At 37.3% G+C, this 72,089-nt stretch overlaps 1 protein-coding gene and 4 pseudogenes across 1 annotated transcript; 2 read left to right on the forward strand and 3 right to left on the reverse strand.

Annotated features, from left to right (window-relative positions):
- Positions 1-6,676: 6,676 nt before the first annotated feature.
- On the reverse strand, positions 6,677-12,913 carry LOC109692101 (sororin pseudogene; annotated as a pseudogene).
- A 1,288-nt stretch (positions 12,914-14,201) lies between these two features.
- LOC141416975 (U2 spliceosomal RNA) lies at positions 14,202-14,402 on the reverse strand (annotated as a pseudogene).
- Positions 14,403-20,688: 6,286 nt separating this feature from the next.
- Positions 20,689-54,026, reverse strand: Frg1 (FSHD region gene 1). Its single transcript, XM_074054777.1, has 9 exons — positions 53,728-54,026; positions 51,614-51,684; positions 34,547-34,672; positions 33,603-33,660; positions 30,840-30,954; positions 27,574-27,678; positions 22,586-22,677; positions 22,048-22,158; positions 20,689-20,794 (listed from the first exon to the last, which is right to left on the reverse strand). Exons 1-9 carry the CDS (start codon positions 53,787-53,789, stop codon positions 20,758-20,760), a joined length of 777 nt encoding a protein of 258 aa, XP_073910878.1. The 5' UTR covers positions 53,790-54,026; the 3' UTR covers positions 20,689-20,757.
- Positions 35,472-46,859, forward strand: LOC109692102 (tetratricopeptide repeat protein 14 pseudogene; annotated as a pseudogene).
- On the forward strand, positions 47,069-47,651 carry LOC141416513 (tetratricopeptide repeat protein 14-like; annotated as a pseudogene).
- Positions 54,027-72,089: the final 18,063 nt, after the last annotated feature.

Genomic DNA, 72,089 nt, shown 5'->3' on the forward strand with positions numbered 1-72,089 from the left:
TCTTTTTTTTTTTTTTTTCCTGGCGCTGTGGATTGAAACCTTATGCCTGCTAGCCAAGTGCTCCACCACTGAGCTGTATTTCCGGCTTAGTGCCTAAATCTTGAACATTGGAACATTTATTCTGTCTTTTGATTCTTCTCTATTGCTTGCCACATCTTGAATATCCTCTTAGTTTCTCCTCATCGACTGACTTCTATATGTAGGAATTCCTAGGGATTTGTCTTCAGATGTCTTTTCTTCTTTATCTGTGCTTAACCTTTATGTGGACTCATCCAATCTGCTGACCGAGTGTCATCTGAATATGATGCCTGCCTAGTTTAAATGTGTGCTATACAAATTCAGGTGTTACAAATGTGATTGTTAAGAGCTGAGGCCTTTCAGAGGTGGCTAGGTCATGAGGGTTGTTCTCTCATGCATGGGGTTAAGGCCTTTGTAAAAGAGGCTTCACCAGCCTCTAGCCTTTCTTGTCCTTCTACTTCCTGTCATGTGGGGATGCAGTACGAAGGCCTTACCAGAGCCTGAGTGTTGATCTTAGACTTCATAGCCTCCAGAAAAATGAGAAAATATGTTCTCTCTACCCAGCCTTAGCTATTTTTTCATCACTGCACAAATAAGGTAATGACTCAAATTTATGTCATTAACTCAAACCTGTCCATTGACCTCAGACTCTTAGGTGTAGCTGTATCATTTACTTTGAATATCTTACAGGCAACTTAAATTTAGCAGTCCAAAAAATGAGCTTTTTAAAAAAGTGTTATTAGGGATTGAACTCAGGGCCTTCTGCTAGCTAGGTAGGTGTTCTACCACTTGGACCACTCCAAAAGCCCTGAAAGTGAACTTTTTATTTTCTCTGTCTCAACACACACTATTGCTTTCCCATCTCAGCAAATAGCAATTCCATTTCCCCATTGGTTTACTCAGGCCAAAAATCTTTCAGTCCTTTTGACTTTGTTACCATACACCCGCTACACCAGCAAATCCTACTTCCTTTACCTTCAAAACATATGATAAACACTTCCTACCACTTCTGCTTCTGTTATTCCTGTTTTCTCTCCTCACTCATCTAATCTCCGCATAGATCATGAAACTCCTGCCCTCAAAACTTTCTAATGACTTCCTCCCTTACTCAGAATAAAAGCCAGTGGTCTTACAAGACCACTTCTAGTCTGGATAGTTTCTTACTACTTCTCTGATCTCATAGCCTTCCATGGTAACACCAGCTACACAAGCCTTCTTTCTGAGTTTCAAACATGCAAAGGATGTTCCACATGAGGAATTTAGCATTCCATCTTGTAGAATGCTCTTTCCTAGATATCCACGGCTCACTCAAATGTTCAAATGAGCCATTTTTAGGGATTCCTTTCTGCAGAAGTTATTCCCTATTCTCTTTAGCCCACTGGAACTGACTCCAAATGTTATCATAACCTGATATGATACATAGTTTCCTTTTTATTTATTTAGCATATGTCTCCATCTAACCAGAATGTAAGCTTCATGAGGGCAGAGACTTTGTTTCATTTGCTGCTATATTCTCAGTACTTAGCACAATGTTTGATATATAGGTTTGAATAAGTGAGTTAAATAACTGCATTAACATCATTTGCCAAGTGTCTACAAATAATAAAAAGAACACTTATACAATGTTGGTAGCAATGTAATTTATAACAGCAATCAATACGGTATTCTTAAAAAAACTAAAAATAGAACTACCATATGATCTTTCTATACCACTCCTGGATATATAACCAAAATAACCAAAGGCAGCATACATTAGTGATACCTGCACAATAAACATCCATGTTTACCACGGCACTATTCACAATAGCCAAGTTATGGAATCAGCCTAGGTGTCCATCAGCAGATAAATGGGTAAAGGAACTGTGGTATATATACACAATATAGTTTTATTTCAGAATGAAATTATGTCATTTGCAGGAAAGTGGAAAGGACTAGAGATCATCATATTAAGCAAAATAGGCCAGATTCAGACAATTGCATGTTTTCTCTCATATGTGGAATCTAGATTTTTAAAAAGGCATGAAAGAGGATGGGTACCAGTGGAAGGGGGAGAAGGATGAGAGGGCAATGAAGTGAATATGATCAAAGTACATTACATACATGAATGAGAATGTTATAATGAAACCCATTATCTTGCACAATTAATATATGCTAATAAAAAAGTTGAATTCTTTTAAAAAGTCACAATGCATTATATTTATGTGCATAAAGTACATTAGAAAGGTAGAAAAAGAGGATTTTGGTCATTATTTTAAAAGTGTGATTTTAAAATGATCAAATGTATGGCTGCATCTGGGACAATTAATACTTTAAGATTAAGAAAAAAAGAATCACCAAGTTACAAATGGATTGTCTTCCAGAAGTTTCTTGGAAGCCAATATGTATTCTCCATACAAAAATGAAGTAAGTGCTATTCCAATCTTGTAGGAAATCTGAGATTTATGCAAAGTAAGTGCTAGGTTTTCTAATTCTGAAGCATGCACACTTAACCACTACACTGTTTCCCAAAGTCTTATGTAAGCCCTATAACTCTCGAATTAGTTTATACAAAGGGAGCATAAAAATGGAAGACATCCAGCTTATTCAGCTGTATTTAGAGTTTAGATGAGTTCTTAGCCTTCTAAATTGCAGACAATTACACCTATTCTTTGATGGGTCTTTCTGCTTTCTTCAGCCTATTTCTTCATATCCCCCCAATCCTGGATGAATACAGCTAACTATATCTTATACATCTACATTCTCCTCAGTAGATTGGGTATTGTTAAATTCATGACAATCTACTGTGCCCCTAACACTGTGTGGGAAAACTGATTCTCATGCATGTTACCGTCCTTTAACCACTCTTTCAAAGCTTCTTCTTGAAACTTTGATCATTTTTCCCACTACTCTTAGATTACCTTGTCTTCTTTGTGGAGAGAATATAAATTTCAGAAGGGAACTACCCCACTTCTCTGTCACCAGATCTATGCACATTCTAAATCTATACCCATCCTTTCCTAGTTTTGTCCTGCCACAGTAGAGAAGTTTCCACTTAAATCTAGTGTCTCCACTTCCTGTACTTCCTTTTCAGTTCTACCAAGCTATTATAAATTATGCCTTTTTTCTCTTCCATCTTCAACCTCTTCTCTTTTGTCTTCTTGACATTAGCATTTAAACATACACAAATCTATGTTAAGGGGAAAAAGTCTCCTTTGGATCCTGTTATGAGCACCACACTCCCTGCATAGCCAAAACTCCTCAAAAACTACACTTAAATTTCTAAACACTGATCCATAGACTGGTATCATACCACAATTAGGCTTTCACATGTCTATGGTAAAATAAGAAACAGATAAGCTAATGTTGTCCATGTCTATCTGTACAGAGATAAAATGTTAGATAAAGGTCACCAACTGTCTTCTTCCAAGGACTGTCCTTTATTGCCATATCCTTCTTTGTTTTTTAATTTAATGATTTTTAAAATAAAATGGTGGCCCCAGCAGGCCAAATATTAAAAATGTTTCTGTTTGGCAAAATAAAAACTTGCTAACCCTGTCAAGATAATACAAAAATCTTTTGCATTTATTGTTGTTCCTGTAAATTCAGAAGTGTGGAACCAGCTTTGTTGTATCTGTTTTTCTTACCTCTTTCTCACCCATTAACAATTCTCCATCAAAATATTGAGCCAAATACTTTGCCCAAAATACTCTTCCTGAGGTAATCCATGAGATCTGTAATGCAAAAGATAATTTTCATTGTACTAGGTCTTTCTGTGTACTAGGTAAGGTTGGTCATTCCCTCTTTCTTAAGAGGCTTCTCTTTTATTCCATTTTACTACAATTCTCCTGATTTTCTGCAATCTTCTTTGACTTTCTTTCCCTAGTCTTTTGCAAGCCCCTTCTCCACTAAACCACACTAGTGTTGGAAATCCTAGGTCAATGCCCTATCTACTTTTATTATTCTATGTTGTTTCTCAAGCTGATCTCATTCTCTCCCATATCTTCTGTAGCTGCTGTCTCAGATTTTGTAAGCACTTCAAGTCAGAAATGGAATTCATCAGTTTTACCTTTTCCCTTCAAACTTACTTTTTCTCTATCTAGTAAATAGTATACCTATTCTAATGGTCATGCCAGAAACACAGGAGTTGCCCAGATGCCTCTTTCCTTTATCTCCCACACTTAATTTTTTTTTTTTTGAGAGTTTTGGAGTTTGAACTCAGGGCCTCATGCTTGCTAGGCAGGCATTTTACCACTTGAGCCATGCTCCCAGCCCCCACATTTAATATTAATGATTAAGACAGTTAATTATGTTTTAAACAATTTTGTCATCTCTCCATCCTCACTGCCAATACGCTACTCCAAGTTACCATAATTTCTGGCCTCAATCACTGCAATGAATTCTCACACTCTTCTCCAAAACATCCTCTAAACTGCAATCAGAATGATCTTTTTAAAATGCAAATTGGATTATATTATTTCCTTGCTTACAGTGATTTACTATTAACCTTACAGTGAAGTCCAGAATTCCCAATGTAGCTCAGAATCCTCTACTCAGAAACTCCATTGTTCTGACTTCCTTTCTCATCACTGTCCCTCACTCATTCACTTCCAGTCAAAAAGCAATTCATCCAAAGCACCCTGCTCCTTCCTATCTCAATGTTCCAGCCCATGAGTTCCTATACAGGGCATATTTTCCCCTATGCTGGCCATTTTTTTTAAATGATAGGCAGAAATTCTTTAATCAGGTTTATTTTACAACAAAATTCTAAGTTTCATTTATACTAGTCAGCTCCTCAGGGACAGAAGAAGGTTTGCAGTGATGAGATCAAGTGAACATCATTCTACTCTTCCTGATTCTGCAGAGTTCTGCCCTACCAGCCAGCCAGTAAGGACCAGAGCTCTGCAGTCAAGGCCATCTGGGATTATTCTGGCCATGGGAACTTGCTTGCAGCGTCTGACAGCATGAGGTGTTGAATGGATATCCTGGGCCTTGCAGAGGGCTCCATTTGTGCCTACCAGGCAAGCACCGCTCCACCCAGAACCCTACTTGAGCACTCATCTTTTCTTTCTTTTTTTTTATTGTTTTATTATTCATATGTGCATACAAGGCTTGGTTCATTTCTCCCCCCTGCCCCCACCCCCTCCCTTACCACTCACCCCGCCCCCTCCCTCTCCCCCACACCCCCTCAATACCCAGCAGAAACTATTTTGCCCTGATCTCTAATTTTGTTGAAGAGAGAGTATAAGCAATAATAGGAAGGAACAAGTGTTCCTGGTTGAGATAAGGATAGCTATACAGGGAGTTGACTCACATTAATTTCCTGTGCGTGTGTGTTACCTTCTAGGTTAATTCTTTTTGATCTAACCTTTTCTCTAGTTCCTGGTCCCCTTTTCCTATTGGCCTCAGTTGCTTTTAAGGTATCTGCTTTAGTTTCTCTGCGTTAAGGGAAACAAATGATAGCTAATTTTTTAAGTGTCTTACCTATCCTCACCCCTCCCTTGTGGAGCACTCATCTTTTCTGGCATCCTCATTATCCACCAGCCCCTCCCTACTTCTCTTAGCTGCTACTTCTGTGAACTTGTAAACATCCAAAGTGCAGCAGCCTGGGCTATGGTGGGAGTCATGGGGAGGGCAGCTTTTCAAACCATACCTTCTACTGAACTGATGAAAGGGAAGTGGCAAAAATTCACCAAATACATGTGCCTCTCACCCTTTCCACTCTCAGCACTTCCCTCAGCAGTGTTCTCATGTGACAGCATAAGGAAGCTAACAGAGAAAGTTGCTATCAACCCCTGCAGCTTTTTGGCATGCAAGAAAAGCTGCCTAGAACTTTGTAAGCATGGTTGTAAAATTATGGTGACACTGGTATCTTTTGATCCATATTCCAGGGCTGAGTACTTTGTGCAGCTCATTTTGGAAGGAACAGATTGAAGGACACTCCCGCTTTGTGCAGGTGACCAGCCCCCAGACCAGGAGCCTCTGGTACTATAGCAGCTGGAGTCCATGGCACCTGGTGGCCACTCAGAAATGCATCTTCTTTGCCCTAAACAACAGCACTTCATCAACCCATCAACCTGGCATTGCCACTATCAATAGCAGAACACAGACATACTAACAGAGCTCCCATTAGTAAATGTTTACAGTTGGAAACCCAGCCAAAGCTTCCTTCAAAACTTGGGCTCTTCAGGCTCAATGTCTAGCTTCTTCCCTAAGGGCAGAACTGTCTCTCAGCCTGTGAGTTCTCTCCTGGACTGTCTACAGGATGGAACAGGAAACCCATGGAACACAAAGTCTCTTTACATAAATTAGTTCATGGCTGGAACCCAAGCTACAAACAGAGGGCAACCTTGCAGAGACAGCCTGAGGCCAGCCACACTCCCTGGGGCCTGTTCCTGTCAGGGCTGATTCAGAACAGCCACAGTTCCAAAAAGAGCAGAGGTGGCCTCTCATGCTCAACACTTTGTGGGTTACTCAGGACACTAGTGAGTGGTCAGGCCTAGACAGGTCCCATTTTCTGAAACTGAGAAAGTTTCCCTCTGAGGAGGACAGGGCTTATGAGCAGCAACAGCATTTGGACAGAAAACAAGACAAGTGGATGGAAACTTAGGTGTCTTCTCCACTGAGAGAAGGGTATGTACAAGGAGGAGGAGAGTATGACCAGGTGCACCCCCACTTCATCTCACTCAACCAGGAGATCAAACTGCTCAGCAGCTTCAAACTCAGCATTCATGGCTGTGGCTCATTCATCCAACTCTGATTTCAAGATCTCCAGTCCTTTTTTCTTCTTTCATTTCTCTTTCACAACTATGGGAGAGATTCTAGAGAGTTAGGGTTTGGCAGGGGACCACAATTAGTTTGGAATACACTACAAGTGAGATTCTGGACAAGTCTTCAGACCCCTCCAAGCCAAAGAAGGACAAGTGGAGGTAGAGCTAGAGTTTGTGGTCTGTAGGCAACGTAGGAGCATCTGACTTTCTTAGACATTTCCACATCTCTGGCATCTAGTTCTCCTTCCTTGGAGTTGGATTTGATGTTCAGGGTGGACAGCACAGCAGTGGTGGTGGGAGTGAGGGGGACACTATCTTGAAGAGGTCATTGTTCTCTTTCTCTAAGAGAAAAGCAATCCTAGGGCTACTATGAGGCAAGTGGGCAGCTGGGATCTGTACAGTATGAGCCACAATCTTCTTCAAGACAATGGGCTTTTTGACTGGAGCTGCATGGAGTGCCTTCTGCCAAATTTCAGGAAGGATGCTCAGGAGATCAGAGCCCAATTTCCACTGCGTCCTCCACAGAGAATTAGTAGGAAATGGGGTCCTGGGACCAGAGTGCTGAGCAGCCCCTCTGGACAGCGTTTGACTCTCAGACAAGTCTACAATCAGTCTAGATCTCCTCCACCATGGCCAACCCAGGCTTGCGCTTACTTAGAGGACACCTGCTGCTACCGCTGCTGACAGAGGAGCTCCTACACCAGTCTTCATATATGTAGCTTCTACACATCTCTCAGAGTTTGGCTTGGCATATATCTGCCTTATGGAAATCTTTCCTAACCTACATCTCTCCAAACCAAGTTTGTTTACCCTATTAATTAATTCTCAAATATCTTGTACTTTTACATGCCAGTACTTTGCATAGTTATAATTATTTGATCAATCACTTATGGGTTATTTCTTTTATGCCTGCCTGTCTATTAACTCTTCAAGACAAGGATCATGCCTATGTAGTTTATTACCATATCACACAATGCCTGATGCAATAAATACATGACGATCAGTTAATTGGACCCTGATAGAGCTGAGGAAACTAAACTCTGTAAGTTCAATGTTTTGTGGGAAAATGCATTGCCTGTCCTCCTCTCCTGTTTCTTCAACCACACCTCTTTCGTTTTTTCTCTTCCTTGCTCACTCCATACAAATAGAAATAATATTTGCACTGTTCAGCCTGTATGTACAAACTCTTCAGTTTGTGATGGGTATTGGAAGAAGTATGAGTTACAGAAGAAGAATTGGGTCAAGGACTAAGCTGTGGGGAGGGAGGAAGGGGTATAAATATATCTTGGGGATAAGGTTTCATTTTAGAATATATCTCAGAGATTTTCTCTCTATTCTCTAGGCTACAAAGTAAAAATTTACAGCATTGTTTTTGTTTTTCTAGTAAAAATACATGAAGCACAACCCAATCAACTACAATTTTTGGGGGAGTGGGTGGGACTTGGATTTGAACTAAGGGCTTCGTGTTTGCAAATCAGGCACTCTCTACTGCTTCAGTCACATCTCCAGTCCCAACCAAAATCTTACACATCATCCAATCAGAATCATGCCAGAAAAGACAAGATCTACTCTTAGACACAAACATTGAGTTTGAATGTTAAATGCAAAGATCTAAGGAGGGGAATTTATGTGGAATATGAACCTAGTCAACCAAAGCCATTAATCCTACTTACTACTACAAAAGGGGATGAGGAGAGTTCCCACTGTTTCATGTTCTTGCCAATTCTTGTATTAACTGACTTTGTAATTTTTATTAGTCTGGTGGCTGAAAATGCAGTCTCACTGAAGTTTTATTTTATAGTTTCCGAATTACTAACGTGATGGGTTGCTGAAATCTGCTCTCACTGGTTCATAAGAGCCAGTTGTGTTTAGTAGCACAACACTGGTAACCTGAATAATCTATGACATTTACCCGGCAGAAATAAGCAAATACTACAAGTTAGGGCTTTTCCTCCCTGGAAAGCCAGTTGTGAAACATGACCAATCTATCACTATTGGTAAGGCTGGATATTTTCTCATGTGTTTATGGGCTTTTGCATTTCCTCTCTTTGAAATTCTGATTTTATGTTTTGCCTGTTTGGTAAAAATCAAGCTATCCTCTTTCTTTTCTTTTTAACTCACAGTTGCTCTCTCTATATAAATCCTAGTCCTCAACCAGTTAACTATTGCTATGCTTAGATATAGTTCGAGTGTGTCCCTCGAGGGTTCATGTGTTAGGAAGTTGGTCCTTGATGAACCAAGTTGATAAGGGTCTGTTGGGTGGTCATGAGGTCATGGGGAAATACCCTCTAGTGATTAGCATAGCAGTCATGAGACCCCAGCTCTTCCTGGCTCCCTGAGTCTTCATGTGATTGCTTTCTTTCACATACTCTCAATGCTATGATGCTGTCCAAGCAGTGTCAGCAACATCAGAACTGAGAGCTATATAAACCTCCTCATAAAATACCACCATCAAATATTTCATAACTGTAGCAGAAAACTGACTAATAAGAGTGTAATACCGGCTGGGCATGGTGGCTCAAGCCTGTAATCCTAGCTAGTCAGGATGTGGAGATTAGGAGGGTCACAGTTCAAGGCCAGCCTTGGGGGATAAAAAACAAAACCATTTCAACCAATGGCTGTGCCTACTGGTATACACTTGTCATCCCAGCTATGCAGAGAAGCATAAATAGAAAGATTGCGGTTTAGATAGTCCTGGGCATAAAAGTAGATCCTCTCTCAAAAATGACTAATGTAAAAGCTGAGATCAGGAGGATCACAGTTTAAAGCCAGCCTGGGCAAATAGTTCGAGAAACCCCATCTCCAAAATAACCAGAGCAAAATGGACTAGAGTGTGGCTCAAGTGGTAGAGTGCCTGCTTTGCAAGGGCAAAACTCTAAGTTCAAACCCCAGTCTCACCAAAAACCAACCAACCAACCAAGCAAACATAAAACAACAATGCAAAATGGACTGGTGGCATGGCTCAAGTGGCAGAGTGCTTGCTTAATAAGCACAAGGCCCTTAGTTCAACCCATAGAACTGCCAAAAAAAATGTATTGCAAATATCTTCTCCCAGAACGCAGTTTATGTTTTCACTCCCTTGGTTTGCTTTAAAAAATCCTTTAAGCTGGGCACCAGTGGCTCACACCTATAATCCTAGCCATTCTGGAGGCATAGAGGTTTGAAGTCAGCCAGGAGAAATAGTTCGAGAGACCGTATCTTGAAAAAACTCTTCACAAAAATGGGGCTGGTGGAGTGGCTCAAGGTGTAGGCCCTGAGTTCAAACCCCAGTACCACAAAAAAGAAAAAATATTTCAAAATTTTTGGATATACATACAAAAAGCTGTACATAATTAATGTATATAATTTGATAAGTATATAATTATAAACCAATAACTGTAATCTATGCCATAAACATATTCATAACCTTCAAAAGTTTCCTCCTGCCCTCTTATTATTTTTTTGAGGTAAGAACACTTAAAGTAAGATTTACCCAGCTAACAAAATTTTAAGTGTATGAGACAGTATTGTTAATTATAGGCACTATAATTTATAGTAGATTTCTAGGACTTATATAACTGAAACTTTGTAGCCTTTGACAAATACCTTCCCATTTCTTTCCCCTTCACTTAGCCTCTGCAACCACCATTCTACTTTGCATCTAGGAGTTTGAATAATTTACATTCATCATATATTTATCATTTGTTCCTTCATAAAGAAGGTGAAACTTGACACAGATAAGGGGGACCCAATTCTCCCTAGGGCATTGGGGTGGGAGTTAATTATTGTCAGAGCCTGTTAATGCTAACTTTAAGCTTTTATCGTAAGTACTCCACTTAAAGTTTATTTTTCCTTTAAAGAAGCTTTTAAAGAAGCCTTGTTTTCTTTTAAAATAAGAAGTAATGTGATTTGGAGTTACAAACCCACCTGAAGCCAGCTACTGGCTACATCTCCTTCATTTCCATTTGTTGACAAGTAAAAGACAAAGTATCTCTGTATTATCTCCCTTTTGTGCAGTAAGATTTAATGTCATTCACTGTTTCCTGAAGGTGTAGCCACCGCAGTCAGACTCCCTCCAGAGTGTTTTCAAAGCTCCAAGTTTCCTTGATGTGGCAAACTGTAAGGTGAGAGCTAACTTTGATACTCATTCACCTTTCAGGGTTCCTGCTTTTTCCTTGGTTGGTATCTATACATTCCACACTTTTGTGCTAGATAAATAATGTTTAAATACACACACACACACACACACACACACACACACATTTTTGCAGTTCTGAGGCTCAAACTCATGGCTTCATTCTTTGCTACGCTACGCAGGTGCTCTACCACTTAAGCCTCCACCAGCCCTTTTTAATATTTTCTTTTTTGTGGTACTGGGGTTTGAACTCATGGCCTCATGCTTGCTAGGCAGGTGCTCTTACCGCTTGAATCACTCTGCCAGTCCTTTTCTGTGATGGTTTGTTTTTTTTTTAGATAGGGTCTTGTGAACTTTTTTGCCCAGGTTTGGCTTCAAACCATGATCCTCCTGATCTCTCTCTCCTGAGTTGCTAGAATTACAGGTGTGAGCCACCAGTGCCCATCTGTGTTGGGTATTCTTGACAATAGGGTCTCAGGAATGACTTGCCCTGACTGGCTTCAACCTTGGTCCTCCTGATCTCTGCCTCCCAAGTAGCTAGGGTTATAGGCATGAGCCACCAGTGCCTGGCTAATGTTTAAAAAACATTTTATCCAGGGCTGGAGTGTAGCTCAGTGGTATAGCACTTGTCTAGCAAGCATAAGGCCCTAGATTCAATACCCAGCACTACTATTTTTTTTTTAATCCAATGGGCTGATTAGTTGTTTCAATAAGGAGTGTCATTCATGGTATAAAATCTGCCACATTGCTGAGCATGAAAGACCTGGTTCTGTAAAATCAAGGTGAAACTCGAGACAGATAAGGGGGACCCACTTTTTCCTAGGGCATTGGGGCAGGAGTTACATATTGTCAGAGCTTATTACTGTTAACTATAACCTTTTTTTGTAAGTACCCCTTGTAAAGTTTATTTTTCCTTTAAGAAGCTAAGATGTTCAGGCCCAGGGCAATTTGACTCCTCGAGGGTTATTAGGTCCTTCCCTGGTGCCCTGGCTGCCTTGAGCAAAGGACCACCAAGCAGCCAAAGAGAGACTGCTGGGGCTGCTTGAGACTGTCTGTAGAAAACTTGAGGAAGCTACACAGCAACCACAGCTGCTTCCTGCTGAAGCACAACCTCAGCTCCTAAAGTCACTGTCACAGCCAGGACTGTTTTAAACAGTTCATGCTGTACTTTTTGCCATACAAGCCTCAGTGAACTTAATGATTTTGCAGCCATTTCCATTTCCACCCAGGACGGAGGGGGAGCACTTGCCCTGGTAACTGAGCAGAAGGGCTGTGACTAATGCAAACAGATCTCCCTCATTTGCATGAGGAAATGCTGTGATTGGTACAAATGAGGTCTTTCATTTGCATGAGAGATTGTGCCATGAGTGGTGCAGACACTCTTGCCACATTCCCTTTCTGGTTATATAAGCAGGTAGTTTAGATCACTTTTATTTTTATTTTTTTTGTGACAGGGTCTATGTTGCCCAGGCTGACTTTGAACTCAAGTTCCTCCTGCCTTCCCCTCCCAAGTGCTGGGATTAAAAGCATGCACTACTGTGCCTGGTTTTAGCTCACTTTTCAAGTCAGCCAGCAGATACCCTTCTGCCTCCTGGTGTTGCAACAGTAAGCCAAATAAAATAGTTCTCTGAGTGGTCTTTTAGCTCACTTTTCAAGTCAGCCAGCAGATACCCTTCTGCCTCCTGGTGTTGCAACAGTAAGCCAAATAAAATAGTTCTCTGAGTGGTCTTTTCTTCCCTACTTTTGATTTTTTATCAAAAATTGAATAGGCTGAGCTGGTAACACAAAGAGAGCATGGAAAAAGCAGAAGTGGCAGTGGAGTGATGGCAGTGGCAGAGATAGCAGAACTTGTACCCTGGTGGTGGCAGAAGTGACAGTGGCAGTGGTGACAAGATGGCAGCTGAAGAATTCCAGAGAGCAGCTGGGACAGAAGTGACAGACACAAGAGGACTGTGAAGAGGCAACAGAAACGAGGGCAAACTTTCTGGAAAGTTCCAGAAAGCTGCCAAGCTCTATGACCAAGGGTCTCAAACATCCTAGGCCTGAAAGTTGCAATACCTGTCACTATCAATGGCTAAGGTTGTTGATACGGTGAGTCCAAGAGCTTAACACTTGTCTCTGTAGTGCTGAGGGTCCCAGTACCAGGTGCCACCTTCTGCTTTTGCTGAGATCTATGGCCACTGCCCACTGCTGCTAGGAGGCAAGGATTACTATAGCTGTTAACTGTTGGGCCACAAGCAGTTAAAGCCCAGAGTGATAAGCCTGAGTATCTAGAGCTGTAAGTCTCCTGCTTCTAATGCCTGGAGCAATAGGCCCTTAGCTCTCAGGGTGTGGAGCTGTAAGCCTCTGACTCTGCCTGTCCAGTCCCTAGGTCTTGGGTACTCAAAGGGCCCAGGACTGTCAGCACTGGAAACTTGCTGTATACCCAGGATTCTTATCTGGGTAGAGCAAAAGGACTCGTCACCTGACTGGTAACAAACCCTCCTCCTTCTCTTGGGTTTGATGTGAGATAAGAATACTGAGAACAAGGAACAAGCTAGTGCATTTAGTATTTATCAGCTTGTGACACTAGGTACTGAAATGGGAGGCCTATAAGCATTATTCCCCAAACTCTTAAGAATGAGTTACATTGAGGGGATCTGGGGCAGAACCACAGAAGTAAGAGTAAATATGTTCCCCCAAATATAAAATGGCTGTTGATCCATTTTTACATCATAGACAAATACATCTGTGATTTTTCTGTGGGGGAGACAGAGTCTTGCTATGTAGTCCAGGCTGTCCTTCAACACGCAATCCTCCTGACTTAGCCTCTTGAGTACTGGGATTATAGACGTGTGCTACAATGTCTGGCCAAGTAATTTTTAATAAAGAGAAGACCAAGGATCCCGATTATACTTGCAACTGGGTAAGATGTGGAATTTCTTAGAGGTGTGCTATAAGATAAAATATTTATGTTAAAAATGTTACTTTGTGCACCATGAACTCTTCATTAAATATTACATAATTTTATGTGAAACAGCTAGTAACTTATGAGCTTTAGAAATAAACTGTCAAGAAAATTAAATAAATGGAATAACAAAAACAACTGGGAACTGAGGAAATACATTTAAAAACTTTATTTTTGGTAATGAAAAATACACTGGGTAAAAGGGATGGCCAACCATGGTTCAGAAAGGTCATTCACCTTTAAAGGTGAGGCTTTCTGACCTAGAAAAAAAGGTAAAGCAAAGGAAAAATGTGTACCCTAGCTGGGCCTGTAGTTAGTTTAAGGTTGAATAAAAGATCAACTGAGATGAGGAGACAGAATTTTCTCTTTTTTTTTTTTTGGTTCTCCATTCCTGGAGTTACTGCAATACCAGGTCTGATGCCGGTGGTCAATACCAGTGGACGGAGCAAGCTCCTATTCCACCTCCCTGTTCCAAAAATCCATTGAATATATTGTTCTCAGATAGAGGATGTATCAGATATTAAACTGGCAAGAACAGATACTACACTTGATCTTAGCTAAAAGGCCAAGAAATGATAGAGAAGACAGGATTTCTAAGGCAGGTAAATGGAAGGTCATCAATGTGGGAGCTGACATCACTGAAATTGAGGGTGGGAGACAGTGACAAGGAAAACAGTGAGCCATGTTGCAGGTGGGTGCAGGACCTGGGTAGAGCTGCAGTGGTGATGGGTGTGGATGGCATGTGTTTCAAAGTCTGAGTTGATGGGTGGGGACTGTGAGGCATTTCAAAACTAGTACTTGGGTCACATGAAGCCTGATTCTCCAAGTCTGGGTGCACTGGAATGAGAGCTGAATTTAGGTTGGAAATAATCAGGAGTATTTTTATGAGAGAATCAAAAATAAATCTATTAGAAAATTTTATCATATACTTTTTGTTAGACACAGTATCCTATGTTTTCCAGACTGGCTCTGAACTCCTGAGTTCAAGAGATTCTCCTACCTTAGCCCCTTCCAAGTAGTTGGGATTATAGACATATGCCACCACATGGGACTTTATTGGAAGTTTTTGTTTACCCTTGTGCTAGATGCTCAAGTGTTTACACATTTTTCAATTGTAGAAGGAGCACAGAAGTAAAAGGAATATGGGTAAAGAACAGTGGGTAATGGTAGGTGGAAAGGTGGAAGAGGTTGAAGGGGCAGTGATGGGATATTTGGTAGGTCTTCTAGAAAATTTTTGGGCCAAAAAAGAACAGGGGAATATGAAAGTGTAATTGGGGAAATTATTTTCCTAAAGAACATCAAGAAATGATACAAACAATTCCAGTTCTATTTAAAGCTAATTTAAAGTAGGATTTATGGGGCTGCTTTATTCCTTTTAAAGGAATAAAGAGACTGCTGTTTCCTTTGCTCTCTTCTTTGCAATTCTACTTACCATCAAGGACCAGAATTAGGAAATTGTATGATGGAAAATTAAACACAAAGGACTGATACACCCTTTATCTCTAGTAGCAGCACTCAGAGCAGGATTGCAAAACCTCATTAGATTTGCAAAACACAGTAAGAAAAAGAACCACCTGCAGACTTTTGTTAGTCCTCATATATACTGTGAAAAAAACCCTTATTTTTTAAGTGAAATATGTGCCAGTGTTGAAAAACAAGGATAAATGGAAGAAAAGCTATTTTTCTCCATCACAGAAAATAAGCCTCAGTAAAGTTTAAGATAGCTCACTGGCATAAGTTAAACAGTAACTAATGCCAGATTTTTCTTCATTATCATACACACCTGAGTTTCTCAGGTGATTATGACAATACCATAAAAGGTAAGTAGCATGAGAAGAAAGCCATTTTTGATGTTTTTCAGCCAGCATGAAAACTATCATGTCATACTAATTTGGATAATAAAACATGGTAGTAAGCTAGCATATTTTTTTTTAGTCATCAGATAATAGAATAATCTTATAAATACAATCCCTGAGTTGAAGATCAGCCACAGACTGCTTAGAGTCTACACTAAGGCTGATTGAGGGACACAATGTATTTGGGTGGTTGAATGAGTCCACTTTATGAATTCAGGTATGTTTTGAGATGTGTAAATGTATTTATCTATTTTAGTGATTTATTTATTACTTTATTTAGGATGTCAATTTTGTAACTATCTAGGAAAGCCCAGGTCCTCAATTCATGGAGTGAGGAACCAGTAAGAGTTTGAGAAGGTCATTGTGGGATAAATTTACTAGGCTAACCATCTTGCACAAAACATTAAACCTAGAGCAAAATATTTAAAAAAAATTATCTGAAGATGTAATGGAGAGTGACCAAACAGCAGGCAGGAAGTAGAGGGGAGTTAACCCCATTAAGAGTGGAACTATAGGACCAGGGATGTGGCTTAGTTGTAGAGAATTTGCTCTTACACCAGCATGTACGAGGTGTTATATTTGACACCCAACAGCACACAAAAAGTTGTATTTTTAATATCTTAAAGCAGGCCCCAGTAAGTGCCACTACTCTTACTTGCTGAGGAATTAGAGGACAAAGTTCAGAGTGGCCAAAGAATCTGGAACTTGAGGACGAAGTACTGACAAGGAGCGAGCCAGAAGAGGGAAGTCACACTTACACAATGCTCACATGATCCCTGAGCTTGACAGGCTTGGGGTTGACTAAGAGTCCAGCTAAAACCACAGAACTGAAAAGAGACTTCACTTGTTGCCCACTCACTTAAAGATACTGAATTTGGAGACTGAGATCAACCAAATTAATTGTTTCCTAAACAAAACAAAACTCTTGAATTACAAAACAAAATCCACAGTTTCTGCAATTTAGGATAAAATCTGTTTACATCAGACACATGAAGAGACATACTTGAAAGAAAAGGCAATTGATACAAACCCAATTCCAAGTGACTCAGGTATTGAAATTAGACATGAATTTTTAAAATTAGTATAAAGTCTGCCAAAAACCAAACCTCAAGCAACATTTAAATAGAAAGGAAATCACAGTAGAGAAAAAGAAATTATAATAAAAAAGATCTATGGAAGTTCTAGAAGTGAAAATAGTGTATAAAATTTGCAAAATTGCCAGATATACTTAACAGCAGTTTAGATGGTAAAAGTGAGTGAATTTGGAGATTGAACATTTGAAATTATCTAATCTGAAAAAATGTGAACACTCTGTCTTGGGTTAGTGCTTTTACTTTACATACTTTTATTTTGTTAATGTTACCAACACTGGTCACGAGACTGTTCAACCAGACTGTATCTCAGTAGTGCTTATATATAACAATCTCATATACACGATGGAAAATGTAGACCAGAAGGCAGTATTTAGATGCATTCATTTTATTGGGGGGGGAGGTGGGGCTTCTGGAGATTGAACCCAGGGCCATGCCTAGGCTAGTCCTCTACAACTGAGCTAACCCCAGGCAAAGATGCATTCATTCTTCTTTTTTTATTGTTTTATTATTCATATGTGCATACAAGGCTTGGGTCATTTCTCCCCCCTGCCCCCACCCCCTCCCTTACTACCCACTCCGCCCCCTCCCTCTCAACACCCAGCAGAAACTATTTTGACCTTATTTCTAATTTTGTTGTAGAGAGAGTATAAGCCATAATAGGAAGGAACAAGGGTTTTTGCTGGTTGAGATAAGGATAGCTATACAGGGAGTTGACTCACATTAATTTCCTGTGCATGTGTGTTACCTTCTAGGTTAATTCTTTTTGAACTAACCTTTTTTCTAGTTCCTGGTCCCTTTTTCCTATTGGCCTCAGTTGCTTTTAAGGTATCTGCTTTAGTTTCTCTGTATTAAGGGCAACAAATGCTAGCTAATTTTTTTAGGTGTCTTACCTATCCTCACCCCTCTCTTGCGTGCTCTCGCTTTTATCATGTGCTCAAAGTCCAGTCCCATTGTTGTGTTTGCCCTTGATCTAATGTCCACATGAGGGAGAACATACGATTTTTGGTCTTTTGGGCCAGGCTAACCTCACTCAGAATGATGTTCTCCAATTCCATCCATTTACCAGCGAATGATAACATTTCGTTCTTCTTCATGGCTGCATAAAATTCCACTGGTAATAGATACCACATTTTCTTAATCCATTCGTCAGTGGTGGGGCATCGTGGCTGTTTCCATAACTTGGCTATTGTGAATAGTGCCGTAATAAACATGGGTGTGCAGGTGCCTCTGGAGTAACCTGTGTCACAGTCTTTTGGGTATATCCCCAAGAGTGGTATTGCTGGATCAAATGGTAGATCAATGTCTAGCTTTTTAAGTAGCCTCCAAATTTTTTTCCAGAGTGGTTGTACTAATTTACATTCCTACCAACAGTGTAAGGAGGGTTCCTTTTTCCCTGCATCCTCGCCAACACCTGTTTGGTGGTGGTGTTGCTAATGACGGCTATTCTAACAGGGGTGAGGTGGAATCTTAGTGTGGTTTTAATTTGCATTTCCTTTATAGATGCACTCATTCTTAACCTCTGCCACTCTCCCAGACTGACTTCAGCACTCTTTTTAATAGCAAAAATGCCTTGTACAACCATGTGTTGTCCTCTATAGCATAGTAGTAACTCCATAAGGGCAGGCAATGCATATTTTTAAAAATATTTATGTTCTTGTCAACCTGTTATTACTTCTGCTCACTGGAATAAGGGCAGGAAGTAGGGGAATTCAGGAACACCCTACATACAGAAATGTAGGCCAGATGGAATATTTGTTTCTGGGAAGTCAGAAGGCAGATAGATGGTGGTCTTAGATACTACTAAGCTAATGTTTGGTATAAAGTCAATCTCTTGAGGGCAGTATGTATAAGAGTGGTCATATCACTTGCTTCAGAATTACTTGTTAAAATGCAATCTTGGGGCTCAATTCCAGACATAGTAAGCCCACATACCTAAGGAGTTTTTAGAAATGTATCCTAGAAATTAATAGATGCCTCAGGTGATTCTGAACAAATTATTGTTTAATTTCAAGACTTGGGGGCTGGGAAAAGTAAGGACTAGACCAAGCCCCCTCATGTAGATTGAAACTGTTAGCATTTTATACTGGTCAATTCCTTGTTGGGGAGGCTGTCCTGTTCGTGCCAGCCTCTTCCCATTATCTCGCAGTTATTTCAAACAGAATGTCTCCAGACACTGAACTATGTCCCTTAGGAAGCAAACCAGCCTAGACTGAGACTCAGAACCACTGATTTGGAGGATTCCACTCTCAGTCCAGGGATCAGAAGCAGAAGACACAACATGGGGAATGTCCAGCTACTGGAACAGGAATGCTAAGTTAGGTACAGCCTCTAGCAAGAGCGCCTACATACAGCTAACGCTAGTGACTGAGCTGCATTTCTTACAGAGGGACATTAACTTTATTTTATTTATTTATTTATTTTTCCTTTATTATTCATATGTGCATACAAGGCTTGGGTCATTTCTCCCCCCTGCCCCCACCCCCTCCCTTACCACCCACTCCGCCCCCTTCCTCTCCCCCCCACCCCCTCAATACCCAGCAGAAACTATTTTGACCTTATTTCTAATTTTGTTGTAGACAGATTATAAGCAATAATAGGAAGGAACAAGGATTTTTGCTGGTTGAGATAAGGATAGCTATACAGGGCATTGACTCACATTGATTTCCTGTGCGTGTGTGTTACCTTCTATGTTAATTCTTTTTGATCTAACCTTTTCTCTAGTTCCTGGTCCCCTTTTCCTATTGGCCTCAGTTGCTTTTAAGGTATCTGCTTTAGTTTCTCTGCGTTAAGGGAAACAAATGCTAGCTAGTTTATTAGGTGTCTTACCTATCCTCACCCCTCCCTTGTGTGCTCTCGCTTTTATCCTGTGCTCAAAGTCCAATCCCATTGTTGGGGACATTAACTTTAGATTTGGCGACAGATGTTCACTTCAGCTGCACATTGGATTCAGTATGAACTGTCAGAAGCAGACACATGCCGGAGCCAACTTTAGCTTAAGTCTTACTTTTCCATGATGACATCTGGGCATCTTAAAACAACGTGGATTTGGAATACTCACTAGATGGAATTGGATGACATCCTGTGTTCAGGAACTCAAAAGAACTCAGCAGAGCAGAGTTCAGCAATGCTTAGTGTCTGAACTTCTTTGGTAGCTCTCATCCCATTCCACACAAGAGGACGAAAGCATACACATGTATACATTGTGGCCAAACTGTCCTCATTAAGGAATTTCTCCCAATATTACTCTCTTACCCTGTTCTGAACTTTTTTAATATTGTTTTTACTTTCTACTCCACTGCCTAAAAGATAATTTCTTTTTCTCTGCCCAGCTGCTTGTTCTGAAGTTTTTTGAATTGTCCTTGATAAAGGTACTGATTAAGCCTGTATTGTGTCAAGCAAACAGACTATGAAGCAACAAGATAGAATCCACAAGCAGTGTAAGAACCATTCCTTTCTGATAGTACTTCACAGATTTTTGTTTTGCCTTGGCAGTACTGGGGTCTGAACTCAGGGCCTCATGCCTGCTAGGCAGGCAGGCACTCTACCACTTGAGCCATTCCACCAGCCCTGTTTTGTGTTGAGTATTTTTGAGATAGGGTCTTGAACTGAGAACCTCCTGATCTCTGCCTCTTGAGTAGCTAGGATTACATGCATGAGACACCAGTGTCTGGCTTAATATACTCTCAAGAGTTTCTTTTTTTGGCAGTAACAGTGTTTGAATTCAGGGCCTTGCACTTGCCAGGCAGGTGCTCTACCATATTTTTTGAGAGGAATCCAGAAAAGGAAAAAAGAAAAAAATTCTGTAGTACTTTTAAGTATATTACAGTTAACTCAAAAGTAAATACATGAAAAAAATCTTGATTAAACTTGTTGGTGAAACTAGATTTAAGTAATAATTCCACAACAGCCCAAGAACTTTGTAAAAATTACTTCCACTGAATATTTTATTCAAAAAACAAAGAGTGACAGACAGGAATCTTGGTCATTTACAGTATCTATCAGCTTTCAGTTTGGCTCTCCTGTTTAAGACAAATAAAAATTAATCATTTTAAAACATACCATACAAAGTCAGCTGCTACTAAATATAAAGCTCATGCTTAGAAACTGTGTGCTCACATCTGGTTTTATTACCACATTTACATTAAAATATTTCATTCAAGTTTCACCTTTCAACTTTATTTTTATATAATATGGATTTTAGTCTTATGCAATTTATGTCCTAAGATTTAACAAATGTTGCCAAAGGGCCTTTTCAACTCACAATAGTAATTTAATTATTTTTAAACTTAATCTGGCCCTAAGGGTTGCAATGGTGTATTTTTAAAGCAATAAAGTTACTGGACAAACAGTATATTCTATTTCAGAGTCTATAGCTTGATTATATCATACAGTCTCCTATGATTTCTTAGATCTAGATACCTATTAATTTGCCCAGCTAAGAAAAAATTCTTACATCATATACTCATTTCAGGTAAGAACTCTACCAACTAGTTAATAGGAAATATATGACTAATGCCTTTATCAGATAATGTGAGAAAGGATAACAGTAATTTTGCAATTTAGGATTAGTAACTGACAGGAGATTACCACACTCCCTTTCAATCTGGCACTCTTGATTTGTAGCTCTAAGCTCACAGCTAATCCTCTCTTGCCTGTTTTTCTAGGTTGTAAACCTAGGCTACTTATGAATGTAATGAACAACTATTAATAATGTGTTATGATAAATATCCTGCACACTTACAAACCTAACCTTAATAAAACTTTCAATTTTATTTAACTTTTAACTTAGCCTATTTACAAGTCTGTGTATTTTTATATCATTTTTAGTAACCTCTATTACTTGAATAAGAATCCACAGAATTTTGGTATTATTCAAACACCTATCTAACTCTGAGAGTAATAGTTTAAAAAAGATGATGGTAAATAAATTTATGAAATAGTTCCAATCAAACCTGAAAGCCTTACAATAAAGCATGTAAGTATTTACACTCTGTGCTTATAACTTTTAGATATTCTTTTTTTTTTTCTTTCTTGGCAGTACTGGGGTTTGAACTCATTCTTGCTAAGGAAAGCGCTTTTACCACTTGCTACTCAGCCAATTAGATATTCTTTTTTAACAATTTTTTTCCCAGACTTATGTCCTGTCTAGGTAATATCACATAAATAAATTAAAAAATTTTGAAAACTACAGTAACTCAAAAAGAACATGGGTTTATACAAGCTGTTTCCATTGATTACTGAAATATATAAAATATATAAAATATATATCTACCTGTCCAGAAGTGTCTCATGCAAAAAACCATCTTTCCGAGCCTTTTTAAGAATTTTACTGTCTTCTTTACTTATTTTAAGTTTGTGGTCTTGGAAGCTCTGAAATTTCTTTCTGTAAAAGAAAATGTCTTCACTGAAAAAAATCTCAAACTTTGATTAAACATGTTTTCTTATGAAATTATAAATATTGTTAAAGACTTTTCACTTACTTAAAAAAACCTACTTATATTTCTTTACTTAGAGCTATTCAACTACAAAGAAGACTTTTTCGACCCATTAAGAGAGTTGTTATTGGGTAGCTCTGCATAGCCCCCTTCTATCAGGGAATGTTGGCTGGCATACCCCTTGTGGCATTATTCTGTTAAGGACCAAGAAAAACTAGCTTTGAAGCCTTGAAAAAAGAAAAGCATTCAGATCAATGTTTTGTCCTACAGTCTATATTATACTGCCTCTTCTGTCCTTTAGGTATTCTATTGTCAAGGTGCCTTACAAGCTTTTCACTGTCAGATCTGTGAGTCTAAAAGGAAAAGAATACATACACATAGTTGATTTCACACTGTTTTACATTTCCTTTGTCTTCTTCTGGGATGTCATCTTTTTTCTTTGTTTCCCTTTCAGCACAGGACCTAATCTGGATATTGGAGATGAGAATCCAACAGATCATACATTTATCTTCCCCCTCCTCACTCTACGTGTTCAGCAAGGGCATTCTAGATGATTTCTTTTTCCTTGAATCAGAAAATTACAGGCTCTGGACATGCGTTTTTGATTTCACAAATTAATTTTTATATAAACAATTGCCATTAAATGCTTCTCTTAAGACACTTGTGTCAGAAACACTAAAGAAAAAAATCATTTGAAAAACATAATCGAATTCTTCTAAGTAATTAAGCAATAATGTAACTAGTTTAATTTTGGCCTCGAAGTAATTGCACTTGGGTCAAACTGTACCATATAGATGAGGCTCATTTTATCATTTTGAGAGCTTAAGACAGCAGCTCTTTTACTTAGCACAGACTATTATCAAATATATTAAAACTCTTGACATAACACAATTTGTTTTTACTTAATTGGAATCCACCCCCCCCCTTTTTTTTTGCCGTACTGGGGCTTAAACGCAGGGCCCTCACCTTGAGCCACTCCACTAGTCCTATTTTTGTGAAGGGTTTTTTTTTTTTGACATAGGGTCTTGCGAGCTATTTGCCTGGGTTGGCTTCAAAATGTGATCCTCTTGAGTAGCTAGGATTACAGGCGTGAGCCACCTGCACCCAGCAGGAATCCACCCTTTAAAAATCCTCTGTGTAGCCTCAAGTTTTGCCAGTTACTTACTATTACATGCCCCAAAATTAACTGATTCAGTATAACATTAGAATTACCTGGAAAACTACAAATTTGTAACCCAAAGGATCCATATCTCCAAAATGAACTCTGTGGTTCAGATTCCAATATTGCTTAGAATATCATGACCAATAGTGTGTGTGCGCAATGATATGTATGACAGTTTCAGTTAGAAGACCCAGGACATTCTTGGTTGGTTAGGGCCTATGACACAGCATGCCTTTTGTTGGGAGAGACTGTGTCTTGATGAATAAGGCCAGGACATAGATATGGATAGCTAACACAGTCTACAGAGCCTACAATGTAAATGGCAAGGGGAAAGAACCATAGATGATCACTATTCAGAGATTTCAAGTACTTGACTAATCCAAAAGACCCAGGAAAATTAGGTACTTCATCATATGAAAGCTACTTTAACAAATTATAAATACAAGAGAGTGGTTTTCTTTGTAGAAATGCAAAGCACCTTTATAATGAAATACAGACGAAAAGTAATTTAAACATGATGCAAGATAAATGTAAGTCAGAAACCCATCAGCATTTTCCTAATGGCCTGTTCACTAAGAAGCAGTAGTTACAGAACTTAAGAGTGGCTTCTAGAGTCAGTTGGGCCTATGTATACATCCTGTCTCTACTATGTGCATGTTTATTTAGTCATAATTTATTTGTATCTACATTTTATTAGTATAATTATACAATCTAATGTGTATTAATTTGTACAATTCGTACAATTATACAAATGTCATCATAACATTTTTACATATGTTCCTGTCTCCACTATATCTAGTTAAGTGACTTTCACAAAGTGACTAATTAAAACAGGTGAGGAGATACAGAGGGTCAAAGGCTATCTCCTTGTTGTAAACGTAAGATAATAGCTACCTCACTGGAGACCTATGAAGATGACAATTCCTGTGTTGAATTTAACAGAGTGACTGCACCTACTTGGTTTAGTTTATGTTTATGTAATTAAAAAATATTGACTAACATTTCACTTTTCAAAATATTAGAAAAGAATATCTAAATTCTAGATTAAATTTGAGACTCTGACAGGACTAAGTCCCTTTGAGAAACTATGGAAAAAGCATTAAAATTTTAGTTCCTATGTTATCTTTTAGAGTGGCATTTCTTTCACCACAAACCAACTCCAAAGGATGAAATAAAGAGTTAATAGGCTGGGTGTCGGTGGTTCATACCTGGATTGCAGTTTGAGGCTAGCTCTGGCAAATAGTTCAAAAGACCCCATTTCTAAAATAACCAGAGCAAAATGGATTGGGAGGTGTGGTTCAAGGGGTCAGAGTGCCTGCTTTGTAAGCGTGCAGCCCAGTGTCCAAACCCCAGTCCTACCAAATAAATAAATAAAAGCATTAATGATATTATCATTCTTGTTTGAGAGGATCATCAATATTTTTCAAGGAAAAAATATACTAAAAGACTTTAAAACTGACTACTGTGAAAACTAAGAAGAAAACTAAGCTGGTGGAGTAGTGGCCCAAGCAGTAAGAGTACTTGCCTAGGAAGCATGAAACCCTGAGTTCAAATCTCAGTGCTGCCAAAAAGAAAGAAAATTAAAAAGCAAATATGTCAGGGAAGTTGAGAGAAAGCACAGAGATTTGATAGGTACTGATAAATTATGTTGTCAGTAGAGAAAGTGTGACCATGCATTTTTTTGTAGTTTATTTGTAAAGATTAAGGGCATTTTAAAAAGGCACCTGTTCCCCCATGCCCTAACAGCCTTCACTCTGGCCTCCTTACTGTATTGCATACAGCAAACAAGATGAGACTAGCTGCAACCTGTGATTGCCAACAGACAAATTAGGGGAGACTGAGAATACTCAGTACTGGAATGGAGTGTCAAGAAAAAGAAAAACAATGCCTCAAGAAGGCTGCACTTATTCTTTAGATACAGCTTGGTAGTTATTAAAAATTGAGTGGATTTTTCTTTTTATCGTGGTACTGGTGTTTGAACTTAGGGCTTTGGACTTGCAAAGCAGGCACTCTATTGCTTAAGCCACACCTCCAGTCAAATTTTCTCTGGCTATTTTGGAGATGGAAGTCTTTTGAACTATTTGCCTGAGCTGGCCTTGAACTGAGATCCTCCTGATCTCAGTCTCCCAATAGGCAGGATTATAGGCACAAGCCACCAGTGCCCAGCTCAAGTGGAGTTTGTTAAGTTGAAAAAATTAGTCCTTCATCTAAGTCCAGTTAACTACCTCATTTACCTAGTTATGTGTAGTTTTACTGAGAATTTCACCTTGATATGAAATGTTCATATAACTTTTATACTCAAGTAAAATAGAAAGTTGGAATAGGGTATTTTCATTGGAATAAGGAACTTTTATTTCCAGCTAAGTGATTGAGATGAAATTAAAAACCAAAGAAGTGTTTTATGTTCTTCATGTTTCATATCATGTGTATTTATTCATAAGGAGGGAACAAGAATTTGAGGGTTAGAGCCCTAGAAGTTTTGCTGACTTTTATGTTTTATTGGTAGATGCTCAAGTGTATATAAAGCATGTAACAACCAATCAACCAACCTAGAAGTCTTCTCATTCATGTTGGTGGGAGTATTAACTTAACACAACCTCTATAGTAAAACAACTTGGTAGTATCTAACAAAATCATAAATGAAGGCCCCCTAACTCCACAATTCTTCTTTTAAGAATTTATCTTCAGATTCACTTACTTGCACATCTCTGAAATAATGCAGATTTGAACTCATGTGCTACAATAGTTTTTAAGAACAAAAGTCAGGGAACATAAGTTTCCATCTATATACAGACTAATTAAATAAATTAAGGTATATTCCTAAAATGGAATACTCTGTAACAGTTAAAAGAGATGAGGAGGGATCCAGGCATGGTGGTACATAACTGTAAACCCAGCTACTTGGGAGGAAGAGACAAGGAAGAGTGCAAGTCTGAGGCCAGCCTAGACAAAGTTAGTGAGATCCTGTCTCAAAAAGAAAACAAAACAAAAACCAAATGAGCTAGAGACGTGACTCAAGTGGTTAAATGCTTGCCTGACATGTATAATGCCCTGGGTTCAATCAAGCCTCAGTACTGGAAAACAAAGACAAAACAAAAAAGAGAGGAGGGGAAAACTTTCTACACACATAGAAAATATGTACATATATAGGCGAAAATTCTCCAAGACACAATATTAAGGAAATAAAAAAAGGCAGAGATTTATAAACATATTCATGTTTATAAAGAAACTTTAGAAGACTAAACAAAAAAACAAAAAACAAGAAGCAGGGAGAGATAGGGACAGAGTAGATGGAATAGTTGAGTAACGTGCAGGGGAGACCCTTGGTATCCACCGATGTATGGCTCCAAAGAGACATCTGCTGAGGGAAAACCACACGTGCTCAGGATGCATAGAGTTCAGTTCTGCAGATGCTTGATTCATTTTTCCTAATACCACCCAACTTCCACTAAAAACATTCTGCCTTTCAACTGTATTTTCACAAAATTAAGGGCAGGGAAACATTCAGCAGATAACACAATGATTTAAACACAACTGATGATATCACTGGTCTGACTGAGAACTTCTATGCATCAGCTGAGCTGTGTAAAACATATGCAAGAAGAATTTAAAATTTTTGTTTTTGAGGCTGGGATGTGGCTCAAATGGTAGAGCATTTGCCTAGCAAGAACAAGGCTCTGAGTTCAATCCCTAGTACCTGCTTAACAAAAAAAAAAAAAAAACCGAAAAAAAAAAAACATCAAACATAAAAGGCTCTAAGTTTTTGGTGGAGGTGTGGCTCAAGTGGCACAATGCCTGCCTAGCAAGTGCAAGGCCCTAAGTTCAAATCTTGGTACCACCATGACAAAACAAAAAAATTTTTTTTTTCCTTTTTAACTTATTATTATTTTTGACTGTGCTTGGTCAAACCACCTGTAATAAATCCATGAATAAGACAAGCAAACTGAATATATTTTTGTTTTAAAATTTTGTACTTGTGAATATATTATCTATTTTAAAAATTAAATTTTAGAATGCAGGCAAGGGAAAAAACCCCACAGCCTAAAAAGCATATGGAACTTCTCAGAAAAAAGTACATTAAAAGTACAGTAATTTCTCAACCAGACTGTGCAAATTAGCCATCAATTATTGGATTTAAAGAGATAAAAAGTCACATCCCATATGTGACATGTACCAATGTGCAAGAAAATGTCATGTTTACCTTTATCATTTCTTCTTCTCCTGCTGTTTTGTTCTTTGCTTCTATATCACCTGCTTCATTGCATCTAATAAAGCAGCTATTTGAAGCCAATAAAGCCATTTTCCCCTAAATAAAACAAAATAACAAAATGTAAGAGCTATGAGAATAACTGCAAAAGAAATCCTAAGTCTTCAGACTAAATGAAAATTTTCTCCCTAATACTAAAATCAAGATAAAGAATTTAGAGTAAACCTGGAAAATACAAAAATATATAGAAAAGAAAATCCAAACCATCTGTAATCTTACTACTCAAACATTATCACAATAAATATTTTTAGTATGTTCTTCCAATTGGACTAAATTCTGACTACACAAAATAGAACTGTTTTCTCCAAAAGATTTACTGAAGATATAACTGATTTAGTTCAGTTAAAATTTAGTTTAAAGACAATAAAAGTTATGACTAATATACAATCATTTAACGAAATATTAGTGTTTGAAGTAAAATTTATTTTCTCCATAAATCAGAAGGTATAAAAAAGTTAGCCTTTGGTACCTTTGAATTTACTTTAAGGAATAAGGTCTGACAGACTTTTGTGTGTGGAATTCTTTTAGTTGTTTAATGTTGATTTATTACACTGATTTCTATTGAACAAAACTGTGAAAACTAATTTTCTTGTATCTAACCCACTATTATAAATTTGATTAAATTCTATTAGCAATTTTTAGTTTTAGTTAAAATTTATATTTGGTTGATTATTTTGAAAAATTTGGAATACCTTTAACATCAAGACAAAATATTCACAAATACAATAATTATAAAATATATTAACATTTATAACATATCCAGTTAGAACAGTACTAACAACTAAAGCTTGTGAAGCAATATCGACTAAGATACTCTTGAATTATCCTATTGTCTTATCTTGAGATTTGTAATAGGCTATTGCCTAAAGAGTCCTGATTCTTTAGTGGAAAATAAGAGAGACCCACATATAGGCCCCAAAGGTGCACAGAAACCTTTGTAATACCTTTGGGAAAAGGTATTACTGCGCTTTTTTTTTTTTTTGCTGCACCGTATTTTGAGATTCTTTTAAGGCTATATACCAATTTTTTCCAATTGAATGTATTATACTGCACTCTGTTTCTTTTTAAGAAAGCGTGCTTTCATTGCCTATTAATGGCTTTCTGTTAAACTAACAGGAAACTTTTTTTTTTTTTTTTTCATTTTTCTTTTATTATTCATATGTGCATACAAGGCTTGGTTTATTTCTCCCCCCTGCCCCCACCCCCTCCCTTACCACCCACTCCACCCCCTCCCGCTCCCCCCCTCAATATCCAGCAGAAACTATTTTGCCCTTATCTCTAATTTTGTTGTAGAGAGAGTATAAGCAATAATAGGAAGGAACAAGGGGTTTTGCTGGTTGAGATAAGGATAGCTATACAGGGCATTGACTCACATTGATTTCCTGTGCGTGGGTGTTACCTTCTAGGTTAATTCTTTTTAATCTAACCTTTTCTCTAGTTCCTGGTCCCCTTTTCCTATTGGCCTCAGTTGCTTTAAGGTATCTGCTTTAGTTTCTCTGCATTAAGGGCAACAAATGCTAGCTAGTTTTTTAGGTGTCTTACCTATCCTCACCCCTCCCTTGTGTGCTCTCGCTTTTATCATGTGCTCATAGTCCAATCCCCTTGTTGTGTTTGCCCTTGATCTAATGTCCACATATGAGGGAGAACATACGATTTTTGGTCTTTTGAGCCAGGCTAACCTCACTCAGAATGATGTTCTCCAATTCCATCCATTTACCAGCGAATGATAACATTTCGTTCTTCTTCATGGCTGCATAAAATTCCATTGTGTATAGATACCACATTTTCTTAATCCATTCGTCAGTGCTGGGGCATCTTGGCTGTTTCCATAACTTGGCTATTGTGAATAGTGCCGCAATAAACATGGATGTGCAGGTGCTTCTGGAGTAACAGTCTTTTGGGTATATCCCCAAGAGTGGTATTGCTGGATCAAATGGTAGATCGATGTCCAGCTTTTTAAGTAGCCTCCAAATTTTTTTCCAGAGTGGTTGTACTAGTCTACATTCCCACCAACAGTGTAAGAGGGTTCCTTTTTCCCCGCATCCTCGCCAACACCTGTTGTTAGTGGTGTTGCTGATGATGGCTATTCTAACAGGGGTGAGGTGGAATCTTAGTGTGGTTTTAATTTGCATTTCCTTTATTGCTAGAGATGGTGAGCATTTTTTCATGTGTTTTCTGGCCATCTGAATTTCTTCTTTTGAGAAAGTTCTGTTTAGTTCACATGCCCATTTCTTTATTGGTTCATTAGTTTTGGGAGAATTTAGTTTTTTAAGTTCCCTGTATATTCTGGTTATCAGTCCTTTGTCTGATGTATAATTGGCAAATATTTTCTCCCGCTCTGTGGGTGTTCTCTTCAGTTTAGAGACCATTTCTTTTGATGAACAGAAGCTTTTTAGTTTTATGAGGTCCCATTTATCTATGCTATCTCTTAGTTGCTGTGCTGCTGGGGTTTCATTGAGAAAGTTCTTACCTATACCTACTAACTCCAGAGTATTTCCTACTCTTTCTTGTATCAACTTAAGAGTTTGGGGTCTGATATTAAGATCCTTGATCCATTTTGAGTTAATCTTGGTATAGGGTGATATACATGGATCTAGTTTCAGTTTTTTGCAGACTGCTAACCAGTTTTCCCAGCAGTTTTTGTTGAAGAGGCTGCTATTTCTCCATCGTATATTTTTAGCTCCTTTGTCAAAGATAAGTTGCTTATAGTTGTGTGGCTTCATATCTGGATCCTCTATTCTGTTCCACTGGTCTTCATGTCTGTTTTTGTGCCAGTAACAGGAAACTTTTCTAAATAGTAATAGCCCTTACATCTTTTTTTTTAAGCTTCAATATATATCCACTGTTTTTTTTTTAAAATCTTTTAAAATTATCATATTATTGTTGTACTGGGAGTACACTGTGACATTTACAAAAGTTCTTACAATATATCATAGTTGAATTCACCTCCTCCATCATTCTTTTCTCCCTTCCCCCATTTCTGGAATAGTTTCAATATGTCTCATTTTCCATTTTCATACATAAGTACATAATATTTCTACTACATTCACCCTCCTAACCCTTTTCTTATATCTTCCTCCTGCCCACTGGTACCAATCTCCCAGACGCCATGTGTTTTATCTTCCTGTTCTCCATTTTTGAAAAAAGACATTTTTGTTTGTTTAAGATAGCTCTACTGGGAGTTTCACTGTAGCACTTACATCTTGAAAGACTGGTTCCCATTGTTCTCTTGGCCCAATTGCATCCGAACGCCCAACAACAAGTCCATCTGAATTTATACCAAGATATTTTCCATAGCCAGATTTCAGGGCAATTCTTTAGAATAGTAACAAAGATAAAAACTACGTTAAAAACTGAAAGAACATTAATAGAACATAAAAATAGTATGTATATGTGTGTATGTGTGTGTGTGTGTGTGTGTGTATATGTGAGTGTGTATGTGTAAATTCACACGTATTGTCAGTGTTCAAAAGCTACATGTGGGTAGTTGCTGCCACACTGGACACTGAAGGTCTCTCTAAATATAATTTTATATTTACTTTTTTAATATAGGCATTATATAATATCTTACATAAAACAGCAAACATTTTACAAATGCTACATTTTTTGTCATTATACAAAGTCATACTGATATCTTTCCTGTACATAAAATAGCTGATTTATCTTTAGAAGAGATTCTTATAAAAGGAAATTAGGCCAAGGAGTGCCAATTATTTTTTCTTTTGAGACAGGATATCACAATGTGGTCCAGGCTGGTCTCCAACCAGGCCTTGAATCAGGCCACCAGGCCTAGCTACAAGAGTAACAGCTTTAAAGCTGTTAGATCCTGTCAAATTGCTTTCCAGAAAATGCTGTAAACAACCTGCATTCTCACCTCAAATTAGCATTTTTTTTTTTCAGTGCTGGGAATTGGATTAGGAATTGTGCATGCTAGCAAGCACTATGCCACTGATTTACACACCCAGCCTGAGAAATTTTTTTAATCATGGATTTTTAAAAGAATATTATATTCTTTAAATAGTTAAAAAATATGATATGGTTAAAAGAGTAATCTATTTAATTTGTATTATAATTATTTAGTTAGAATGACATTCACATTTCTTTTATTTTACTTTTTAGTTTTTAAATTATTTGGTATGTGCATGTCCATTTTCCTACTGGGGTGTTATTGTTTGCCATGTTTCTGTTGGGGTCATCAGTGTTACGAATCCTGCATATCACACACATACACACACAAGAGGAAGAACTCGCTGCCTGTGAAATTGTGGCAAATATTTTCCTCATTTGTGTATTATGTTTTTTGTTTGTGACTATAAACAAATTTGTTACTGATTGATGTTTTTTCTTCTGCTTTACCCTTGTTGTTCATGAACTTAACAAAACTTTCATATACTCATTTACACGTTTATGATAGATAGAAACAATTTTCATGTTGATGTAATTACTACTAGAATTCAATTTCTAGATCTACTCTCCAAAAGCATCACTCTGTACTTCTGCACGGTGAAAATAAAAACAGTCAGGTTATACAATGATTGTAATAATGAGTAAAATATTCTTTTGGTCTTCATAATTACCTAACATTCTCTGATGATTTCAACAATACTCCTTTTCTTTTATTCTTGTTTGTCTCTTGACTGTTCCCAGCCCCCAGACAGGGTCAGGCTCTGTAGCCCAGCTGGCCTAGAATTCACTATGTAATCCAAGATGGCCTTGAACCAGGCTGCAATTCTCCTGACTGAGCTTCCCAAGTGTCAGGATTACAGATGTGAACCACTGTGCTTGGCTTGTCTCTTGACTGAACTAGGAAATTAATATATCATAGTACCACTGGACTAGGTTTAGTCTTAGGTTTATTTTCTTCTCACGGTCTTTCTGACCTTATTTGGTCTCTGACATTATTAGTCTTCCTTTTTTTTCTTCCTTTGTTTTTTGGCAGTACTAGGGTCTAACTCATGGTCTTGAGCTTGCTAGGCAGGCACTTTACCATTTGAGCCACTCCACCAGTCCTTTTTTGTACTGGGTATTTTTGAGATAGGGTCTTGAGAACTACTTGCCCACCCTGGCCTCGAATGGTAATCCTCCTGCTCTCTGCCTCCTGAGTAGCTAATTATAGGCATAAGCCACTGTCGCCAAGGCTAGTTTTCATCTTAACTCACATTTTTTTTTCTGGCTTACTTTTATGTATTGGAAGCAATCATAAAACATACTTTATACAGGTTGAACATCCCTATTCTGAAAATATGGAACACTGTGCAATACCCAAAACTTTGTGAGTGTAAACATGAGGCCATAGGTGGAAAATTCCACAGCAAGCCTCTTGTGATGATGGATCACAGCCAAAATGCAGGCACACTAAAAATATTGTACAGAATTATTTTTAGTCTATGTATATAAGGGAGATATAAAAAATTAATGTTGTGTTTACATGTGTGTTCCATCACTAAGCTAGCTACCTTATCATGTATATGTAAACATTCCAAACCTGATAAAATCAGAAAAATCAGAAATCTAAAACACTTCTAGTCCCAAGCATTTTGAGTAAGGGATATTTGACTTGTATCTAAAGGTGTAATTCTTCTCTAAAAACACAGTTACTACAAATCTAATTTAATAGTACTTGAAAATTTAGTGAGCATATAAGTAATTTTTAAAATGTCACAAAATCTTTTCAAAAACTGTTTTTTTTCTTATATCAAATTGCCTTGTAATTCAATTAGCTAAATAGCGTTTTTTTTTTTTTTTCTTTTTATATTTCTTTTGGTGATGGTGGTTGTTTTGAGATAATGGGGTTCTGTCTTATAGCCCTTGTAGGTAGACTAGCGGGCCTCAAACTCACGATTCTACCTCAGTCTCCTAATGAGATTATAGATGTGTACCACTATGCTAGCTAAACAGTGGAATTTTTTAGTGAATGAAATTAAATTTAAAAAGTTGATAATTATAGTTCAACTTGAGCTTACCTGGAATCAGACAATTTGACAGCAGTGAACTGCTCTGGAGGGCTAGGACCTTCATCAACTATAGGGGAAAAAAAATGGAAAAAATGATTGTTATAAATATAAATATTTATAACAATATACTCTTCTGTTTTTTCCTCCTAAAATTAAACCTGAGAATATTAGGATATTTGGGCAAGACTGTAGTAATACACTATCCATAGTATCGATATTTACCTTTTTATCACTAAGTGGCAAATTTTACATACTTCTTAATACAGGTTGGCATGAGACTTATCTAGTCACGTCTAAGACAGTTCTCTCTCTCTTTTTGAGACAGGGTCTCACTATGTAGCCCAAGCTAGTCTGGAACTCGCTATGTAGTCCAGGCTGATCTTGAACTATCAATCCTTCTGCCTCAGCCTCCTGAGTGCTGGAATTACATGTTCTCTTTGTGTTGTAAAGTACAGTACATAAACAAATAACTCAGTATTTAAGATACTAAATGTTTTCACTTATTCAAGGGAATACCACTCTGACCAACTGATACTCTTTTTACCTTCTAATTACTTCATAACTCTTTAGTGTGTCCCCTGTGGGCTAAAGGCAATGAGAAAACTTCAACTGTTAACTCTACTTAGGCTAATTTGGGCAAAAGGTCTCAAGAAAATAGAAATTCAAATTTCTGACTCACAGGTTTTCTTTTTTGTTTCTACTTACTATTTTTAGTTATTTATGCTGTTTCTTCTGGCACTATGCAGAATATTTTCAAATACTTATATTGGAAAGAGGGAGCTGTCAGTAGTTGATAAATAGGAAGAAAGGAAAGAAAGTAGAAGGGTTCATTGTGATGGCTGTTTCTTTGGAATATGCTTGAGACTAGCTAGAATTTAGCCTAAGAGCATGAATGTCATATAATGTATACTTTAAATGGCCTTTCCCTTTCATTGCTTCCATGAGACACAAACCTTCTTTATGTGGTGCTCCCAGTGTAAAAAGACCATTGTCAAGCGCATGGATATAGGTTCCTTTGTCCATTTCAATGGCAATGGTTCCTGAAATTTCACCAAAGTTGGATACTGTCCACCAGATTCCTAAAAAATAAAGTCAGTATTTAAACTTTTTATTTTTGGTTCCTCAAAGTTTTAATTACTTTAAAAAGCTTTTCCTTCACAGTTGTAAGAAATAATGCAGAAAGATCTCATTTACTCTTTATTCACTTTTTCCTAATGGAAAAACATGTTTCATAAACTAGCGTACAATGTCAAAGCTAGGAAATTAATGTTGATATAATTCATGAACACAATTTGGATTGTAACAGTTTTATATGTACTCGTTTGTGTGCTTGTGAGGAGATTCATGTGACTACCACCACCTCAGTCAAGATAAGGTTTCTCTTTAAACTATGAAATAGTAACACAATGAAAGGTTCGAAATGATACAGAGAACAGTTGCTCTCATTTCAGCCACCACCCACTCATCCATGTGTGTTTTCCAGCAGCAATGTCTATTGTAAACTGTTTCTTAGGTATCCAACAGAAAGGCCTTTCCAGCATATGCAATAGGCCTCCCCTTTCCTTGTGGATGCTTGAAACTGTGACTAGCACCAAACCTTACATATACTGTTTTTTCTACACATATGTATAAAGCTTCAATTATAAGTTGCACAGAATACGAAGATAACAACAACACTAAAACAACAATTAAAGTAATACTCTAAATTAAAGTTTTGTGAGTGTGACTCAAAATATCTTCTATTTTTACCATGTTATTTAAGAAGTATTTTGTGGTCTTCTCTTTTGCATATCCAACTTGCCAGCATCACTATTCTTGTGTGTTGGAGACATTAAATAAGTAAAATGAGGGCTGCTTTAACACAAGGACTGTGAAAGCATGGCAACTGACTTGACAACCATGATGGCTACCAAGTAACTAATAAGCTGGTAGTTACACACTGTGAATATGCTGAACAAAGGGATGATATGCATCTCAGCCAGAAGGTGAGCACACTACCCGGAATGATGTGCTCTAAAACTCCATTATTTCTGGAATTTTCTATTCAGTGTTTTCAGACAACAGTTGACTACAGGTAACTGAAACTGTGGAAAGGGAAACTGCTGGATCCTAATTGGGGGGATTAGTGCAGACTTAACCATGACTAGGTTAGAAGCAAAATGAGCAGTCTTTGTCTATGAACACTCAGGTCTAAATAACCAATAGAAAATGTTATACTTTGAGTCCAATTATTTTAGCAATCATTACTAAAGTTTATATTTTAACAGAAAAATATGGTCTCAAATCTTCCCCCAAATTGTAGTTTAGCTAGAATAGAAACAAACCAAACATTAACTGAACATGAGATAATATTAAGGAACTGTTAACTCTGTAAGGTCTGATAATGGCATGCTGGTATAAAAAGAAAGTACAAGAGAGAGGGAGAGAGACACTGACCTGATAAGAAATGTATGTTTATGCATTTATGGATAAAATGTCTTAACTTTAACCTGTGACTTGTGAAAATTCTCCAGAAAAAATAAGGTGTGTGTATATATAAATAAAACAAGACTGACAAAACATTCATACTTACTAACACTGGGGGACATAGGTATGGGTACACGAAAGATTCATTACAATCTTTTATCCACTTCTGTATTAGTTTGGAAATTTTTATAAAAAAAAGTTTTTTCAAAATTGAGTTAATTGCACTATACAAAATTTACTATGTAACTGAACAGCTCATGCTTTTAATAATTAACAAAAAATTAGTAAAATTTTAGCTATCAATTAACTTAAAATGGGTCAAAAATGTAAAATTAAAGCTAAAACTATAAAAATCTGAGGAAACATAGGGGAACAGCTTCATAACACTGCATTTTGCAGTGATTTCTTAGATATGACATCAGAAGAAAGGCAACAGAAGAAAAGCACAATTTGGAAAGTCATAAAAATCAGCAACTTTTGTGCATCTTTTAACATCACAACCACTTTTAACACAGTAAAAAGACAACCCACAAAATGGAGACTTGCAAATCAGACATAATAAAGAATTAACATCCAGCATATACAGAGTACTCCAAAATAACAACACAGTTAAAATCAGGAAAGGAAATGAATGCACCTGAACAGATGCTCAACACTAGCCATTAGGAAAACACAAATTAACACTGCAATGAAAAAGAAAGAAAAGAAAATGTTAGATTAATTAAAACTAGGAATGTTATGTTAAATGAGATCCCACTTCAACCCATTAGGATAGCTATTATAACAAAACAACAACAAAATAACCCCCCAGAAAAAAACGTGTTGGTGAGGATGTGGAGAAACTGAAACCCTTAGAGGCACTGCTGGTGGGAATGTAACATGGTGCTGTTCCTATGGCAAACAGTATGATAGCTCCTCAAACAACAACAAAACCACCCCAGAATTCTACAATTTTTCTTCTGGGCATATATCTAAGAGCAGTGAAAGTAGGGTCTTGAAGAAGGATCTGTACATACATGTTCACAGTAAAATTATTCACAACAGCCAAAAAGGTAGAGGGAACTTAAATATCCACTGACAGATGAATGAATAAACAAAATGTGATATATACTTACAATGGAATACTATTCAGCGTTAAAAAGGAAATTCTGACACATGATACAACATAGAGGGGGGTACTGGGGCATGAACCAAAGGCCTTGTAAACTCTACCACTTGAGCCATATCCCAGATATTTTGGTTTAGTTTGCTTTTCAGATAGTTTCATGATCTTGCCCAGGCCAGCCTCTGACTCTCATCCTCCTACTTCTGTCTCCTGCTTTGCTGGGTTTACTGAGATAAAGTCTCCCTAACTTTTTGCCTGGGCAGACCTTGAACTGTGATCCTCCTCATCTCTATATCTCTCAAGCAGATGGACAACATGGAAGAATCTTGAAGATACTCTACACTTAGTGAAAAACATCCAAGCACAATCACTGTAAGATTCTAGTTATATGAATGTACCAGATTCATAAAAACAGAAAGAAGCATGATGGTTGCCAGTGGCTAGAAGGAGGGGGAATGGAGAACAATGTTTAATGGTTATGAAGCTGCAGTTTCCCAGAATGAAAAAGTTCTGGATATGGAATGTGGTGACAGTTGCACAACATATGTATTAAAAGCCAATGAGGTGGACACTTAAAAAGTTTAATGGAGAGAAGCAGAATTTTAGCTAAAGACTGTTAGGAAGCAATAAAAGTAATTCACTGAGAGATTCAGACAATAATTTGAGTTACTTGTAATTGTTTTCAGTAAAAGAAATAATGATCTAATCAGAATCATTATCAGTAGTGATCAGCAAATCTTCCTTAATGCAAGAGTTAATGATTTTACATTTTTTGTATTTTGTATGTTTTGTGCTAAGTTAACCAAGTACACTTGTCCTGCTAGCAAGTGCTCTACGACTAGTTACACCCCCTGTCTGCACATAATATTAAATAAATCAATTTCAATATAGCATCTGAATAGTGACTTGCAGATGAAATTTCTGGCAGACAAAATTTCCAACTTCTGCCAACACAGAAAAATGACTTCAACTGATAACAGTTACCTTGAGCTCATTCCTGTTTTCTTCTTGAGATTTCAAGTGGCCTACACTCAAAGTTAAGTCTACTTACAGATTTAATGATTAAAGTAATTTAACACTCACGGGTATCACCCCATGGGTTGTAGCTATAAAAAAGCAGTGTAGTGGACACTGAAGTTGCCCATCTCTAAGTTAGGTATAGCTATAGCTTTTTTTTTTTTCAGTACTGGGGAATGAACCCAGGCCCTACACAGCACATGCCAGGCAAGTGCTCTACCACTGAACATACCTCAGTCCCCAGTTATGTGCTACAGACACCGAAGCTGAAGCTGAGAATCTGTTTTAACACTTTACTTCATGTTTCTCCAAATGTGGAGACATGCTAGAAGTTACTTCCTTTTAAACCTTACAGACTTAGATGTTGCTGCTATAGTCTTACAACACATAACAAAACTTGCCACACACTATAACCTTTCATCTAATTTTTTAGAAAATAAAGTTTGTGAGGGTAAGGGTTAGATACATATTATTTATGTGTAATAATCTACTAAAGTTAGGTCTCTTCTGTCAAAGGAGTTAATGTAAAACTATCATTGTGTAGATGCCAGCTAACCTCCGCGAACTGCTATCTACATGCTTTGTGAAATATTGCTTGATCTTCCAAGGTTCTTGCAGAACAAAGAGCTGTTTATTGCCAGATGTCCTAATCTCAAACTGCTTGCTTAAAGATGAGTATTTCCCAAAAGAGTTTTCTTGTTCTCCCTGCTTTGAGATCCCTCTTTCCCCATGCCCCCTTTTTTAAGTAACCAATCGGGAAGATTGTGGACTCAAACCTGTCCATCAGGGTGAGGGGCAAAAAGATAAAAACTGAGCTAACTCCCTGCTCAGTGTGTTCTGCCTATCAGACTACTGTCTGTGGTTGTACCCTTCTGTAGAAGTAAAACTTTTCTTTTTGCCTTGCTGAGAAACTCCAAATGTTTCTTTGATCACTGTTTGGGAACGACATTTTTAACTTCTGGCACAGAGACAGGACTCAATATGTGTTTTAAAAAATTAGTATTTTATTATTTTGGTGGTTCTGGAATTTGAACTAAGGGCCTGGAGCTTACTGGGCAGAAGCTCTACCACTAGAGTCATGCCTCCAGCCCTTTTACTCACCAATTTTTTTTGTAGTGGAAATGATAAAGTGAGTCATCTCTACAGTGAGAATGAGAGCCAACATGTTTTCTAAGTATCAAGTAGATGAATGTCGCACTGTAAAATAACTTGAGTTGGTAAAACACTTTTCATGGTCCCCATTCTTTCTGATATTAGGGGTATTGCAGATACTAAGAGAAAGGACCTATATTTAGAGAGATCTCTGTGGTTCATCTACCTCCCTGTGCTACTTAGCCTCATGTTGATGCTCACACATCTACTAAACCCTCTGAGGAGATAAAAACAGTTGAAAAGTCATGTGACAGTTCACATTGCCTTATGACTGACCCAATGCTTCGGTGCCAGAGCAACAAGTATACTTTTATTGTACACTTGGCACAAAGAGACCATATTATCTTAGTTTTGGAAATGGAATTTTACTCCTTATGGCAATGGAGTCTAACTATTTTTTGTAGTTCTGCTGACTCAATATACTTGGCTTTAGTTTCTAGGGAAAACAAATCATCCAGGAGTTTCACAAACTATGCTATTATAAATTCCAAACCTAGTACAGTCCAATGAACTCTTTATAGACTTGCTCTTTATCATTGTCCAGACTTGTATTTTCCACATGAAAGGCAGAATTTCTTTCATGTTATTTACCAATCCACTGTGGTTTATTTAAGTCTTTCTTTCTATGGAATGAACAAAACAGCTTTAGAATAGGAAGATTATTGAGTTTTTGAGTATCATGTTATAGAAATTATAGGAATAATTTCTAGCAATGTAGGAAGATGAGGTTTTAAATTTAACGCCATTGGAACTGGCTACTATGATAAGCAAAGCTAAGCCTACATATAGCTGCTCTGCATGCTGTGAGTACTAGGGCAATAAGTGGTAGCAAAAAGTATAAAATAAAATGTTTAGAATCATTAGAGTAGCTATAATAAATACTGATAGTATTATGCCTTCAAGGCAGAGAAGTGAGGATATAAGATGTGATCAATAGATTAAAATGCTTAAAAGGATGATATAAAAGTTAAAATTAAGTTGAAAAAAACCAGAATACATTTTGTAATTATGAGTAATTCATAGTTTAATGAGTTGAAATAATCTTTTTTGGCTTAAACTAATTTACCCTATTCAATTCATTCCAGTCCCTTTTGAATTCATTTCGCTAAGATACATTTAGTTGGGGAAAAAAAACCTAATTTTTTTTCTTCATTCAAAGACAGGTATATGCTTAGTTATCTATCATGCTTGGAAAAATCATAATGTGAAAGAAAGTGAGAGGACAAAACAAACAAACAAACACACCCACAGGCCTTCCTCTTAAGACAGAGTAACTGGTGCTGAATTTGCCCTCCCAACCATAAGCAACTAGGACACCAGACAGGACAGATGAGAAAACTACTTTCACTCCCTCCCACCCTCCTGGCAGATTTCAATATTAAAGGACCAGGAATTTTCCCCAATTATTTGTATTTTTTTAATAACTTTTTTCTTTTTGATGATACTGTTTATACTTTGTTTTAAAAACTCATTTTTTTATTCTTCTTCTTACCTTTATCCAACTTTATTTACATATTTATTTTATAATCAATTCTTTATCCCTTGCTCTTTTCTCTTCTTCATATTCTTTCCTTTTTTTGGCTTCTTCTATTTAACCTTGTTTTTTCTTTTTTTCCCTTTCCAGTCACCACCTTTATTTCATTCATTTACCATTACTTTTACCAAAACTGATTTTTCAACTTTGTAGCTTATTCAACATTATTTTTTGTCATTTGTTTCCTATTGTTATTGATGGGTGTTTTAATTGACTTTGTAACTGTGTTTTTATATCTGGTTTGCTTTAATGCTGTTGCTGTTATAGTGGTTTGTTTTCTCCTCTCTGAGTGATACTAGGGATTGAGCCCTCAAGAGAAAGCTGGCTGCTCACTAAGAAGACCTCCCCACTCCTACCCCCTGAATATAAGTGAAAGAGATATCCATGTGAAAATCACAACTTAGAAACATAAGAAATATGAAAAAGACAACACGACTCCTCCAAAGGTTTGTAACTCTTTAAGAACTGAATCCAACGATACCAAAAAGGTTGAAATGCCAAAGAATTCAAAAGTATAATTTTAAAAATGATCAGTGGCCTCAAAGATGATTCAAATAAACAGATGAATGGAGCAAAGAAGTCAACTCAAGACCTGGCTGAGAAATTGAACAACTTAGATGGAAATTCAGCAAAGAGACAGATATTCTGGAAGAAAACCAATTGGAAATCTTGGAAATGAAAAGCTCAATAAATCAAATAAGAAAACTAAACTAAAGGGAAAGCATCAGTAACAGACTAGACCAGGTAGGATGCAGGAGGGAGGAGGACCAGAAAAGAAACAGACAAGTCTGTGTTCTGATAATGGAGCAAGGGGGAAGGGTTGGCATAGCAGAGAGATAAAATTTAAAAGAATCTAAACGTGAAGAATGTTCACTGGGGTGGGGGGTGAAGTAACCAACAGAGTCGCATGCAACCATATATGGGTTAAACTTTGCCTTTTGCTTCTGTAACCTGCTTGCAAGAGTATATAAGGTAAGCTCCCATTGCTCTTGGGGTTCTTCCTTTGGACTCGAGTCCACTGAGTCTGTGCTGGCACAATAAAGTGTTGCTTCCTGCTGAATTGCCTCAGTGTCCTGTGTCTTGGCTCGAGAGTCCCATAACTGAAGACAAAATATCAGGAATTGATGACAAGGCTGAGGAAGTATTACAATCAGATAGTGATAAAAGAAAAAACCAGTCATGAGCACAACATTCAAGACCTCTGGGATACAACCTAGAAGAGCAAATCTATGAATCTGTAGTGTGTAAGAGGGAACTGAGATACACACTAGGGACAAAGAAAACTTAATCATTAAAATTACAGCAGAAAAATTCCCAAATCTAGGGAAAGAAATGAACACTCAAGTACATGAGGCATGTAGACACCTAAATAAGTATGACCAGAAAAAAATTCTCCATGTTGTATTATAGTTAAAATGCCAAGAATACAGAATGAAGAAAGACTATTGAAACCTGTGAGAGAAATGCCAAGTTAATTACAAAGGCAAACATACCAGAATAAAAGCAGATTTCTCAGTAGAAACCCCAAAGGCCAGGAGAACATGGACTGATGTATTTCAAGCTCTAAAATTGAACAACTGCCAACTAAGACTACTATATCCAATAAAGTTATCCTTTAAAACTAAAAAAGAGGCTGGGCACTGGAGGCTCACACCTGTAATCCTAGCTACTCAGGAGGCAAATCAGGAGGATCATGGTTCAAAGCCAGCCCAGGTGAATAGTCTGCAAGAACCTATCCTGAAAAACTCCTTCACAAAAAAAGGACTGATGGAGTGGCTCAAGGTGAAGGCCCTGAGTTCAAGCCCCAGTACTGCCAAAAAAAAAAAAACAAAAAACAAAAAAAAACACCTAAAAAAGAAATAAAGATCCTCCATATAAGCACAAATTAAAAGAATTCATGTAAGCCTGCATTATAGGAGATAAAATAAGAAAGGTATACATAAACATGAAAACTTGGGAAAGACTAAATCTCACTAAAAGAATAGGTAAATAAATAAGAGGTAGCAAAGGCCTGGTGCCAGCGACTCACACTTGTGACCCTAGCTACTCAGGAGGAGGATCATGGTTCAAAGCTAGTCCAGGCAAATAGTTAGAGAGAGACCTTATCTCTAAAAAAAAAAAAAAAAAAAAAAGGAGGTAGCAAAGAAATCAAACATTATTAACTCATAAGGCAAACCTCTAAAATGAAAAAGGGAGAAGTTTTAAGTTAAAAACAAAACAACTAGAAAAAAACTTAACCAAGGAGGTGGAAGACCTCTACAATGAAATCTATAAAGCACTGAAGAAAGAAATCAAAGAAGACAATAGAAGATGAGAAGATCTCCCATGTTCAAAAATCAACTGAATTAGTATTGTTAAAATGGCCATATTACTGAAAACAATCTACAGATTTAATACAATTCACATAAAAATTTCAATGACATTCTTCATAGAACTAGGAAAAAAATCTAAAATTCATATGGATGCATAAAAGACCCCAAATAGCCATAGTAATCCTGAGCAAAAAGAGCATCACCAGAGGTATCAGAATACCTGATTTCAAATTATACCACAGAGCCATAGTAACAAAACCAGCATGGTCCTGGCACATAAACAGACACACAGAACAATGGAATAGAATAGAGGACCCAGAAATAAACCGACATAGCTACAGCTGTTTGATTCATATGTATCAAAAATACATTTGGAGAAAAGACAGCTCTTTAACAAATGGTGTTAAGAAAACTGAATATGCACATGTAGAAGACTTGAAACTATATCCCAGTCTTTTGCCCTCTACTAAAATCAATTCAAAATGGATCAAAGACCTTAATGTAAGACCTGAAACTTTGAAACTACTACAGGAAAACAGAGAAAAAAATTTTCAGATATTGGCATAGGCAATAACTTTCTGACTAGGTCTCCAATAATTAAGAAAATAAGAGCAATAACTGACAAATGAGATTGAATCAAATTTAAAAGCACAGCAAAGGAAACAATTACTAGAGTAAAGAGAAAGCTAACAGAATGGGAGAAAATCTTTGTCAGATATTTATCCAACAGGTGATTAATATCCAGAATATATAAAAAAACTGAAAAAATTAAATACCAAAAGAACAAATAATCCAACCAATAAATGAGCAAATGAATTGAATAGGTAGCCTCAAAAGTAGTAGTACAAATAAACATATGAAAAAAAATGTTGAGTATCTTTAGCCATCAAAGAAATACGCCTACAATGAGATTACATCTCATTCCAATCAAATGGCTATTGTCAAGAAAACAAACAACAAACACTGACAAGGATGAGGGAGTGGGGGCCTTATACACTGTTGGCAAGAATGTAAATCAGTATGGAGTTTCTCCAAAAAATCTAAAAATACAACTATTATATGATCCTGTTATACCACTCCTGAGTATATACCAGAAGGAATCTAAGTCAGCACACAAAGGAGGTATATATCAGCTTAGAGGCCCATCAGTGGATAAAGAAAATGTAGCTATGTACACACACACACACACACACACACACACACACACAGGAGTATTATTTAGCCATAAAGAAGAACAAAATTGTTATTTGCAGGAAAAATGTATGGAACTGGAGATTATCATGTTAGCAATATAAGCCAGACTCAGAAAGACAACTATTCACATGTTTTTTCTCATATGCAGAATCTAGACTAGTTCAGAAAAAGACAGGAAAGTAGAAGGAAACTATTTGGAAAGAGGAAGGAAGGGGAAAGGGAGAACAATATGGGTGATGGAGGCTTGAACATGATCAAAGTACATTATATATGTGTATGAAAAGGTCACAATAAAAATCATTATTGGTATAATTAAATACTCTAGTTAAAAAAAGACATTTCTGGGAGGCAACTATGTAAACATGGGTTATGCTTTCTCAACATCCTGGACACCAGGGCTCAAATACTGCACACAGAACTAGCTTGCCGGCCTTGGGCCCTGCAATCCCCCCCGCAGTCGCTTAACTGCCACAGGCCGTCAGTGCTCTTCCTGCTCTGGAGCAAGCAAAAAGATGATCGAACCTTCCAACAAGACAAGTCTCTTCAAGCCTGTGGCTGGCCTACCTGGGGCTTGCCACCCCAGCAGTATTTACATGGCAGAATGGAGGGGACAACTGACAATACCGAGATACAGAAATTCAACTCCAAAAAGCAGATCTGTTGTTTGTGCTTTCCTGGAAATCAGAGCATCTGTAACTTGTGAAGTTAATGAAGATCATGGTGCATCTGAAGCCTACCTTCAGAATGATTCATGGAAATGAATGCATGGAGAGCTGTCTTCTGAAAAATTGAGCATGGAAGAATTAGTTCCATTCAGGAATTCTGTTTTTTTATGTTAATACGTTTAGCAAATATCATGATGGACACAGTCCACTTAGAAGTCATAGCTCTTTGTCCATTAAGGCATGTGCCTTCTCACAGGAACCATGGATCTTTATCATATTACCAAACTGGTGGCTTCATCTGAGCTGGAATCAACGATATTGATAGATACCAAGAAAAGCATACTGTGTCTCTATATAGCTCATTTCTTCTACCACACCTATCTTGTTTTAAACTAGAAGTAACTACTTCTGAAGAGCTTCCTATAAAGGAATTCTAAGCAATTCTTTGGAATCCTATGAAAATATGCAGAGTTCCCTGGGATATGTTAATCCAGAAGTAATTGAATTCCTCCTAGAAAAGCTAGAGATGGATGAATTAATTCCACCATCTTTAATGAAAGGCCTACAGAGCAAACATTTCTCTAAAGATGATTTTGCCTCTGCATTACTTAACAATCTGCATCTTGGTATAGTGTGACTAAAGTGGTAGTTCACTTGCCTAGCAAGCATGAGGCTGAGTTCAAAGCCCAGTAGAGTGAAAAAAAAATCATACATCTCCAAGTGACCTCAGGGCTGTACACAGTGGTTCATGCCTGTAATCTCAGCTACTTGGGAGGTAGAAATTAGGAGGATCTTGGTTTGAGGTCAGCCCAGGCAAAACATTAGTAAAACCCTGATCTCAACCAAAAGCTGAGCATTGTGGTGTAAACTTGTAATCTCAGTTACTTAGGAGACATCAGAAGGAGGACTGCAGTCTAAGGCCAGCCCTGGGCAAAAACTTGAGAACCTATCTGAAAAATAACTAAAGCAAAACAGGGCTGGGATATGACTCAAGTGGTAGAAAACCTTCTTAGTAAGTGTGAGGCCCCAGTACTGTGAGAAGAAGAAAGGAAAGGGAAAGGAAAGGATCTGCATCTTGGGCTTTAAAGTGTGTGAAGATTTAAGCAGGGATGCCATGTGGATGCTATGAATGAATACAATAAAATGAAGCTCTGGAAATACACAAACAGAATATGCAAGCTTTGTTAGTTTGTGAAGCATTGTATTTGACAAAAGGAACGAAGCAATAGAACATGCTGAGCTTGCTTTAGGAAACTGTTCAACTCACAGGAATTTAAGAAAATACCACTGCTAGACACCTGAGGAAAGAAGAGGGCAGTTAGAAGAAAGTTTTTAAACACTGAAAGTTACTATAAGAAAGCTTTGGCTTTGGATGAGACTTTTAAAGATGCAGAGGATACACTGCAGAAACTTTATAAATATATGCAGAGAAAAACAAGCTGAAAAGAAAAGCAGAAAACAAAGAAAATAGGAAGAAGGGCAGAAAACATACATAAGCTCTAAGAAGAGAAAAAGGTGAAGAAAAGAAAATCATCTTCAAGTGTTTCTTTTTTTGATCATTAGTTTCTTCTTCCTCTTCTGATCACAAAAGGCATAAGAAACATAAGAGGAACCATTCAGAATGTTATTGCAATTCCAAAAGGCATTCATTCAGGACATCCTCAAGTCACATAGATTAGAAGAGGAAAAATGAGTGCTATCAAGTTCCATTTAATACTTCACCAAAAATAAGAACTGGGAAAACTGCTGGAAAGAAAGGACAGGTAACCATATCAAAAGACACAGATGGCCAGCCCTGGTGGCTCACACCTGCAATCCTAGCTACTCAGGAGGCAGAGATCAGGAGGATCCTGGTGCGAAGCCAGCCTGGGCAAACAGTTCTGCAAGACCCTATCTTGAAAAAAACGCTTCACAAAAAAGGGCTGGTGGAGTGGCTCAAGGCGGAGGCCCTGAGTTCAAGCCCCAGTACCAAAAAAAAAAAAAAAAAAGAAAAAAAAAACCCACAAAACAAAAAACCAAACCAGACACAGATGAATGAGAAAGATAGATGTCCTCTCTCTTCATCTTCAGTTGCAATACTGGATGATTTGGAGATAGGTCTGAAGATCCAAGAGATTTTTACAATAGCTATAAAACCCAGGCAGGGACTAGCAAAACTGAAAAGTCATATAAACCAGAAAGCCATGTTTTCAGTAGAACAAATTCCTCAGATTCCTTCTGTAGGGATTCAGAGAACAAAATAAAGACATGTGGTTACAGATCTGAAAAGGACACACAGGGAATAAAAGAGCACTATAGAAGATAGGGGCCAGGTTCTGTGAAGAACTTCATTTCCAAGTTCATACTACTTTTGGAAGTCAGTTGAAAAACAACATATACACTTATTCTGGATAATGTGATTTCAGTAGACATAGGCAAAGGCATTGATTAGGTACAAAACAAGAAGAATATGAAAGAGACGACAATTCTGGGGAGAATAAAGAACAATCAGTAAACAGATTTAAAAAATTACCTGCAAATTTACTCAGTATATTTAATCAGAGAATGAAAAAGGAAAGAAGCCAAAAAAAAAAAAAAAAAGATTCAGCAAGGAACTCTGCACCATTACACTAACACTGTTAATAAGTTTGGGGTATTTTTGTCTAACAGTCCAATGCAGAAATATTTGCAGAGATTATGGAAAGCTTTCCTCAAATTTTCAGTTATAGGTCCCCTTGTTAAAACTTGAGTTTTAGCTTTTATGGATACGTTTATGTGTAGTGTATTTCTTATTCTGAACAGTGTAAACTTCTTCATCTAAAGATAAATCCTTGAAAAGCACTGTGTCTTCATCGTATTATACTATGTGAGAATTCCTGGGCCCACCTTATCTCACAGAGAGAAAAACCTAAAATTTGTCCATTGAACACTTGGATTGTTTTCATCAAAAGTTATTTTACTCTCTTTTCTGTTAAATTAAAAGCCCTCAGCTTTTGGAAAAGAAAAACAAAAACAAACAAACAACATAAAAACACAACCAACCAACCACCAAGCTTGGGAGCAAAAGGATCTTTAAATAATTTAAGTGGAATTTAAGACAAAGAAAGAACTAAAGATGGACATTTTATTAAGATAAAAGGTTGTCTTTATAAGGAAGACTTAACAATCTTAAACGTATATACATTTTATAATAGCGATTAAAAATACGTTAAGTACAAAATGACAGAAGTAGACATGTTGCGAATTATAGTTGAAGGATTTTAACAGCTTTCTCAGTAAACTGTATAATTAGTAAAAAATCACTAAAGGACACAAGATTTGAACACCTATCCCATCTCCCAATTGATAAGACATATAGAAAATGTGTAACTTACATCTGCAGAATACACATTCTTTTTAAGCAACATGGAAATTCACCAGGAATGTATGTTCTTTGACTATATTATAAATGAGTTAGAAATTGCCAACAATAAGATATCTACAATTAAACTGTATACTTTTAAATAACCATTGAAACAAAGAGAAAAACTAATGAAAATTAGAAAATATTTTGAACTGTGTGAAAAATTTTAAAAATCAAAATTTGTACGATATAGGCCAGGCACAATGGTACATACCTACAATCCCAGCTACTCAGGAGGTATAGGTAGGAGGATCACAATCTGAGGCTGGCCTCAGGCAAAAAGTGAAACACTATCTAAAAAACTATAAAGCTAAAAGAGCTAGAGATGTGACTCAAGTGGTATAGAAGCTATTAGATAACAGAAAAGTAGCAGTGTGGTGGACACACTTTTAATTCTAGCACTTGCAGGCTGAGGTAGGAGGATTTTGAGTTTGAGGCCAGCTTGGGCTACAAAGAGAAAAAGTTCAAGCCGGCCTGGGATACACAGTGAGACCCTGTCTCAAAAACAAAAAGAGAAGAGTAAACTGAAAATAAATGAAACAGAAAATGAACAAACAACAGGGAAAATAAAGATGGACTTTATAAAGATCAACAAACTGGTAAAACTCAGCTAGATTGACTGACCAAGGGAAAAATTGGCAATACAAAGAATAGTGGCTAGAGAATGCAATATAGATTCTATAGACATTATAAGGATAATAAGAAAAGTATTCTGAACTCTATGCCAATAAATTCAATAACTCACATAAGACAAAAACTGTATTAAAGATGCATATTAATGAAATTGACAGAATTAAAAAAATCTGACAATATCAAAGAAATTTAATTCAAAATTTAGAAATTTCACACAAAATTCCAAATTAAACCAATAAACTGCTTTAGGTCTAGATGACTTCATTGTTGGAGTCTATCAAACGTGAAGAAAAAATTTTGCACAGCTATTTCTAGAAATAGGGAAGAGAGGTTACTTTTCAGCTCATTTTATGAGACTAATATTACTTTGATACCCAAATCAAATATACTTGTAAGAAAAAGGAAATAAAAGCCTCATATCTGCCATTAAAGCAGATACAGAAATCCTCAAAAATATATTGGAAATAAAATATAGCAACATACCAAAAGATAACACATTACAACAAATTGTGGTTTAACTTAGGAATGTGAAGATGGGTCAAGAGTTGAAAATGAAACCAAGGCAAGTCATCTGCAGAATAAATGAAGAAAGCACTGTAAGCATCTCATAGAGATGCAGGAAAAAGTATGTGACAGATAAAAACTCCCAGGACTCTGTTTAAAAGGAGAGAGTCTCATTTTGACAAAGTATTTATGAAGATCCTATAGCTAAAATCATACTTGTATAGGAGACTGCTGAAAACTTTCTGCCTGAGACTAGGAATAACAATATTATGACTATTCTCACCATTTCTGCTCAACAAAACAGAAGTCCTGGCTGATATGATAAATCAATAAGATACAAGGATTAGAAAGGAAGAAGAAAACTATACTCACAAGAAACATGATTGAAGACTTCTCTGTTGTTTATATAAACAAACAAAAATACTAATATATCCCAAGCCTTCCAAAGCATTTTAGTGGGGAAAGTAAAGTCTGTTCAACAAGGGGACTGGAATGCCTGCTTATCAATAGGAACTGATAAACAACCCAACCCTTGACACCTATTTCACACTAAAAATTAATTTGAAAGGGATGATACATTCTAATGCAAAAAATTTAAAAACTAGCACCTCTAGAAGCAAATGAAGAATTTTTTCATGATTAAGGGGGAAGTAAAAGATCTTTTAGAAGGGAGTAGTAAGGCAGTAACCATAAAGAAAAAATAATAAACTGAGCTTTAGAAAAATCAAGAACTTCAGCTCATCAAAAAAAACACTATAAAAGAAATGAAAAGGAGCACCAGAGTATGAGAAAGGGCTGATATTGCCAACTGTTGGCAAGAATGAAGAGCAACTGGAACTTTCATTCATCCTTGGTGGGAGAGTGAAATTGCACAACTACCTGACAATTTTTTTAAAGATAAATATTAGCCTTAAATAGTCACCTGTCCTTTGGCACAGTAAATCCACACCTACATGCCTATCCTTGATATTACCCTAATCTTAGAATTGTTGATCTTTTAGAACAATGTGGGATTTCCTAGAACACAATTTTTATGCTATTCCTTTTCCCCCTTTTATCATTTGAGTCAGGGTCTCACTATGTAGCTAAAGCTGGTCTGGAACTCGCTATGTAGCACAGCCCTCGAGTTCAAGATCTTCTCCTGCCTCAGCCTCCCAAGTGCTGGGATTACAGGCCTGAGCCACCTTTTAAAATAGGGAACTGTTTTTGTATAGTTTTAAAGGAGCCATAGCTTATGAAGTTTCAAAATCGAACTTGCCAGAGTTTTAAAAGTACAGAAATTTGCAACTGGGTGTCGTGGCTCATATCCCAGCTGCTAAGAAGGCGGAACTAGGGAGGACTGAGGATAAAGGCTAGCTTGGGCAAAAAGTCAATGAGAAACCATCTCGAACAACAAGCCAGGCAAGGCAGTGTGTGCCTATGGTTCCAGCTATACAGGAGATCTTCAGTAGGAGGATCTAGTCATGGCAAAAATGTCAGACTCTACCTGAAAAACAGTTGAAAGGAAAAAGGTCTGGGGCATGGCTCAAGTGATAAAATGCCTATCTACCAAGTGTGAGGGCCCGAGTTCAAACCCCAGTGCTGTCAAAAAAAAAAAAAAAGAAAAAAAAAAAAGGAAAAAATGAGAAACTTTGCTTTAAGTAAACTTAAAGGACAAAATGACTAAATGAAAAATTGGCTGTATTTCTAGTACTATTTATAGGCTACCATTATGTTCTACTCTGTTTAATTAGAATTTTCATTCATTTCACAGTTTACAAAAGAATTATTTTATTATGATTGTACTTCCTTTAGAGATGAAGTGCTGACCTCCACTATTAAAATGAATACATGTCCAAGGAAAATATTTTGTAAAGAGCCAGGCTTCTTCTCGTCTGTGCACTGTTCTTATAATGAAGTGGCATCTAATGTGCTCATAAGTAAAGGAAATCTGTAACTAAAAATTATGTGTGAGCACTTAAAGTCAATATGAATAGGTCATAAATTTCTAAGCAGTAAAACATTTTAAATGAGATCTCAACAAATATTCACTTTTCTCAGATCTGAAAAGACTCACCAACAACATCAAGTTGGGTTTCTTCGTCCTCTTCTCTTTTTCTCTTCTTATCTTTGCTCTTTTTCTTCTTACTATGAGAGAAAAGTTACTCATATACATGAGATTAGATAGACTGATGTAGTGGTGTATGTTAACTATCACATGATGGAAGCTTAGAAAGTCTTTTAAGTTTTACAGTGATCTATAAATTACTGGTTTCCATTGATTTAATTATAGTTTTGAAAAGTTGCTTCAGGCCCTGTATTTTATTTATTCATTTATTTGCGGTACTGAAGTTTGAATTCAGAGCCTTCACCTTGAGCCACTCCACCAGCCCTACTTTTGAGATAGGTTTTTTTGAGCTAGGGGTCTTGTGAACTATTTGCCTGGCCTGGCTTTGAACCACGATCCTCTTGATCTCTGCCTCCTCAGTAGCTAAGATTGCATCTGTGAGCCACAGGTGCCTGGCAAGAGTAGCCCTGGCTGGCCTCGAATTCATGATCCTCCTGCCTCATCCTCTTTGCCTCCTTGATTACCAGCATGCACCACCACAGCTGGCTGGGCCTGATTTATAGCTAAAAGCAGACTCTGCAGCTACACTGACTAGTTTTAAATCCTGAGTCTGTCACTTTCTAACTCTGTGATTTTTGGAAAAGCTACCAACCAATCTGTGAATCAATTTTCTCACTTTTTAAAATGAAAATAACAAAATTCTTACGATTATTACAAGGATTAAGGGTTAGTATGTATCTGCATACACTGCTGGTGAGAATGTAAAATGGTGCAAGCTTTTTTAGAAAATAACTTAGGGTTTCTCAAAAAGTCAAACACAGAGTTATCATAAGGCCCAGTAATTCCACTTCTAAGTATGTATACCCAAGACAAATGAAAACATATCCCTACACACTGATAGAATGTGTTACAGCCATACAAAGGAACATTATTCTATCATAAAAAGGAACAAATCTATTACACAGCAAAAATGGACGAACCTCAAAGATGTTATACTAAGTAAAAGAAGCCAGACACAAAAGGCTACATATTGATGATTTCACTGAAATAAAATATCTCTAATAAGCAAATCCTTAAAGAAAGAAAAGATTAGCGGCTGCCAGGAACTGGGAGAAGGGATGAAAGGTTATTAGCACTTAATGGTTAAGGGGTTGAGAAACTACACAGTGCTAAACCTCATGAATATAATAAAAACCACTGAATTTTTTGGTATATGAAATATTTCAATTATAAAAAAAAAACCTAGAGAGATTTTAGAAAAGTGAATATCCAAAGTGCTTAGAACAATTCTTCAGGCACATATCACTTTTAATTATGATAGCTATTATAAGGTACACTTGTTTGCATCTTAATCATAATGTAAGTGTTCTTTTCTTCTCCCAGCTACTTTGGGTTTCTTTCTTTTTTTTTTTTCTTGAGGTTAGAACTCAAGGCCTCACGCTTGCTAGGCAGGCACTCTTCCACTTGAGCCACTTCGCCAGCCCTCCTCCCAGCAACTCGGGACAGAGTTTCAGATTCATTCGGGACAAATTCTGTATGAAACTAGATCCCTAGCAGGAGTTCTCAAAGGCGGTGGCTTCACTTAGCTCCCTGACACTGTCTTTCCTCTCATCTAGAAGTACCCCAAACACTCTATACCACTGGGACCGGAATGAAATGCTCACCCCTGGACAAATCTGCGGTTCAAAAAAGAGGTGGAAATCTGAGTGAACACGCACCTTTCCCCCCAAAAGCTAATAATAATCATAAATTGCCACTCCTCTTTCATTTGGCTCTTTATTTTCTACACACGTTAACCTTATCTCATAACTAATTCTTTGACAGTATCAAGGAACACATGGAAACTCAAAAACACCCCAACGCTTAATTAATGAGTAAACGGGCTCCACAACCCAACCCACACCCGTACCCTACTGTGTGATCCAATCACGTTCCACGCTGCGTATTACGTCCTTAATAATAAATCCAGACATTTGTGGGGGAAGGGAGGCAGGGTGCAGACACTTTCCCCAAAGACAGGACATTATGATTCTGAGCTTCGGGGGTCAGACTGACCGAGTCGGAACCCTGGGACAAGAGGCTGGCATAGCTCCCTCCGGCTAACTCGGGGCTGCGAGGCTTACCTCTTAGGCTTCGTTCCCTTGAGCACGAGTTTGGTGGACTTCACATAGGAGTACTCTGCCATGGTTCTAACGAGACAGAGGTGGGAGCCGGCCACGAGAATAACCTAGACCGAAGAAGAAGCGAGCGGAGGAGAAAAAGTGAGGGAAAGGAAGGACTCCGTCGGAGTTATGTAACGGCGAGAGGCGATGCCTTCCTCAGGAATCCTTCGCCTTTTCACCCAAACATCGGAGTCTCAAATAAAAACCCTACTTCCTGTTTACTGCCGTTCGGGCCGTACGGCAGCTGCCGAGGGCCAAACTATGTCCGCGTTCATTCGTTTCCGGTGGCGGAACTCCCGGATGTTACTACTTTTTTCAATCCGGACACCCAGGTGGACGCGCCCTCTGGTGGACGTGGACATGTAATTGTTGTGACCGGCGTCTCCTGCTGTGGTTGACAAGAGTTCCTGCTTGCTGGGCCTCGGGAGAAGTGATGATTTGATGAGCCCGTGGGTGAAATGAGTCAATCCGCCGTCACCGCGCTTGTCTGCAGGGGACCAGGCCTGAGCGCCTGGGGCAGCCAGTGTTGGGCCCGCGCGTGGGGCAGCGTGGGAAGTTGAGAGTGGTCGGAGCCCTGGCCTCGGGCAACCTTGCCGACCATTTCAAATCAGTCATTGCTTGTGGTATTGTTTCACTAGGGAGACATGAGTAATGCACAGGGAGCAATAAGTGTAATGTACAGGCACCAAATTTTGGCCTCAAATATTGCAAGTGCTGTAGGAATTTGGTGGTGGGGGGTGGAGATAGGCATGGAAGACTGATACCAGTTTTTCTGCATAGGGTGGGTCTTCAGAGAGGCTGCCTTACCTTCCGTCAACTAAGTATTTTTTTCCTTCCTCCATCTCTTCCCCTTCCAAACATCCAACATAGTGCTGCCTGTATGATCTTTGCAATAAGAAATCACCTAGTCCAGAGAATAAAATGGTGAAGTTGCCAGAATCAAAATGGAGTGGCTTCTGTTAATCCTTACAAAAATAAGTAAAGTCAGGAGGTTGGTAAGGAATCTTAAGACATGATTGCCTGCTAGTAACTATCACAAAAGATTGCCAGAACTCCAAGCTTGCACAGAGGCCACCACTACCACCACTACCTTATACCAAAAGTACTTCTACAATAACATCTGCACAGCAGTTGCTGGGTCCACTGTAATTATTAATCATTTGACCAAGAATTATTGTTTCCAAATATCTGGTGCAATCCTCTGCATTTCTGTTTTAAAAAAATTTCCTCTTGCCTCAACCTCTCTGAATACACCCATAGTTCACTATAGCATGCACTATTTCCCCATTGCAATGTTTTGCTATTCCCAAATAAATATCACTGTTCTTTAAAAAAAAAATCACTCCCTGATTATTGGTTTTTTTCCCCCAGATTTATAGTCTCCAATCTAAATTCTATTAAATGTACTCCCCCCCCTTTTTCTGTACTGAGGTTTGAACTTAGGCTTCACACTTACTAGGCAGGCACACTACTGCTTGAGCCATGGCTCCAGCACTTTTTCCTCTGTTAATTTTGGGGACAGGGTCTTGCTTTTTGCCCAGACTGATCTGGACTGCATTTCTCCTATTTATGCTTCCTGCAGTAGCTGGGATGACGTGTACCATCATGCCCAGCTTCTTTTATTGAGATGGGGGGTCTCACAAGCTTTTTGCCCAGGCTGGTCTGGAACCTGATTCTGCTGATCTCAGCCTCCCCTGTAGCTGGGATGACAGGTGAGTATAACTGTGCCCAGCTATTGGTTGAGATGGGAGTCTAATGAACTTTCTCCAAGGCCTTCATCTAAGTAAATGTACAATGAGTGGCAGTTTAACATGAAGTTAAGAGTGTAGCTTTTAGATGGGACTGCTTAGGTAGACACACTTTGCTTTATTCCTAAGATGAATGACTTTGGGCAAGTTACATAACCTCCATATAGCTAAGGTTCTTCAGCTATAAAATGATAACCTTGATGAATATAGAATATACTTTTTAAAAAGTTTCTGGTAAACAGTAAGTGCACCATATGTGTTACCTGTTACTCTTAGATATAAAAGTGTCTTGAGAAAAGTACAAATAAAATGTTATAGCAGGGTATGATAGCAGCATATTGCAGTTTCAAAGGAGTAGATACTCAAGTCTTGTTCCATGGATAAGGAGAAAGATCATCTGAGATGGTTCTTGAATAACTGATAGGAGTTTAACAAATTGAAGGGAAGAGCGACGTGTCTTAGTCCATTTTTTTCTGTTGCTATAACAAAATACTCAAGGCTTTGTAACTTGTAAAGAGTGGTTTTTTTTTAATGGTATTGGGATTTGAATTCAGGGCCTCATGCTTGCTAGCTACTACTTGACCCATGTCTGCTTCTTTTTTGTTTTTAAGTTATTTTTCAGGTAGGGTGTTTCATTTTTACCCAGGGCAGGCCTCTCAACATTGGTACACTGAGAATAAAAAGCATCTAGTACATGAAATTTTAGGAGACAAACCACGTCCATGTCAAAACCACAGCATCATGTCAGATGGTAGAACAGCATGGGCAAAGGCATGGAGAGAGAACAGTTCAGGAGCAACAGTGTGAGTAGAAGTATATAGTTCAGTCAGTGGGAGTACAGAGGCTGAGGAGAGGTGGAAACTAGGATTGAGAAGGTGAGTTGGGGTTGTGCTGTAGTTGGATTTAAAAGTAAGCAGTTGAGACTGACTAAATAGCAGTGTAGTGAAATGAGCAGAATGGTACCCCAGGATGATTATTCTGCATCAACAGATATGATGAACTGTGTTTGTGATAGCAGGCCCTTCTCATTCAAGCTGTTGCTGTTTATGTAAAGTAGAAAACATAGAGACCACTTGAGTAACAAGAAACTTATGAAAGGTTATTAACTTCATGGTTCCTTATGGCACCCTTGAATCAGGATGGGTCTAAATCAAACCTGACCCAGAAAACAAAACCATCACAAATGATTCCTTTCCCCTAATACAAAATCTTCCTATACTTTTCAATACTTCCCTATTTCTTAAATTCCTCTGGTCATTAATCATGGAGGTAGAATGTGAGGCTGTTAGGTCTGATTTTCAGAGTTTTGAGAAAAATCTCCATTTCTTGATCTCTTATAATGGAATTAGAAATAGGATCTCTTAAGGTTGTGAGGTGTAAATGTTATAAGTCATACAGTGTACTTACAATCCACACAATAAATGCTTAGGAAGCTGGAACCAAGAGAAAGGATGCCTAAGCCCAGGGATTGAATGTGGAGAAATTGGAAGATCAAAAACTAAACCATGAATACATTGTACTTTAATCAGATTAACCACCTCTATTACTATCCCTTCCCTTCCCCCCATCCCCTATTAATCAACAGCTTTCATTGCATTTTGTTTTGCCATCTTCCCGAAACTTTGAAACTAATGCAAGAAAGAGTATGAAATACACTGAAACACATAGGCATAAGCAATAACTTCCTAAATAGTACTCCACTGGTTCAGCAACTAAAAGAAAGGATTGAAAAATGGGACTACATGAATCTAAAAAGCTTCTGTACAGCAAAAAAATGGCCATCAGATTGAAGAGGCAGCCCACAGAATGGGAGAAAAATCTTTGCCAGCTATACATCTGACAAGGGATTAATAATCAGAATATACACAGAGCTCAAAAAACTAAACTCCCAAAGAATCAATGATCCAATGAAGAAATGGGCAACTGAACTGAACAGAGTGTTTTCAAAGGAAGAAGTCCAGATAGCAAAAAACAAAACAAAACAAAACAAAAAAACCACCTGAAGAAATGCTCAACAATCTGGCCACAAAGGAAGTGAAAATCAAAACCACATTAAGATTCGCCTCACTCCTGTTAGAATGGTGATCATCAAGAACCCAAACAACAACAAATATTGGTGAGGATATAAGGGAAAATGAACCCTCATACACTGCTGGTGGGAAGGAAAATTAATACAACCACTATGGAAAACAGTATGAGGCTCCTCAAAAAACTAAAACTAGAACTATCATATGGTTCAGCAAACCACTCTTAGGCATATAAGTGAATGAATGTAAGTCAGGTTACAATAAAGACACCTGCACATCCATGTTATTGCAGCATTATTCATAATAGCCAAGCTATGGGAACAGCCAAGATGCCCTACAACTAATGAATGGATTAAGAAAATATGGTATTTATATATAATGGAATTTTATTCAGCTATAAAGAAGAAGGAAATTCGACCCAATTACAGGTAAGTGGATGGAACTGGCAACATCATCTTAAGTGAAGCTTGCCAGGTTCAGAGAACAAATGTTCTCTTTCATATGTGGAGTAAAAACCCAATACAAATGGAAGCAATATAATACATACATATAAGTGAATACAAAACATGTACCCCAAAGTGGGACTGGTAAAGGAGACTAAGAGATGAGGAAAAGCAGGAACCAAAGTGAATGACAATGAAACATTACATCTGTGCAGGAACAAGATACAATAAAGCACAATGAAAATTGTTGAACAACACAGGATGAGGGAAAAGGGTGAGGAAGTGCAGTGGAGGGGGGTTAGATTGACTTAAGCACAATATATTTACAGGTAAAATACCAAAGCAAAATTCCACTGAATAATGAACAGACACCTAAACAATAAAGGATAAGAATGTAAAACAGGTCACATTAGGGGGAGAGTAATTATGGGAGGGAAAGGGTAAATTAAGAAAGTAAAGGAAGTGAGTATGGTTGATGTACTTTCTATACCAGCATTCACATCTGTTGAAATCACCATAAGAAGGGGACTAAGGTATAAGGTGAATAATGGAGGGGATGAACCAATTTGGGGTACAATACATATATTTATATGGACATGTCACAATGAAACTCCCTGTATTACCATTATAAATAAACAAAAATGTCTTTTTTTTTAAAAGGACAGGAAAGTGAAATGAGTCCTGTCTGGGAGTTGGTACCAGTGGGAGGGTGGAGGGCATAAGGAAAGGATAAAGGGAGTTGAATATGGTGGAATAAGGGCCAAAGTCAATGAAATAGAAACAAAAAATAACACACAAAGAATCAATGAAACAAAAAGTTGGTTCTTTGAAAAAATAAATAAGATTGACAGACCCCTGGTAAACCTGACTAAAATGAGGAGAGAAAAAACCCAAATCAGTAAAATCAGAAATGCAAAAGGGGAGATAACAACAAACACCACGGAAATCCAGGAAATCATGAGAGACTACTTTGAGAGCCTATACTGTAATAAATTTGAAAATCTTGAAGAAATGGACAGATTTCTAGAAACTTACAACCACCCAAAACTGAACCTAGAGGATATTAATCACCTGAATAGATCTATAACACAAAAAGAAATTGAAGCAGCAATAAAGAATCTCCCAAAAAAGAAAAGTGCAGGACCTGATGGATTCTCTGCTGAATTCTATCAGACCTTTAAAGAAGAACTAATACCAATCCTCCTTAAACTGTTCCATGAACTAGAAAGGGAAGGAACACTGCCTAACTCATTTTATGAAGCCAGTATTACACTCATCCTCAAACCAAAGACACCTCCAAAAAAGAGAACTCTAGCCTAATCTCCTTAATGAACATCGATGCAAAACTCCTCAATAAAATAATGGCAAAACAAATTCAACAACATATCAGAAAGATCATTCACCACAACCAAGTTGGCTTCATACAAGGGATGAAGGAATGGTTCAACATATGCAAATCTATAAATGTAATACAGCACATTAATGAAGCAAAGACAAAAACTACTTGATCATCTCAATAGATGCAGAAAAAGACTTGATAAGATTCAATACCACTTCATGATAAAAGCTTTAAGAAAACTAAGAATAGAAAGAAAGTACCTCAACATTGTAAAGGCTATATATGACAAACCTACAGGCAACATCATACTTAATGGTGGCAAACTGAAACCATTTCCTCTAAAATCAGGAACGAGCAAGGGTGCCCACTATCCCCACTCCTATTCAACATAGTCCTGGAATTCCTAGCCAGAGTAATTAGGCAAGGAGAAGAAATAAAAGGATTACAAATAGGTAAAGAAACTGTCAGAATATCCCTATTTGCAGACGATAGGCTCCTATATCTTAAAGACCCAAAAAACTCTACCCCAAAATTCCTAGACACCATAAACAGCTACAGTAAGGTGGCAGGATGTAAAATCAATTTACAAAAATCATGAGGGTTTCTATACACCAATAACAAACAAACTAAGAAAGAATATATGGAAACAATTCCATCTACAATAGCCTCAAAAAAAATCAAATACCTAGGAGTAAACTTACCAAAGATGCAAATTACCTCTACAAGGAGAGCTACAGACCCCTGAAGAAAGAGACTGAGGAAAACTACAGGAGATGGAAAGATCTCCCATGTTCATGGATTGGTAGAATCAACATAGTAAAAATGGCTGTACTACCAAAAGCAATCTACATGTTTAACGCAATTCCCATCAAAATCCCAATGACTTTCATCACAGAGATTGAAAAATCTACCATAGAGTTCATTTGGAAACACAAGAGACCACAAATAGCCAAGGCAATACTCAGCAAAAAGAGCAATGCTGGAGGTATCACAATACCCAACTTCAAACTATATTACAAAGCAATAGCAATAAAAACAGCATGGTACTGGCACAAAAACAGACATGAAGACCAGTAGAACAGAATAGAGGACCTGGATATGAATGCCCACAACTATACCCACCTTATTTTTGACAAAGGGGCCAAAAATATATGATGGAGAAAAGAAAGCCTCTTCAACAAATGTCTGCAAAAATCCATAGTTATCACCCTGTACTAGTATCAACTCAAAATGGATCAAGGACCTTAATATCAGACCCGAAAGTCTGAAGTTAATACAGGAAAGAGCAGGAAACACTCTGGAAGTAATAGGTATAGGCAAGGACTTCCTCAATAGAATCCTGGCAGTTTAGCAGCTAAGAGAAAGGATGGACAAACGGGATTTCATAAAACTAAAAAGCTTCTGCACAACAAAAGAAATGGTCTCTAAACTGAAGAGACCACCCACAGAGTGGGAGAAAATATTTGCCAGCTATACATCAGACAAAGGACTGATAACCAGAATATACAGGGAATTCAAAAAACTAAACTCTCCCAAAATCAATGAACCAATAAAGAAATGGGCAACTGAACTAAACAGAACTTTCTCCAAAGAAGAAATTCAAATGGCCAAAAAACACATGAAAAAATGCTCACCATCTCTAGCCATAATGTAAATGCAAATCAAAACCACACCAAGATTCCACCTCACCCCTGTTAGAATAGCCATCATCAAAAACACCACCAAGAACAGGTGTTGGCGAGGATGCGGGGAAAAAGGAACCCTCATACACTGCTGGTGGGAATGCAAGGTAGTGCAACCACTCTTGAAAAAATTTGGAGGCTTCTTAAAAATCTAAACATAGATCTACCATATGATCCAGCAATCCCACTCCTGGGGATATACCCAAAGGAATGCAACACAGGTTACTCCAGAGGCACCTGCATTCCCATGCTTATTGCAGTGCTATTCACACTAGCCAAGTTATGGAAACAGCCAAGATGCTCCACTACTGACAAATGGATTAAGAAAACATGGTATTTATACTTAGTGGAATTTTACTCAGCCATGAAGAAAAATGAAATCTTATCATTCACAAGTAAAAGGATGGAACTGGAGAGCATCATTCTTAGAGAGGTTAGCCAGGCTCAGAGGACCAAAAATCATATGTTCTCCCTCATATGTGGAGATCTAGGGCAAATATAGCAATGTGGTTGGACTTGGGTCACATGATAAGGGCAGAGCACTTACAGGAGGTATGGGGTTAGGTAGAAAACCCAAAACATGAAAGCGTTTGATGTCTCCACTGTAGAGGAATGAATACAGAAACCTTAAAGTGACAGAGATCAACATGAGAAGGGGATCAGGAACTAGTGTAAAGATCAGTTAGAGATGAATCAACATGGGTTGTAACACATTTGTACATGAAAGCAATGCTAGGATCTCTCTGTATAGCTATCCTTAACTAGCAAAAACACTTTGTCTTTTTTATTATGCTTGTCTTCTCCTCAAACAAATTAGAGATAAGGGCAGAACAGGTTCTGCCTGGAAGTGAGGTGGGGGTGGGGGCAAGGGGGAGAAATGGCCCAAACAACATATGCACATGTGAATAAATGAATAAAAAACAAACAAAAAGAAGGACAGGAATGTAAAACAAGTCCTGTCTGGACGTTTGTACCAGTGGGAGGGGGAGGGCATAAGGAAAGGATAAAGGGAGTTGAATATGACGGAAGTACTATGCTTTCACGTATGAACATGGAACAATGAAACCTGTGGAAACTGTTCTAAGAAGGAGAGAGGGGATAAAGGAGAAAAATGGAGGGGGTTAATCTAACTAAGCTATGTTATAAGTACTTTCGTGTCACAATGTACCCCTGGTACAAAGATAATATGCTAATAAATGATAAAAATAAAATCATTGATTCACTTTTACCATCTCCAAGCTGCTATTAAATGCATCTGGAAATTTAAAAAAATTCATACATTGTATTTTTGTATTCTAGAATTTCTATTAGATCTTTTTATTATAGTTTCTTTTTTGCTGCAGTTTCCTTCTGTTTACTATGATATTTTGTATGTTTGTTTTGTTTTGGGCAGAGTTATACTACTTTAAAAAAATCCATGTCAACATCTGGGTCACTTGGTGATAGGTTTTCATTTATTGCCTTTTCTTTTGAGTATGTTTCTTCACGTGCCTGATGTAATTGGATTGTATCCTGAATTGCAGAAACTGTGGATATTGTTTTGTAACACTGGGGGATTTTGATTGTTTTGTTGAGGAGGCAGTTAACTTGGTTGACCTCAATCTCCAAATTCATTCTCCTTGCAGTGGGCAACAAGTGTGTCTTCAGTTCTGTGGTTTTAGCTGGACTCTGGGTCATCCGCATGCCTGTGTAGCTCAGGGATCATGTGAGCATTGGGTAGTGTGACTTCCCTCTTCTGGCTCTCTCCTTGTCAGTACTTCCTCCTCAGGTTCCAGATTCTTTGCTCACTCTGCACTTTGTCCTCTGATTCCTCAGCAAGAAAGAGTTGAGGTCTCTTCATGAGGTTTTGTGATTCTTATTGGTACTGTCTGGGACCTGCCCTAACATTAAAAATATACTTCCTTTTGGAATCGAGTTAACCTCTTCTCTATTTTCAGCCTGCTTTTGGTCACTCTCCATTACCTTCAGATAATTTAAAAATGTTTTGTTCAGATATTTTGTTTACTAGGCACCAGGGTTAGCCTAATAAAAGTTATTCCACCATGACCTGCTCAAAATCTTATTGGTTTCCTGCCCTCTCATAGTAAATCAAAAACCTAGGCTTTCCTAGCTATAGATATAAAACTCACATCCTAAATGAAGGAGTAAATAAATAAATAATTACATTAGCACATTCATATACCCTAAAAGACACCTGAATTCATAAAATGGACTGACCAAGCCAAATGACCCAGTATCTACCCAAAAACAATGTGGAATTTCACAGTCAGTCCTAGTGTAGACTCTGACCAGTCTTGGCTTATCTTCAACACAGGAATTACATTTATAAGGTAATTCTAATTTTTGATGAGTAAAAAAAATATTAAAATATTCTAGCTTCATACCATATTTTATTAGCCAAATTATTATGACATATTAGTTTTCATACAGGGATGAAAACTAATATGGTATTGTCGTAATCAATATTACTCACATGAGAAGCTCAATGCATTGTAGCTCCAATATAATTTCTTTAGGCTTGCAAGTGCTGAAATCCATTTCATTTAATGGAAAAATTAGAAATGAAAAGAATGATTCTATACTTTTATTGCCCCTTTCTGCCCCTACCTATTTCCAGTTTTTTAAAAAAGTACACATTAAAGACAACTTGATAGTGTTAAGGCAGATTTCCCGTTGGATATTTTTTCTGTATACCATATTGGAGCAAAATCTCTGACACTATTTGGTATGTTCCTGTTTATGCAAGTGGGATGCTGCTCTTAAATTTTACTGAAGCTATTTTCTATAATGGAAAAAGAATAAGCATAAGCCTTCTTTCCATTTAGGTTTGTGTTTCAATACTCTGTCATATTTTATAAAAAACTAAGTTTTATCTTCAGAGTCTGTAGTGAGGACTTACAAATTAAAATATGTAGGAGGTTATTTCTCTTACAATGTTTTTCAAATCTAATGAGGTTTTGCAATCTTGTTCTGCATGCTGTTACTAGAGAGAAAGGGTGTAGCAGTCCTTGTTTGTGTTTGTTTTTCCAACACACAATTTCCTAATTCAGTTTCTTGGATACTAAGTGGAATTGTAAGGAAGAGAACAAAATAAACAAACCCTATCTCTGTGTTCTTCTTAAAGAGGAAAATATAAGTAGACTCTAAGGAAATGATCAGTTTTTAATTTCTAACCTCAGTTCTCTAACCGCCGCCTCACAAGGTTAAGTCGACTTAACGCATAGCCAACTGTGAGTAGCTGCAGTCAATCGTAGAGAGAAAAGTACTCAATGATTGAAGTTTTTAATTTCTTTTTTATTCTTTTTTTGCTATCTCTTATTCTCCAATCCTCCTTTTTTTATCCTGCTGCTAAATATATTCCTCTCCAGTTTTTAAAGACTGATAACCAAAAAAAAAAAAAAAAAACAAACCCTCAAGAATATACAGAGGCTCAACAGCGTTCTAGGCATCCCTGTATCCGCCCAAGGAGAAGCTTTTGGCTCTTCTGTCTCCCAGGCATCCAATACAGTAGTGCTCAGAAAACAGTTGTGACTCAGTGACTCAGTGACTCAAGCAGGCCCCACAGGAAGTAGAGTTGTTTTTGGGATTTTATGGGGACCATGCCATGAAATCTGAGACTTTCACCTCACTACTAATACTGGGGCTCATCAGTTCCAGTGGAACTTTCTGGGAGGATCATCCAGTCAATCCGACTGAAATGGCTTCCAGTATGATTCCCCCAAAGAAAATGTGCTCCTTTACACATTAAAAATGCTAATATAATTTTTAAATAAAAATTATGTAGCAAAAAAAAATATAGAGATGCTCAGGAGAATGTAAATTTCAAATAATAGTGTAGCAGACTGTCAGTACTCACTCAACCAACTTGAGACTACCTGTGGATGTAAATTGCTATCTAAAGCACAGTGGCTTGCTTAGATATTACCAGTTCATCTTAAAACCAAACTAGATTGTTCTACAGTTCTACAGATACATAAATTCTACTCATATTATTTTTTAAATTCATTTTGACAGTATACTCAGGATCTCAAGTACTCTACTGCTTTAGCCATGTCCCAGCCTTTCCTGGTTATTTAAATATATATATTCTTATGCTTTTGCCTGGACCAGCCTGGAACCACAATCCTCCCATCTCTGTTTCCTGAGTAGCTGGGATTAAAGGCATGTGACACCATGCTTGACGTAAATCCCATTGTTGATCAGCTTTAAATCAGAGCATCAGGGCTTGTTTGAATGCATCCCTGTGTATTGTTCTTTAGGAAAATAGTGGCCTTATTTTCTTACAGAAACAACGTTCTTCAGTTATAGTCCAAAAATCCTTTCTACAAGTTCTTCCATATAGTCTGTTGCTGTCTCTTCAATTTTTCTACTTACTGTTACCCATTTTTCTTTATTTGTGTTCCTTTTACAACCACAGGCTCATTCCACACAGTGTGCTCTTCCACAACAGTAGAAAAATGGGTAAAGACTTGAGCATCCTGCAGAAGGTAAACAAAAATTTCCAATACACAAGTATCTTCCTGACTCTGCTGTGAAAATGCACCTTTTGACTTTTCCACCCTAAATTCAGCTCTCATTCCAGTGCACCCAGACTTGGAGAATCAGGCATCATGTGACCCAAGTACTAGTTTTGAAATGTCTCACAGTCCCCACCCATCAACTCAGACTTTGAAACACATGCCATCCACACCCATCACCACTGCAGCTCTGCCCAGGTCCTGCACCCACCTGCAGCATGGCTCATTGTGTTCCTTGTCACTGTCTCCCATCCCCAATTTCAATGATGTCAGCTCCCACACTATGATGACCTTACATTTGCCTGCATTAGAAATTTTGTCTCCTCATCTCAGCTGACCTTTCACTCCACCTTAAACTAACTACAGGCCAGCTAAGGTCTTTGCTTTCTTTTTTTATATTTTAAATTTTATTTGGGTCGTAAAAAGTTTTTTTATTGTTGCGCTGGGTGGGGGTACCTTGTGGCATTTATAAAAGTTCTTACACTATATTGTACTTGAATTCACCCCTTCTGCCTTCTAGGTTGAAAATCCTTTCTCTGTGAATGACTCTCTTCAAGTCTGGCTGCCCATCCTTTTTAACCCAGTGTGCATTTTATTAAAAAAAAGTCTTGAAATATAATTCTTCACTTCCCAATTCTCTTTGTTATTGTTATCATCAGACTTACTTATTTAGGTTTTTTGGCAATTTGTGTTTTATTTCTAAACTTAGTAAGTTACTAGCTATTTAACATTATTTAGTAGTTATAAAATGTTCATAGTATAGAAAGTATCATTTTTTCAATAGAATTCTAACATTTCTTATATAACAAATGTAGATAATATTTCTGAGAAATTCCATATTATATCAAGTTCCAATTATACAGGATCTTCACTTTTCTCTTTAATATTAGAAAGTTATGATCAATTTGTCATATGAAGTTATTCATTTCATAGGAAATGAATAATGAACAGTCATCTTACATGTCTGAGAACACTTTTATTCTTCCTTCTGCTGTTCTGCTCCACCCACATTGTTGTAACTCATGCTCAAGAGTTGGGGAGAATGGTGCTTACAGACTATCATTTAATGACATAGTGTCACAGGCTAATAAATAGTAAGTAAGCTGATTTATCTTTTTCTTCTTTGCTGAGATCTTATCTCATTCATATCAAATCCAAGAGAAGGAGTAAAATTTCCTCTTGAATTGATCATCTACAAAAGTAAAGCAATTTAGCTGATTACAGGCTTCTCACCAATAGCTACAAAGGCAAAAGATAGCAAGAAGAGTATATTCCATTAGTTGAGAGAAAATAATTGTTAATCTAGAATGTCACACTCTATTAAATGACTTTCAATACTGAAAGAACAAAAGCAAAATACATTGTTATACAGATAAAAATTGAGAGAATTTATCACCAATAGATCATCAATTAAAAATTTTTTAAACAGCGTTATCCCCACAGTGTGTATTTATCAAGGTAGTCATTAGCCAAGAATGTCAAAAACTTGTAAATTTAAATGGCTTAACACAATAAAAGTTTGCTTCTTGTCTATACTACAAAAAAGAAAAAAAAAAAAAAGCTCAACGTCTGGGCAGGAGGAAAATGGTTCCCAAGAGAAGGTCAGGAATGCAAGAAGGAATGGTAAAAATTGCTTTATCTGGAAAAATTTTCAGATAAAGCTAACTAAAACTGTTTATAAAAGAATAGTAATGCTTAATTTGTAGAAAGGCTGTGAAAACTAAAATATTGGATCAAAATAACATATAATTGAGGGGGAGGCAGTGATTGAAATTAAACCATCACAAGGTGCTTTGTTTAAGAGGAGAGAAAAAATGTTCATCAACTTTAGACTGTGTTATGAAGGCAAATTAAAACACACAGCATAACCACTAAAAGAAGAGACATATCATATGTCACACAGCAAGTAGATAGGAAGAAAGAGAAAGAGAAAAAATAGGGAACGCATTAATCCAAAAGATAGTTAAAAAAAGAAGAAAACAGGGAAGAAACACATAATACAATGACAGAAATCAATAAAAAAAATCAGCCATCACAGTGAAAGTAAAGGAACTAAGGTGTTTTAAATTTTTTCAATTGGATTTTTACATAGCTAGCAAAATATTTAAAGAAATTTAAGAATTCAGAAAGTCCACGTGTTAGTCAGATTTCTGTCACTGTAACCAAACACTTGCAAAAGTCAACTAAAAGGAAGAAATGTTTATTTTGTTCATAATTTCAGAGGTTTCAGTATATGGTTACTTGGTTCCATTGTTTCTGGGCCTTAGGTGAGGCACCAGGGAGCATTGGTGTAGCAAAGCTACATACCTCATGGCAATGGGAAGCAGAAAGTCAGAGGTAGAAGAAGGGCCCAGTGACAGAGCAAACTTTTCAAGGACAAGCCCCAGTGACCTGCTTTCTCCAACTAATCCCACCGCTTAAAGTTTTTACCACTTCTTAATACCCCATTAAACTGTGAATCCATCAATGGGTCGATTGATTGATTGGTGAGTTAATCACCTATGATGTGATCATCTCCCAAAGGCCCTGCCTCTGAACACTGCTGTAATGGGGACCAAGACTTTAACATGTGGACTTTCGAGGACATTTTTGACCTAAAACATAACAGTTAATGAAAACAATTTTTTACTAAGAAAAAAGCATTATAGGAATTTTGGTTGCAAATTCAAAATAAAAGAGATTATTAGAAGTAAATCTATATAACAATGAGTTATTTCTCTTTCAGATAAAAGAATTCTAAGCTTTTTTTTTTTTTTAGTACCAGAGTTTGAACTCAGGGCCTCTGACTTTTAGTTAGTTGCTCTACCACCTGAGTCACGCCTCAGCCCTTTTGCTTCTAGTTTTTTTTTTTTTTTCCAAAATAGGGTCTTGGTTTTGCCCTGGGGCCAGCCTCAGACTTAGATACTCCTACCTATGTCTCCTGCCATATTTGGGATTACAAGCGTGCCCCCACCACACCTGGCCTAAATTTATATGTATCTAATAACATAATCTCAAACTATATAAGCAAAATTGAAGAACTATTATGAGAAATTGTCAAATCTACAAGCATACCTCCTCAATAACTAATACATCAAGTGAATAAAACTCAGATAATTTAAAGCATAACCATACAGTGTGACCTAATGGATACACAGAGAATACTTCACATAAAGATAAGAGAATTGACATTCTTTTCAGGCACATACAATGACCAATAGGCAATGTGAAAAGGTGTCCAATGCCATTACTCATTATAGAAACACAAATTCAAACCACAAGTACATTTCACCTCATTCCCAAGATGAAAGATATGTGTTGGCCAGAATGTGGAGGAAAGGGAACCCTGGTATAATTCCATGGGAATGTGCATTAGTAAAACATTATTATAAACAGTATGGAAACACCTCAAAAAAATTAAAAATAGAACTGCATAATCCAGCACTTTTGACTATACATCTAAATGAATTGAATCAGCATCTTGGAGAAATATCAACATTCCCATGTTTATTGCAGCATTATTCACCACAACCAAGATATGGAAACAACTTAAAAATCTTGATAGACGAATAAAGAAAATCTGGTATATAATTTATCTCAGCCTTAAGAAAAGAAGGGAATCCCACCATTCATGACAACTTGGATTAAGTGGAAGGAGTTATGCTAAGCAAAATAAGCAAGACACAGAAAGACAAATACTGCATGAGCTAACTTACATGAGAAATTTAAAATAGTCAAATACATAGAAGCAAAGAGGATAGTAGTTGTTTACCATGGACTGAGTGGAGGTGGAATGGGGTGCTATTGGTCAAATGGTACAGTTTCAGAATAATTTCAGCAGATCTAATATACTAACAATGATACTGTATTTTGTACTTGTAATTTGCTAAGACAATAGGTTAAAAATGAAACCTTGTAAAAATAAAACACACAATGGCAAACGTAAAAATAATCTATATGTTTGTTAATTTGCTTGATTGGTATGAGCCTTTCACAATGTATGCATATATCAAAATACCAAGTTGTACAATTTATACAATTTGTATGTCAATGACATATTGATGAAGCTGTTAAAGATACTAATAAGTAATGTTTGTAACACTTAGAACTCCATAGCAGGGAAGATGGTGTGGGAAAATGTCTCTGAATTGTGCAAGAAGGGGAGCAACCTAGGGTATAGGTATATGCTTTAGGGTATCAGTTCTTAAGCTTTTTGGTTTCAGGAGCCCTTCATACTGTTAAAATGTCATTCAGGACCCTAAAGTACTTTTGTTTATGTGCATTGTGTCTGATTATAGTTATCTACATTTACTACATTAAAAGTTAAAACTAAAAAATAAAAAATATACTTATTACATTTTAACAAATCACGCTTTTATTAAAGATTGTTATTTTTCAAAAGAATAACATTGCTAAGAAGAGTGGCATTATTTGTATTTTGTGCTTACCTTTAATGTCTTGTTTAATAGAAGAGAGCTTAGTTCTACCTGCTTCGATATTAAATTTCTTGTGATATTCTATATGGGGTACCTTCTGGGAAACTCCAGCATACACTTGTGAGAGAATGGGAGTGGAAAACGTAGTAACATCTGTAAATTTTTTAGAAAGCATTTTGATTTTGCAGATTCTCTGGAAGGGCTGTAGGGACTTCCCAGGATTCCTTAAGACCACACGTTCTAGAGGGAATGTAAAGGAGAGAAAACAGTGGCTTTCAGGGGTCTTGTTGAGTGGTGGTGGAGTTCAGGATCTGGTGGTGAGGGTCATTGCTGTCATCTCTCTTCCTCTTTCCTTTGGGCTTTTGTTGTTGGGATTTCACTTTTAGATTTTAATATAACCATAAATTAGGAATAATACAAGTGGACATTCTTATTTCCTGATTAAAGTTTTTTTCCTTGTCCTTTTGAGTTTTGGTACATTGTAAGAAATTTAAAAAATATTTTTATTAGCATACATAATAGAATGAGGGGATTTGAACAAGTTATAGTCCCTCATTCCCACCTCCTCTCCTTCTTTTCCAAACAATGTGTGGTGGGTTTCATTATGCTACTCTCATTATACACATACATTATCTACCTACCTATCTATCTATCTATCCATCCAATATAAAATGTGCTTCGATTCTCTTCACCCCTCAGTACCTTCTTCTTTTCCCTTCCCACCTCCTGCTGACCACTCAGACAGTCCCCCCATTTACACTCAAGTCCCTACATCATCATCATCAGTCTAAGAAATCTTTTATCTCATTTTCTCCCTTCCAAATTTGGAATTTGGAAAGAGTTTACATAGCTAGTTTTAGATGATGTATCTGCCTGAAGACATTTTGGGACTGATCATTTACACATCTTTATAAATACTGCTATGCTGTCTTTTAAATGCAAATATGATACTACTTTCCTTGTAGAAAGTGCTACAGACCTAAAGTATTTTTAATAGCACCTGACAAATTTGAGCAAATTTCACTCACTTTCTTATTTGCCCACAAGGTGATGCTGTCTCCCTTCTAATAACACAAGGCAGCTGACCCTAAGAGCACAATGTACTCTAAAAAATTACCATAGTTCCTGTTCCATAAGTATTAATTTTTTCAGGGAGTTATTAGACATATCCCATAGAAGGAATGTGGGAGGGTTTTTCTTGTAGAACCATAATTTTGTCAAATTAGCTCAAAATTTAACACTGTCAAAGTGGAGATTTCATTTTTATCCCTATAATTTTATTTATTATAATTATATATTCAGGGATACCAACTACTTTGTAAAAACGTATTTATATTATATACCCAATGGCTTTGAAATTATTTTCCTTGAAGCCCAGAAAAAATCATCAATTAGCATACCGGGTTTAAAATGTACTATTTTAAGAAAGCTATTTACACTCCAATTTGCAAGTTGATTTTTTTTGTTGTTTCGAAATTAAAACATTTCTAAAATGCATTAACTATGATTGTTTAAAAAAAGTAATGATTCTTTTTATGGTAAGGAAATAAATGGAGCCTCTGTGCTGCAATGCCTAGAAAACAAATCAGCATTCTTTATAAATAGATTTTACTGCTGGTTTAGAAATTACCTTATGTGCTTTTTAGATGATGGAAAAATGAAGTCAGCTGCAGCTTGCACTGTACATTTATCATATCTGTTGTGTCATTTTCAAAGGAATTATGGGATGTTAGGAGGTCAAGAGTCTCTAAATGGAGAATTCTAAGAAGTGGCAAAACAAGAAAATGAAAAAAAAAAAAGCAAGTTCAGTTGTTTTGTACATGCAGCTATAAGTTGAGAGGAAGTCCTGAATTAGGAGCCATCATATCTGTGTTCTGACTTTGCTTAAATCATGGATGGCCTTAGCAGGCCAAGGACATAAAAGACAAGGCTGCATAGGAGCTGGGGTTGGCTGGTGACTGGAACAGAGAGAGAGAGGACACTGGTCAGAGATAATGGCAAAACATTCAGTGTTCAATGCTAAGCACAGTGTTAATATGCATACAAAGTGCAGAGTTGAGAACAGAATCTAAGCTTTCTGGCTGAATCTGAGACCCTAGTCTGATGGGCAGGATTAAGTAGCCTCAGAAGTACGTCAGACTAAACCCACAGG

The sequence above is a fragment of the Castor canadensis genome, chromosome 14, assembly GCF_047511655.1.
Source record: "Castor canadensis chromosome 14, mCasCan1.hap1v2, whole genome shotgun sequence".
Lineage (NCBI taxonomy): Eukaryota > Metazoa > Chordata > Mammalia > Rodentia > Castoridae > Castor > Castor canadensis.

What these genes read in the sequence shown, in the direction of transcription:
- Frg1 (XM_074054777.1), bottom strand. Translation starts at nt 53,789, where the DNA reads ATGGCAGAGTACTCCTATGTGAAGTCCACCAAACTCGTGCTCAAGGGA. An exon ending in GGGAACCAGTCTTTCAAGAT is followed by an intron (nt 27,679 to 30,839) that starts GTAAGTGCTACA and finishes TGTTTTATTTAG; the next exon opens with GGGAAAATGGCTTTATTGGC. An exon ending in CATGAGACACTTCTGGACAG is followed by an intron (nt 20,795 to 22,047) that starts GTAGATATATAT and finishes TGTCTTAAACAG; the next exon opens with GAGAGCCAAACTGAAAGCTG.